A 71,434-nucleotide genomic window follows, 5' to 3' on the forward strand; every position below is an offset into this window, starting at 1 on the left:
AAGCCTGGCAAAACTCAGAAGAAGAAAGTCCCGCACTCACCAAACCTCGCAGCCACGAATTCAGCGCAGTCGTTCCGCTGCAGGCAACCAGTCATCACACAGGGCTCGTTGCACTGCTCCCGGATGGTCGTTGTGCTGCTCAGCATACAGTTGAACGCATATCTTCGCTGCTGGCCTCCGTTGTCGGGATCTCACCGCTGGCAACCAGTTGTTGCATCTGGGTTGCAAGCCCCAAAGGTAGCGTTGGCCTGGCGGCCTGGGGCAAAGCTGGAAACATCCGAAGGTGCCGGCAAAGGATGAGTCGACTGGCAACAGAACAACTAGTTTATTCTGGCATCGCAAAAGAGCAGCCGGTCAGGGCGACCACGTTACTCGAAGGAAGGAATCGAAGGCTCTCCTTGGCGTCCGGGGCAGCTCTCTTTATATACCCTCGGAGTCGAGGGCAAGAGGGAACGGCTTGGGAAGAGTCATCCGATACGGCGACGCTTGAACATGTTCAGGCGTGACGGGCGCGTCCGCCAGGCCGGCGCCGGTCAGACCTCCTCGCCTCCCAGTTGAGGAGCTCCTCTCCCCGGCTGCCGCGCTTTGACAAGCGTGGGCAAAACAAGCACACACACACACGCACGCACGACGACACGTGGCACTGAAACATGCCTGGACGCGCTTGGCGGGAGGCGTTGCGGCAGCGATGAACGAAGCCGCGGCGTCCGTTGCATCCGCGCCGGCTATACCGCGCGTCGTAGGTAGGCGAGACGTAACAGTTATAAGAAGAATCTGCTCATGTGAACCACAAACCACGGGATGCACTTGCAATTACACCTTTCCTGGAATAACACATGGAAAGGGTAGATGTCATGTCAGTGCTCTTTTAAGTTATCGGGCCATTTTGTTCACAACTGCAAGTCATTAAGATGTGCTACAATTCCCACCACACTCTCGATACCTTCTAGAGCACTGCATGGTGACTGCACTGTTAACTTGATTGCCAGCCTGAACAGTGCAAAATCAATTCATATAAGGTTTTCAACAGTGCATATAATGGCTTCAAAAGTAGGGAATTTTGTGCTCTCATTGAACTTGGAAGCTTTAATAGTCTCCTGCAGGTGGCCCCTTCTGTGCCAGTGAAAATCCAGGAACACAAGTGACACGGTTACCACACAGCATTGCTTAATGAATACATACTGAAGGCTAACACATGGGCTTTTTGTTGCACCTTCTTGCAACCAGGTTAACAAGTTCGCACGAGACAGAGTTGCATTGCATAATGACAAGAAAGGTCCAAGTTTGGCAAGTGTCCAAGCGACGCTGCCATTTAATGCCCTTCATAAATATTGTCCAAGGCATGTAATAACAAGAAACACGACAGTCTTCTGACAAAAAAAGCGCAATGAAAATTGCAGACATTGTGCCATGCTGGTCCTCAATTGCAAGGGGCTCCGGTGAAATAAAGTCGGGATACAAACAATACGAGGTGTGCAGAAACCTGTGCTTGTGATAAAAGTGATGCATGTGTAACCCTGCTGACTATAGAGCTGCAAAAACATGCTGATGCTCACTACTGATTTGAGCACACAACATGCTCTGAAGGGCACTGCCACACGAACTGTTTTCTGTAGAGGAGATCATTGATTTGATTTGGCGTCCTACAAAGAGGACAGTGACCATCTTGCAAGTTAAGTCACCAGTGTTATTGCCGCGTGTCATTAATAACAGCATCTCCCAAGCTATTTCGGACAAGCTCAGGAGATGAATCTGTAACTCTTTCCAAGCGTCTCGTGTAACAAGGTGTACAGAGGAAGCGATTTTGAAGCAGTTGACTCAAATTTCACTGATGTTCTTCCAAAGTACAGTCATAAGCTATACGACAGAGAACAGGGGAGAGCGTACTGCTCGATATGGGCGGAGCAGTTGCAGAGTTGTCAGCAATGATTGCAGCAGTGGACAACAAGTGTCCATCTGTTCTTTCAACAAACTATTCTGCCCTTACCAAGCAGCCAGCCTTCATCTCACTGTCATAAAGCTCACGACTATGAGATTGGCAAGCCTTCTGGTTAGTGTCATCCACGTTTGGTCACACGACTCAAATCTAAGCTGCAATGGCAACATGTGTAGTCAGTTAAACTGTGCTTCCAGCGCCGTTATCTGCGGCAGATCGGTTCACTTCACAGATTCTCAGGCCACAGCTCTCAAGACGGCCTTCAAAAGTAGAGGTTTCCCCTGTCGATCTTGGCGTCTCGGACGCGTCTCAACAACTCATTCCGGCAAGTGTCCAGCGGTTGCTTAAGCGCCTGCAGACAGTTCAACTTCAGTGCCGGCTCCAGTGCCCTCACAACCGACGAATCCACCTCCGGCGAGTCGTAGTACAGCACGAACAGGGTGCCCGGCATCGCGCCGATCTCGCATTCGGTCAGCATGGCTGCGCACATGCCGGACACCGTGTTGGGCGTCTCCAGGTCCGGTACCGCGTCTTCCGTGCCGTTCTTGGCCGAGCCGCAGGTCCGAAGCTGCCTGAGGAGCGGGAACTCGGGCCTGCCTTTCGACTTATACTCGCTCGCCGGGAGCGCGGCGAACGACACTGACGTGATGCGCGGCGACTTTGACAGCTCGACAAAGTGTCTTGCGATGGGCGCGCAGTTCTCGAGCGGGATTTCCTTTTCGCACACACAGTAGAGCACGCCGCCGCCGTGGCCCGAGAAGTGTAGCAGCTTGCCAAGCACGTCGGCTCGCCGTCTGTAGTCCAAACCCCATGCGCTCGACGGGTCCGTAGCGTCCCGCTCGGCCGTGTTCAATCGGATCGTGCCCAGCACTTGGTGAGAGTCCGGCACCAGGTAGCACTGGACAAAAATGCTGGGCGCTACTCCGGTCGCCACGCAGACGAGGTCGTACGCCGGCAGCGACGGGACGTCCTGGTACCTCTGGTCTAGGTCGAAGAAGACGCTGGTGGACTCGGCATTCTCGTCCTCGTTGTCATCCACGGCCCGCGAATGAATCGGCAGAACCTCGCCGAAAAACGTCGCCATTTTAACTACTCGGCGGTTCTTTATGGCGATGTCGCCGGCGTTGCGGCTGTTGCGAAATGCAGCGTGACAGAGCGCGGAGCGGAAAAAAAAAAATCAGCGTTTGCTTTCAAATAATACATTATTTACGAAACTGTACGCAGTACATAGCTTACAGCCTAGGTTCAGAACACGCCGTTTAATAAATGAAAAAGAACTCGATGAGGCAAACTGTGGGCGCCAATTAATCTTGTCACTACACTGTGGGAACAATCCAGCAACAGTCGAGCGAAACGTTTGTGCTTTGCCTTTCTGCTGATCGCTATGTTTCAAATAAACCTTTAAAGCTTTCGAATCAGAAATGACAAAAAACCACGAAAGACGTTACAAAAGACGTTTCCAAAGCCAGTTCAGTTTTCACGGGCGCCGTCGTAATAGCGAAACTGTGCGGGCAATCAAGAGCCGAGGGAGCGATGAAACTGGGTATTTCGTCTTCGTCTTAGGTTGACGAAGAAGGCTACGAATTTCCTGCTGTCGCTGCAACAAGAACGAGAGCTCCAGGCAGTGTGAAAATGTCCGGCGACGAAGATGACTATATGTCGGCGAACTTCCTCGCCGAAAGGTTTCTCTAGCTTTTGTAGTCAGTTTACACTTGCGTCACATCTAATGTGGACTTGCTTTCGTACTGGCACGTCAGGGAAAAGCGGTCTAGAGGACATGAAAGTTAAGGACGCATAGTTACGACCTCTCTCTACGAATTCGACTCGGGCTGCTGTACTAAATCGCTTAAAATCACTTCACGTCGTGTAGATTGCATGCACCCATTCATTTTAATCAACGCTGCCTATTGGAATCTCGTACGAATCTCAAGGGGTAGTTTGCTGTGTCCGTTATCCGATCTAACTATCATATTCGTATGATTTAATAAACAAACTTCAGAACCAGTAAAAAAAAAAATATTTTAGCCGTGCCAACTCCAGAAACGCCGTCGGGGTGCTTGCTGTCAAACGTGGGCTGTATCCAGGCTACGGCGGCCGCATAAGTTTCGAAAAAACGCCCGGCCGTGTGCTGTCCAGTGTCAGTATTCGATAAATAACCCCTTGGAAGGGATAAAGGAAGGAGTGAAAGAAGAAAGGAAAGAGGTGCCATAGTGGAGGGCTCCGGAAGCATTTCGACCACCTGGGGATCTTTAACGTGCACTGACATCGCACAGCACACGGGCGCCTTAGCGTTTTGCCTTTATAAAAACGCAGCCGCCGCTTTATTTTTTTATGGAGGAAAAACGCCTGGCGGTCGAAATTAATCGAGCACTCCACTGCGGCGTCTGTCGTAACCTACGCGCAGCATCTGGACATTAAATCTAATATACAATACCTTTTTATGAACAAGAGCATTAAGCGGAATTTACATCACAGTTTCACTTTCCCTTTCATTTTCAAGTGAGGACTTGCGGCCTGGGTTGGTCCACAGCCGCACCACCAAGCGGCGCTTTGAGGCTGAAAAGAAGCACCATGAAGCGAACAAAATGAGTCGCACTAAGTCGACAAAGCAGCTCATGGAAGACACACGTACCGAAGCCCTCAGCAAACCGCTGGGCGAGGATAACAAAGGATTCAACCTCCTCAAGATGATGGGGTTCAAGCCTGGGATGACGCTTGGCAGGGCCGAAAGTGCAGGTTGGATGCCTCATACTACAACTGTCTTTCTGAATTCTACGTGGTTACCTAGAGTCACTCACTGCTTTGTTCTCCACGAAAGCAGTAAATCGCCTTGTTTTTCACTCTTGAAACGATCACAGTTATATGTGTTAATACGGTGAACTCTCATTAATTTGAGCTTGTTTTATATGAGCTTCTGGTTTATGTGAACTGACTATTTGGTTTATTCAACATCAAATATATTATAAAAATTGCTTTTAAATCAAACTGTGCATAATTCGAACAAATTTTCAGTTCCGTTCGAGTTCCAGTTGAAAAGTATCAGCTGTATAGCTCATTATAGGGTACATTAAAAAAGGCAGACCCTCATTATTAATTTGTCACATCGTTTTGCAGTGAAAACGGTTCTTTACTCATTGAACATGCTCAAATTATCTTCCATTCCAACTAGCAAAACTGTTACTGACATCACAAGTGAGAATGGATTTGCTTGCCACAGTGGCCACATTGTACTTGCCGTAATGTCAAGTGCTCTAGAGACCACATGAAAAAAAAAAGTTTGTTTGTTGCTCGATTTTACCGGCCATGGTGTTTCAGTGGCTTTGGTTTTCAGCTGATAATCCCACGGTCACGGGATCACATCCTGACCGTGACTTCCATATTTCGGAGCAGGCAAAGTACAAAAACGCCCACATACTAGCAATGTCTGCACAAAGTAAAAAATCCCCGGTGGTCAAATTAAACCGAAGCCTCCACTATGCCGTTCCATGTGTCGCTTCGAGACACTAAACTCCATCATTTACAATTTGTTGTTCGATATCGAGCCATTCATATTCTTTAAACGCTTGTCATGCTTTATTGTGAGAGTACTTGTCAGAGAATTGAGCCACTGATTTCAAGATCGGCCATGTCTTGGGAGCAATGGTGGTTTTCTGTGAGGTGGGCAAGTTGTGTGAAGAGTGTATGGAACTCGGTTATAATGCTACTATGCGCGAAGACGTCATGAGTGAAATTTCTCTCCCTGCAGGGAGCTCTCTCAAGGAGCCCATCCCCATTGTTGTCCGAAAAAATCGTGGTGGGCTGGGCCAGGAGGCCGAGGCAAGGGAGAGAATCGAGGCCAGGCTAAAGACGACTTCCGAGGCGGAGTGCAACCGGATGGCCGAGAAGTTTAGGAACGACAAGCGCAGCAAGGCACTGTCACGACAGGCTGAGGCAGACCTGCGGAAGAGCCAACGGGCATGCTACAACCTCGACATAGTGAAGGTAGTGCTGGTTATTTAACCCCTTTCGTCACGATGACTCCAAATGTGTATGTAGCTGGTTTGGTTTCGGGTTTGCTAACTGTTTCGATCACAAAACAAAATGGCTAAGGGGCAGGACGGTGGCCTCGGCCCGCTTGCCAGCGTTTCGACAAGTGGATTTGGTAAAGACAGGTGCTCTTGTTGAAACATTGGCTTGCGAACTGAGGCTCCACCCAATTTATATTTTTTTTGCTGCAAGAACCTTGTCCTTCCGCATTCTGTCTACCATATCTGTTTGGATGGCTTGTGCTACAGATAGCTGCACTTTATATTTGGAACCCATTGCGACAAGCCATGCAGATCCACTTGAAGCCAGGTGTTCAGAATGAGCGCAGAAAATTGGTTTCAGGGTGGATGCCTCTGCATCTTATTGTGGTTCCAGTAAGGCAGCAGTGAATGTTTTTGAGCTTTCGATTTTCCACAATATTTATATTTGAAACGTGCACACTGGGAACATGCAACCCCCCTGATCTTGAATGTTAGTGGTTATGAATGGGTTGCAATTAATGGGGAGTGGGGGAAAGGGGGAGAGGAGGGGCATAAAGCCAGTCACTCTCTTAGGGAGAAATTTTATGTCAGAAAACTATGCTAAACCCCATTTTTCGGCACAAGAAGTTCAAGAAATACATGGTTTAAATGGGACTGCAGCCCCCCTCCCTTCGACCACCTCCTCTAAGAGTGACCCTCAAGTCGACCCTGAGTGATGCTAGGGCCTATTAATGCTGTGAAATATCACTTGATCAAGTGTTGACATGCTGAACGCTTAAATTTGTTTAGGAACTTTTTGAGGTTATTTTCATTATCTATTTGTCCTTTGCTGTGGCTATTTTTACGCCTAATGCAATGCAGAGGTCCTCAATCTTATTGGCCTCAGGGAATCCCAAAAGCTCTCAAGAAGTGCTAAAGAACAGACTTGTCTTGGCTTTCGCCCCTTCCTACTTCACATGCCTGCAAAACAAGAAGAAAAAGCATTCATACACATGGTCTCTGAAAATAGAAGAGAAGGAGCCAAATTCAATCAATAATGACTAGTGGCATAGTGAAACATTCAGCTATGAGGAATTAGTAAAACCTCGTTGATACTTTCCCGGTCCATACGCTCAAAATCACAGCCGTTAAAATTGCCCCATTCAGTTACACGATTCTTCTCCTGGCTAACATGTTCCCGGATAACACGGTTTACCGGCTACTACGTTAAAATTTCTTATAGTTTCTGCTCATGCAATACATTTAGCGACCAACTGCTCGTGTGCGAGTACATACTTGGGCTGACCGGGGGGGACGCGACATGAAGAGCTGAAATGCAGCGGCTGTCACCCGCCGGTGTGGCTTCTCTTCAGTGCTGGGGTGCGAAGAGGAGAAGCTTAAATAAATTAAAAAAAGTGCACTAACGGAGTGGGCCTTTACTGCGGGGACGCAGCGTGAAGAAGAGAAACGCAGTGGCTTCGCAATGCCTAACGAGAAGGGGGCGAAGCGCCTAGGAAATAAAACGGTGCACCTTAAATACGAGCTGGCAAGGTCTGGGAAACGTAGCCTCAAAATATGAGAACACTGCGACAGTCAGCCGCGGCGGCGGCTTCATCGCAGTGCATAGGTGTGAGGGGTGAAGCATCCGAAAACGACAATGAACCAATCTTGGCTACTTTCACCATTGCCGTCCACAGACTGGCCGAGTTTCGAAGGTCTGCGCTCAACTCTTTTCTTACCGCGCGTATTCAAATTGTTCACTTTGAACGATGGCGTGAAATAGCTCATTCTGCAAGATTTGGGCCGCTTCTGGACAAGTAACGGTTGTCAGTATATTCTAAACGAACTGTACTTCAGATTCAGTTTTTTCATCAGTGAAATGAGGGAGTAATTTTAATCTTCTCATGAAACCGCGGAGCGGTCACAACGAGCATGGCATCTAAGGTGGCATTTTTGACTCGCACCGACCCTGCTCAGCAACGACGCGATTCTGCAGCCTCAACACTTAACTTTGTAGAAGCAAGCAACAGCTTTGTTTGAAAAGGTGATGTCCATTTGTCTAATTTTATTTCAGACTGAGATTACTGCTCTGCCCAGCCTAGGCTATTGACAGGTGCTTGTCTGTAACCTTCGTTTTTGCCATTGCCGAGGAGATTCGCTGCTTTCTGAGCTTCTCTGAAGGTACCGGGCATGTTCTGAACAACTCTGTGCCACCAGCAGTGTAATGGATCAAGTTTTCTCCAAGACTGCCTGTGGTCGACCTTGGCACTGCGCTGCTGAGTAGCCCAAAGTGTTTTGCATGAGCAATTCATTTTTTTTTAATGATTGGAAAGTTTAGCATGCAGAGTTGTGTAACTTTGTGTACTCGATGCTCATATAGTTAACGTGCAGTCCTTTTAAAAAAAAAAAGTGAAATCAATTTTTTTTTTTGCACTCCGGTGGTGTAACATGGACCTCTTGAAAGCCTAAGCAAGTCCTTAGGAGTCTTTTAGTTGAATCAAAGAAAGGCCTGTAGGATTACAAACAAGACTTGCCTATTTCTGTGCATGCTGGAAGCTTTGTGCAGTGCACCCATGTTTGAATAGCCCAAGTTCATCCCCGGATGGTCTTTGCAAGTTCATTGAACTAACTTTATGGCTTACGTGGATCTTGCAGCAAGCGTACTGAGCATGTTTGTTTTTTATTCTTTGCTGCAGGACATTTCAGAGCCTGAGCAGCCATGGTTCTGGCCACCTGCTAAAGCCAAAGTGGATGTGGACGGCGAGGTGCGGAACGTGGTCTGCCTGGATGAAGACGTTGCAGATGGTGGCGTTGTTTCGTCGGACGATGCACTGATGATGAGGCATACAAATTTGGACGAGAGCGAGGAGGATGAAGAAGAGGAGGAAGAGGATGTGGATGTGAGTATCCTTGTAGCCATCTGCTGGAATTGCTGCGTTATAGCAAACGAGCACTTTCAAAGGCTATCGAGTCAAGAGCCTTCAAGATTCTCAATCATTGCTGCTTTTTCAATCTACATTGGAGCCTTTCATAGTGACTGGTTTAATCCTGATGTGAAACTTCAAGAGAAGTTTTAGGATCGGTAAAGGTTTTAGGGAACTCTGCCACTACTCTGAAAGTGCTAGTAATTGAACCTGCTGTTTGAGAAGGTGTGTAAAAAGGAAATTTTAATAGCATTTCTTTTTGTTAGAATTTCTTTTTGTTAGATAGAATGGTGTGCGTGCCATTGCCCATCATGAACCGTTATGGAGATCGAGTCCACCAATACTCAATACATTATACGAGACAACTTCCTCACTGTGTAATAATGGTTTTGAAACCATAAACTTTAGTGACATCTTTGGCTGTGTGAGTCAACATGCGCAGAAATAGTGTGGTGGCATGCAAAATAAGTTGTCACGACTAGTAAGAGATGTCCAAATCATATTTTTGTGGCAGTATACATTGTGCATGCATCCTCCACACACAGTTTATGCGCAGTGGGGCACACTCTAGACATACGTTGTGAGTAGCTGTGTGAAATCTCCATTGCAGTGCCTGTGTCCATCAAGTACGCACAGTCAACAACACAAATCCATTACTGCTCACTTTGTGGCATTATATTGGGCACTTGTTTTTAGAGATTTTAAATCGAAACTGTTCAGTGGAAAAGCTTGAAGTTAAAAAGTGTCTATCATGTCCGGGTACTTGGTATTGCGTTTCATCGTTAGCAGTGACATTTCTGCCGGTTTAAGAAGAAAGTGAAAGCTTAAATTCTGCTGTCGGAGCCTCTCTTTAATGATTTGAGGCAATAAGCTATAATTATTGTGCACTGGCTAGCTGGAACTAAGAAGTAAAAATTGAAGTGAGTTGTTCTGGCTTGGTCAACTGTTTCTACGGGCTTTTTCCTCTGTATACTCGGGGATTATAATAGGCATCGTGCAGCTGGACTTGTAGCGCCCCCTGTTGGTGCATTCTAATTTTAGTGGCATGTGGAGGGCACACAGTTGCTGGCCAGACATCATCTTTTTACTTTGCAACTGTTATATTCTTGTGCGAAATGAGGAAGACAGTGATTATGGATCATGCAACGTGTGTGTAAATGTGAGCATAAAATCTGTTCAGACATAACATGTTGAGCTGCCTTGATTTTCTTGCCGGCGCATCAACTGTATTGCCATCAGACTAAACTGTGTAACTCTACAAAGTAGAGGTCATTCTCAAAGCATCTTTTGAGCATTTCTGCAATGTAGAACCATTATCAGATGCATGCTTTTAGAAAAGCTTCAAGTACCTAGCATGCTTTCTGTTCCTTTTCTGGCTATCAAACGAGGGATGCCTTGGCTTGCAGTAAACATCGGCTGTTGAAAAGAGAGACTGAAGATACACAAGCTGAATGTTTCTTTTTTCAAGCATGCCTTCCCCATCTGTCAGGTCCTCGGGGAAGCTCACCTTTCTGCAACTTCACAAAATGCCGCTTGCATCAGTTAGGGACCCGCCGTGGTGGCTCAGTGGTTAGGGCGCTCGACTACTGATCCGGAGTTCCCGGGTTCGAACCCGACCGCGGCGGCTGCGTTTTTATGGAGGAAAAACGCTAAGGCGCCCGTGTGCTGTGCGATGTCAGTGCACGTTAAAGATCCCCAGGTGGTCGAAATTATTCCGGAGCCCTCCACTACGGCACCTCTTCCTTCCTTTCTGCTTTCACTCCCTCCTTTATCCCTTCCCCTACGGCGCGGTTCAGGTGTCCAAGGATATATGAGACAGATACTGCGCCATTTCCTTTCCCCCAAAACCAATTATTATTATTATTATCAGTTAGGGAGCCGCATGTTCACATCGCGATGGGCTAGAGGTAGAGCGTCAACCTTGCGTGGAAGAGGACCGGGGTTCGAGTCCCGGTGCCGCGCAATTCTCCACCGGGTTTGGAGAAAAAAAAAAAAAACTCCGCGTGTCGATTGAATTGCACAACCAGGCCTGGGGTGCGGCCTGATCTCGGTGACCAGAACAGGATTTGGCCACCCTGGTGTAGTACTTGGCCACAACCTTCTATGAAGAAACAAATTAAACCTCGGCCCTCAGTCCCCAGCGGCTGCGAAGCAACTGACCACGGCGGTGGTCAGACCTGTGACGTCGCGGAGGGTGCTAAGAATCTATGGCTCCGGACAGGCCGCCATTGGAATCTGAACCTGGCAACGCCTAATGCTAGAACCTTATCTAGTGAGGCTAGCCTAGCAGCGCTGTTCGAGGAACTAGCGGGAATTAAATGGGATGTCATAGGGCTTAGTGAAGTTAGGAGGGCAGGTGAGGCTGTAGGTGTGGGATTCATCATTAATCAGGATATAGCTGGCAACATAGAGGAGTTTCTATAGTATTAACGAGAGGGTGGCAGCTATCGTAATCAGGCTCAATAGGAGGTACAGGCTGAAGGTGGTGAAGGACAACACACCTACATCTAGTCATGATGAACAGACTGTCGAAAGCTTCTATGAAGACGTGGAATCGGCAATGAACAAAGTAAAAATACAGTACACTGTACTGATGGGCGACTTCAATGAGAAGGTGGGCAAGAAGCAGGCTGGTGACCAGGCGGTAGGTGACTATGGGATAGGTTCTAGGAATAGCAGGGGAGAGTTAGTAGAATTCGCAGATAGAAATAATTTATGGATCATGAATACCTTTTTCTGCAAGCGAGAGAATAGGAAGTGGATCTGGAAGAGCCCCAATGGTGAGACTAAAAATGAAATTGACTTCATACTATGCACTCAGCCTGGCATCGTTCAGGATGTGGACGTCCTCGAAAAGGTGCGCTGTAGCGACCACAGAATGGTAAGGTCTCGGATTAGCTTAGACTTGAGAAGGGAACGGAAAAAGCTAGTGAAGACAAAGTCCATTAACGAGTTAGCGATAAGAGGGAAAATAGAGCAATTCAGGATATCGCTGCAGAACAGATATTCAGCCTTAACTGAGGAAGACGATCTTAATGTCCATACAATGAACGATAATCTGGCAGCTATCATTACGGAGTGTGCAGTAGAAGTAGGTGGCAGGACGGCTCGACAGGATGCCGGCAAGCTATCTCAGAAGACGAAAGATCTGATTAAGAAACGTCAAAGCATGAGGGCGTCTAACCCTGCAGACAAAATAAAACGAGCAGAGCTATTGAAGTTAATAAATAAGCGCAAGGTAGCCAACATAAGGAAGTTTAATATGAAAAGAATCGAGCATGCTCTAAAGAACGCAGGTAGCCTAAAAGCGGTGAAGAACAAGCTAGGCATAAGTATAAACCACATGTATGCGTTAAAGGACAAGGAGGGCAATGTCATTAGCAATATGGAGAAGATAGTTAAAGTAGCTGAAGAGTTCTACACAAATCTATGCAGTAGCCAATGCAATCAGAAACGTCAATGATGGAGACAGTAGCGCACAGTGAAGCGTCATCCCGCCACTAACGAAAGAGGAAATAAAGAAAGCCTTAGGAGCAATGCAAAGGGGAAAAGCAGCTGGTGAGGATCAGGTAACAGCAGATCTGTTGAAGGACGGAGGGGAGATTGTGCTAGAAAAACTAGCCACCCTATATACACGATGCCTTATGACCTCGAACGTACAAGACGCTTGGAAGAACGCAAACATTGCCTTAATTCATAAGAAAGAAAATGCCAAGAACTTGAAAAATTACAGATCGATCAGCTTACTGCCAGTTGCCTACAAGGTATTTACTAAGGTAATCGCTAAAAGGGTCAGAGAAACCTTAGACTTTAATCAACCAAATGATCAGGCAGGCTTTCGTAAAGGATATCCCACAATGTATCAAAGGATATTCTACAATGTATCATACTCACACTATCAATCAGAAGATAGAGAAATGCGCAGAATATAACCAACACCTATATATAGCCTTCATTGATTACGAGAAAGCATTAGACTCAGTGGAAACGTCAGCTATCATACAGGCATTGCAGAATCAGGGTGTAGAAGAGCCTTATGTGAAAACACTGGAAGATATCTATAGCAACTGCACAGCTACCATAGTCCTCCATAAAGTCAGCAATAAAATTCCAATAAGGAAGGGCGTCAGGCAAGGAGATACGATCTCGCCAATACTATTCACCGCCTGTTTACAGGAGGTATTCTGGGGCCTGAATTGGGAACGGTTCGGGATAAGAGTTAATGGAGAATACCTAAATAATCTGTGGTTCGCTGATGACATTGCCTTGCTGACTCATTCACGAAATGAATTGCAAAGCATGATCGATGATTTAGACAGGCAGAGCAAGAAGGTGGGTCTAAAAATGAACATGCAGAAAACGAAAGTAATGTTCAACAGCCTAGTAAGGGAACAGCAGTTCACAAGTAGAAGCGAGGTGCTGGAAGTGGTAAAAGAATCTACTTAGGGCAGGTAGTGACAGCTGATCCAGATCATGAGAGGAAAATAGCTAGAAGGATAAGAATGGGGAAGGTTCTTTATATGGCAGGTATATGGCAGGTTCTTTCAGATCATGAATAGCAGTTTACCAATATCCCTCAAGAGAAAAGTGTACAACAGCTGTACCTTGCCGATACTCACCTACGGGGCAGGAACGTAGAGGCTAACAAAAAGGGTTCAGCTTAAGTTAAGGACAACGCAGCGAGCCATGGAAAGAAAAATGACAGGTGTAACGTTAAGAGATCGGAAGCGGGCAGAGTGGGTGAGGGAACAAACACGGGTTAATGACATCCTAGTGGAAATCAAGAGGAAGAAATGGGCTTGGGCGAGGCATGTGATGCGAAGGCAGGACAACCGCTGGTCCTTAAGGGCAACGGAGTGGATTCCAAGAGAAGGCAAGTGTAGCAGGGGGCGGCAGAAGGTTAGGCGGGCAGATGAGATTAGGAAGTTTGCAGGCATAGGGTGGGCGCAGCCGGCAAAGGACGGGGTTAATTGGAGAGACATGGGAGAGGCCTCTGCCCTGCAGTGGGTGTAGTCAGGCTGATGATGATGATGATAATGTTCGCCTCGCATGGGGCAGCAGGAACCAGAATTGAGTGATGAGCAGATTTTACATGGAGATGTAGCAAGATTTGTTGTGATGACCAGCTTATCATGGTGGACCTGCATCGCTGGAGCCTTTTTTTTTTTTTAAGCAGTATTTATTGCCTCAGGACATAAAGGCGATATGTAATGATGGTTGAAAGAAAAGGATGGTTAAATGAATGAAAAGGCTGGCCTATCTAATGAGGTTGAGGAGTGAGTGATGATGTGGTCCCTGCGTCCAAGTGGTATGCTATGCAGGATTGCTTGGTGTGAGACCATCTTCCGCCAGGTGCCGGATCCTCATTGGCTTCAGCGCCGAACAAACCCACAGCAGGTGGTAGATATCAGCCTCAGTATTGTGGGATTTGTAGACTTGACAGCTGGGGTGGGGATACAAGTCACGAGCCTTTTAGGATGGCTTTTAGCAGGCTATGAAAAGGAATATGCAAATGGTGATGTTAGGAGAGAAAGCGAGCAGGATGGGTCAGGGAACGCAGGCGAGTAGATGATATCCTAGTCGAAATGAAGAAGAAATAAGCGTGGATAGGGCATGTAATGTGAAAACAATATAACTGATGGTCCCTTAGCATCACAGAGTGGATTCCAATAGAAAAGTAACTTAGGAGAGAGGGGTGGTGCAAAAAGTCAGTATAGGAACTCTGCTGGGATAGGGTGGCCATAGCTGGCACGGGACAAGCCTGATCGGAGATCAGTGGGGATCAGTGCCTTCATTCTGTAGTAGTTCTAACTGGGACTGATGATGATCTATGAAGATTCGTCTGTGCATTGTCTTGCTGCATTTTAAATGAATATGCACAGTGATAAGTGCGCTGGGCTACTGAGCCGTAGGGCCTGGGTTCAGTCCCAGCTGCGTTTCGATGGATGCCCATGTGTTGATGCCAGCATGTTGACAGAAGAATGCCATTTTCAAAATTATGCGAGTGGAACCCTATTGCAAGTCTGTTGAGACATGGCATGTGTTTTCAGAGGGCTACGTGTGTACCATGGCTGTGTACCAAAGTGCCCCCAAGAAATATTTCCACTTTCCTGTTGGCACCAAATGTATGGTGCATAAAGGCAGATTTGCATCACCTAAGATTTTAGAGGAAATGCATTTTCCTGTCCAGAAATGTTGATGTGGTAATATCTAAGCTAGCACTTGATACCAAGACAGTAGAACCCCTCTATAGTAAAGCAGCTCGAACGAACAAAGATCTTGAATATATCAGGCTATATCAGTTGTTTGTGATAGCATGGCTCTGACTATGCTGTCTGGCTGCTTACTAAGAACAAAGTGTTGGCTGATAAAAGAAACACTCAAAAATACTTTACATCCTGCTGTTATTATCCCTTTATGCGATAATTATTTATTTTCAGTTATCTCATGTCATCATGTTTTCAAATTCGTTTACATCTAGTGGAAGTACCGCATTTACACGAATACAACGTAGCTACATGTGAATACCAAAGCCTTCCAAGATCACGGCGTTGTCTTCCGTGGTCTCAGCGTCATTCAAAGGGGCTGTGAAGGGGGCTGTAATAAAGTTGCGGCATGCCTGGGATATTGAAGCATGCCGCTCCACGAATAGTGTCGAGCAAGGATTTTTTAAATGCGCTTTGTAGAAGCTTAGTTATCTGTAGTTGAAGTTTGAATTTCAGCGTCTTCGCGCCTTTCCCTCTCCTCTCGTCACTTTTTGCACGCTGGAAGGTAGGCGCTAATTCGCCGACCCACCTCTGAGAGCGGAGCTTCCTGACCCGCCGGAACTAAGCGGCTTATTGGCCGCGGCCACGGTAGCTGCCTGACGTCTGAAAGAATCTAACCAATGGCCACCTCTCACAATATCTACGCAGATGCAGGGGACGGAGGAGGGTGCGAGCATGAAAATGTCGCCGGGAAGGGCTCGCCAACTTTGACGCGTGATTGTGGGTCGTATGCTGCGCGTAGAAGAGTATTATTTGGCTCTGGTTTTCATGGCAACACAGTGCAGTGATTAAGTGAGTTAATGTGCTCTCCTCGGAAGGCGTTTCAGAGCCCCTTGAAGAGGCAGTAGTTAAGAAACTCACGTGACTAGAGTCAAGCGGGGCAAAGCCGCCTACGCAGTGCCACCATGCCTCCACTTCTTGCCGCTGCTTCCCTGTGCTTCGCGCTGCCGTGCTACAACTGCAGACCCTTTTCTACTCCTCACTGCACTTTTACTGGCTTTCCTTTCTTAGCGACCTGCGCCGCCTCCTTCTTACGTTCATAGCCAGCTTTTACCGTGTGCGCCGCGCGCTTTGCCTCACGGCCTCAAGGTTATCAAAAAGTTGGCTTCCTCTCGGCATTCTTGAGCGTGGTGGTGAAGCCACTTCAAAGAGCGTCGTTTTATCGTATTCGGTATCTATTTGCCTCGCGATCCAAGACTTCGAGCGAGTCGCGGTGTCATCATTCCACGACAAGTGCATCGCCACTGCCAGATGCTCTTTACAATAGCCGTTTTTTCGAACAATGTCCTCACTATACTCGAAAAAAAAAAATGTACAGTTGTCTATGGAAGGTGAAATGGGACCGCAGCCTCACTTTACTATATATACTATAACCGAGTTTACTATAGCGGGGTCAAACTGTATTCGGCTTTTGCAGTGAATACTAATGTATGGGTGTAACAAGCGAGAGACTTGCAGGTGTCCACCCATGACAGCGATGGCCGGCCGAATGTGTGCCAAATTGGTCACAGTCTCAGATGTGTGAAGATTTACGTAACAAGTATCTTCCACAGTAACTGCATGCAGCACTGAAAAGTCACATACAGCGAGCTGTGGTGCCCTAACCTGATGAATTTTGCCGTGTCACCATTTTTCATGTGGAGTGCGCGTTAATTGTCTCCGGGACACTCTTGCTTGCCAAGAATGCGAAGCACTTTGATCAAGAAGTAGAGCTTCACAACGTTTGAAGGCTAAGTCACTGCTCCCAAGTTGCAGTCATCGTAAATACGGGTCACAGAAACATTTGCTAAGTCATGTTTGTCCTATTGGTGGCTCCTCACAAGAATCACACAGTGCTTGTAACAGAGTCAGGCACTTGTGGAGCACATTGCGTTTCCTGAAGGCACGTAAAATGACGTAGTAGTATGCTGCCTGTTCTGGTGAAACTGTTGGAGCTGAATTGCAGTGGGCATTGCTTGCCACTACCGGCTGCCACAACACCACAACTATAATGGGATTACTGGCCACATGCACATTTTAAGTCTTTAGTTAAGTCCGTATGGAATGTACACATTACAGTGATGGATGGTTAATCCTGCCCGTGTTGGCTGCGTTTTGATCAAGACGAAACACAAAGGCACCCTTGTGTTATGTTGGCACACATTAAGAACCCCAGGTGGTCTAAATCAATCCGGAGACCACCACTGTGGCATCTCTCACAGCCCGTGTGCACTTTGGGACATTGAACCTCGCAGTGTAAAACTAATAAGCATTGATGGATGGATGATTATTTGTCATAACAACACTGCGGGCTGTGGCAAATGATGTAATGAAGAGCGCCATATTAGGTTGGGCCGTGGAGCACGAGTTCAGCTTGAACCTTTGCACAGAGGTTTCATGTGTCATGTTTGTACAATGAATGATGGGCTCCTTGTTCACTAAGGTGGCCAAGATCCATCGTCCTGACAGAAGGACGACGAAATCTTGGCCACCTCAGTGAACAAGGAACCCGTATGGGTTCCGAAACGTCAATCATAACCTCGACATGGTCAGTGACCTTCAACTTCATCAACACTATGCCTGACCAGACAAACTTGTGTCGAACCCTGGGCTATACTAGTGAATGCATGTTGTTTAATATTTGTAGAAAGTTTAGGAATAGGTGCTCTTTAAAACTGTTGAAAATTGCAAGGCACAGACAACAGTGGTCCCTAAAGCTGGATAATAAACTACTGAAGCAGGTTATATCTGCATGGAAGTGGCTTGCCGGCTGCTTTATGGGTGATTTTTTTTTTTCACCGACTTGTTTTCTTTCTTCCCTCTTTCTAGCCATTTGAGAGGCTAAAAATCCTGACCCAGTATCTTCGCCAGCATCACCACTACTGCATATGGTGTGCAATACGCTTTGACGGTAGGTGCTTCACTACCTCTTCTTTGGATCAGTGGCAGTGGTAGTAATGAGGGATGTTCCCGGCTAAAGTCATCTAGGGACAGCCAAGACTGCTTATTAGGTTGTGTCGGCAACTACTTTTGCTTTAGTGAGCCCATACACAAAGCTGTGCTCACATCAGCTGTGATTCTCCATGCTTGACTAGGTTCTGATACAAGAAGCTTCTATCGTACAGTAATTTTAAACTGTAGCTGTAATCGGATGCAACTTCACAACGAAGCAGCGTATGCCCCTCAGAGGAGGCCCACCAACCAGTGGTGTCAACCTATTGCGATACTCAACAGCCTTCTATCTGTCAGCGTGTACCTGCTAGCGGCTATGGCACTTGCAAGGCATTTAGTTGATGCCAATGGTTGGAGGGCCTCCTCTTAGAGGCACACGCTGCTTCATTCTGGACTTGTGTCCAACTATATTTAGGCCATTAGGCCAAGTTGTTAGCAAGCTAGAGTAGTTTGGAAGCTAACGGTAGATGATTAAAACTTGTAGTAGTAGCCTTTATTTCGCAGTTGTTTTTGTGTTGTTCTGCGGAGATAAGCAACATGGAGGGAGTTTCCGTTAGGATATGCCAATTTGTGATGAATTCCTTCCTCTCACAGGTGATGAAGATATGGCAACAAATTGCCCCGGACCAGCAAGAGAAGACCACGACGATGAATAGGCATGTGAGAGAGACATGGGAAGCCATCATACACTGTATATAGCATTAAAAAAAAGGAAACAGCACTATTGCTCAGTGATTGACATGCTTTGGAATGATTTCGCTGAGGAGTATGTAAACAAATATACGAGTGACACAAAAAACTGAAACAGAGAACACAACACTTTTACTAGTTTAGTACAAATTTACAGGCCGCACCATAGTCGGCTCCACTACACACGTACAAGGGCGTGCTATGCTTCCTCCAGTTTATTTTCTTCAATGTCGGGCTTCTGGTCTGTGCCTTGCATTACCGCGCCTGCTTGAATTTGCTTTTTCAGCTTCCGGAACTCAAAGTTCGTTGCCGAGTACTGGTATCGACAGTAAAACCTGCGTAGACAGCAAAGTTTGGCCTACTGTCAGAACTAATTTCCACGCATTACTGTACAAGCCATCTTATTTTCTACTTGAGCGTTTCCATCAGAACAGAAACAAAAAAAAAATATTTTGTCCTGTACCTCATAGCAAGTGCATTAAGAGAGCAGTGCTTCTTGGTTGCATAACTAATAACAATAGTGCGTTATGCCACACTCCTATCTGTACCCATCTCGTTGTCTTTACTAACTTTTTTTTACTGCGGAAGCAATACCAGTGTCGCAATGCAGAAATGCTGGTGTTTGTCTGTAGCCTTGGTAAGTGAATCCTCCACCCACCAGCTACCTCCCCACCCTACACCTCTAGCTAGAGGGCTATCCACCTACCCATCACCATCCTCGAACTACTTCCCCACCTCCAACCTCCAGAAAAAATCCGTCGTGGGTGTGAAGCCTCGGCTTAAAGTAAAAGCATCAGAGTAATCATTAAGGGTAAACCGAACTGCTTTCACATTATTGTAACATCAGATTTCTGGTTTTCCTGTAATTTTTTGCTAAATCAAACTGCTACTTTATTACTAACCTTACTACTCCTCTGGAGTGACATGTTTCTGTATCTCCGTTTCAGTTTGTCATCACAATCCAAACCGCTCCTATCATTCTTCCGCTGCAACTTGTCATCTTTGCAGTCAATAAATCCGACTGCTCTGTCAGCCTTCCCGTATGACTTATTGATATACTTAACTTCATCTCTGCAGTCACTAAAACCAAGTGCTTTATACTTCCAGTCTGATACCAGCAAATATCAGCAAGGATTCTGCTCCATCTTGTGCATCGAGTGCGTCTACCTCTTATGCCGCAAAATTTTAAAACAGCTGCACAGGCAGAGCCCAGAGACATTGCAGAGTATCATGCTTTAGCAAACAGCAATTACAAATGCTTTCTCATTGTTTCACTTTTTCTTTGCTTGTGCAGTGCTGTCAGAAAAGGACCCACACAATTTTCATCTTGCGCTTTGCTTATGAGATGGTCTGTACATTGCTGTGTCTGTGAGTGTTTACTCACACTGGACGTCGCTGCATGCCGTTCTATATTCATGTTAATTGCTCCAGCAGATACTGCTTTTCTTAAAAGGCAGCTGCATCACTTTTTGAGAACTCCGCACAATTCAAGGATTCAAATCTACATAGGCTGCAGGTAAAGCATGCCAAGTGTTTTTGCACTGGCATTTAAAATAGTGATGTCACCGACGATTAAATTTTTGGCTTCTCCTCACAGCACTAAAGGAGTGCAGAGAAGCTTGGTGTGAAGTCGTGGAAGGTAAGATTTCAAATTTCCGCTGCCGCCAACACATCCTGCCGTGTCTGATTGGTTGCTACCAAACAACGCTTGGAGGCCTTTGCCCCTGGTGGCGTTTGTCTTTTTCTTGAATGCAAGCGTTTATGCGTTGGAAATGTACTGGTAGCTTCCATGACTTCATGATGCACCCCCCCCTACTTGCAGCTGTGCACTGTGGAAAAGCCTCATGGCCGTCTCGATTTCAATCTGCGATTATGTCACCATTTCAAATGCTAGCCTGAAAGGACTTCGCATGCTTTACCTGCAGGTTTCATACATTCAACCCCTTTAAGCTTGTTGATTTCTAGAACCTATGCAGTTGCCCTTAAAGGGGTGCAAACATCCAAGTTTGGTTGTGTGTTCTTTTTGTAGTGATGAAAAAGACATTAGGAAACATGAGCTCCCACACTGAAAAGGAAGCAGACTTGTCAAGCTGTACTGAAGTGGAATTTATCCATCTCTTTTTTTCTTTTTCCTTCAGAGGTTAACTGAAGTTTGATTTCAAGTTTCCTGTGCCTAATAAATAATTTGTAACTAAATTTCTTCTCATTTTGTTTTTGTTCAGGCTCTAACAGCTGAACGGTGGCTGTGATGTCAAAATGAACTTCAGGTCACATGAGGCACAAAAAGACTGCTCTATTATAGCTACTTGTTCAATCGTTCTCATTCCAGCTCCTGGGCCAAGCTGGCGTAAGCAATGAATTAAAGTAACGAAGCAGCTGTACCATCTCAACATCTTTATACCTCGTGTGACCTGAAGTCCAAGTTGATGTTGTAGCCACTGTTCTGCTGCTAAAACCAAAACAAACGTCATGTGAGAAGAAATTCAGTTATAAATTATTTACAGGGCACAGGTCCAATCCACTTGGTTATCAATGCATACGAATGTCTTGCATGCCATTCCAGCAAAGAAAATGTAACCAAAAATGTCGTGTCTGTGCTTTTTTTTAACACACTTGTCTACCCGTGCCAAGAGCCGGTTAAAGGCTGATGCGAAGTAACGGCGCTTGACCTAGCATGCTTACCAGTAGCACCATGTGATGCCTAAGAATGAGACCATGCCCATGTCTGCAGCTCGCCGAGGCCTACCTGGGAGAAATAAGGACAGAAAAATGTGCAGACTCCAGAACAGTGCCTCTCGTGGAGTCCCTACAACTCCTGCACATTGTAGCACTACGCAAGGGGCCGCATTTGCATAATTGGACTTGCACAAACAATCTCTGCAACAGCTTGAATCTAAAGCATTGATTACACAGTACTACAGGTAATTACTAAATGATATGAAGTAGTTGGGAGTGTTTCAGCAAAGCAACTAATATTGGTCTAATTTATTTGCTTCTTACTAGACGATCTAGTAGAAGTAAATGGTTTTTAGATTAGCAGGCTGTTTAGTAGATACTATTATCGTGCAGTCAGATCTGAATGCAAAGCAGAGAAGAAATCTTAGACTTGGGAAAATGAGTGTAACACTGCAATGCAGACATCAAGGAGCCAGATGTCGTAATAGTATCATTACTAGTTACTGACTTTTACCAACTGCTACCAATGTGGTGTGCCACGTTAAGGAAGTGTGTTATGCTTCCGAGTGTGCCTTGCCTGTTAGGCACATGTGGGATTCTTGACTCATAAACATATACTCCCTCTTTTCTACATTCGAATTTCTGAGTTTTGAGCGGCCAAAGTTTCTTCATAACTCCTTAAGGGCTCAACTGCAAGGCTATCTCGTTTACGACACTGCTGTTAATACTGTCACGTTGAAGTAAATCAGTGCAAAAAAAACAGGTAAAAGCAGATTTCATAGGCTTGTGCTACATGTTTAATAAATTTAATAATGAAATGTTTGTCAAGTCCACCATTCTTGCACTGTTTTCACAACACAGCAGTTAAACGAATTGTACTAGCCAGTTAACCAGTTCAACACTAACTTACCATCATAACAGATTAAATGGACAGACACAGCTTGCTGAATTCAGCGGCATTTCAACTTGGAATTCTACATATTTTGCAGTGCAATAAATGCAACTTCATTTTCTTTAAAACAATTCTGACAGTGGATCAGACCTGCCAAGCTGTGCATTCCTCTCGTTGAGATGCCTGTTCATTATTCCATACAATTTGTGTGTTGCATAAAATTTGCGTCTTTTATATTATATTGTGTTATTTTGTTGTACAGCAACATATTTGCATTGTTCAGAGGTCTCGCTTGTACTGCCTTGCAAGGGTTGCCTAGGCCTCGTCAAGCTGTTTGATTTCAGCTTTAGCCCAGGTAACCCACCAGAATGTCTGGTAAATAAAGTTTAATGTCAATATACTGTGAATTACTGATAGTAATCCTAACTTTACTGCTGTGTATCTACTGCACTGAGGCGCTTACACCATGGCTGGACCCAACAGCCACATCAGTGGTCAGAACCAGTACAATTATGTTCATCCATCTCGGGTGAAGAAATGAACATAAAATGTGCATTCCTTGAACACAGCAGATATATCCTTTCAATTTTGAATAAACTTAACTAAAGTGTTTTGTTTTCAGTGCTTCATTTTTTTCTTTGCAGAGACAACTTCAAAGTAGAAACGTAGTCGACTCGCTTTATTTTCTGTATATTCCTTAGAACCAAGGGGAAACAAAAAAACACAGGTTCTAACTTACTTGTCAACATAAACGTTCCCAGTCCGACGCCAATGCCGCCAAGTATACCAGCCATAAACACCTGTCTGAAGCACGGGATTTCGTCTATGTAGCGGCCCATCAGCTTGATCTGAATATAATCAAAGAAAGGAACACATATCACGGTTTGTCAGCCCTCTGTCGATCATGCGATGCTTTCACTGACATGATTAGTACGTCCTAGTGGTATGTGTTCGTTTGTCTGGCTATCAGCACCATGACTGCTCACATCTCCACAATCTAAACTATCTCCTTTATCTACACAGTAACGCTTACCCGTTTGCGAGACGTATCATCTCTCTCGTCCATATTATCAGCCGTTAGCGTGCCCGTATCTCCCTCAGTGCCGCTGCTAAGAGAGTTCAAAAGAGATGCAACCAAAGATCGCGCCCATGGACTGTAAGTTACAATATATGTTAATGGATACACGCCGTCGGCGAACGACCGAAGGGACCACCGGGGTCAGCCAGCAGTCTACGACCAGTCGACTTCGGCTTGGCGGGGCTTGACTCTTGTGTAGTTTGTCTGCAGGCAGAGAAAATGGTGAACGGCGTTATGCCGTACTTAGCAGCTACACAAGTATGCTAGCTACCTGAACATTTTACTTCCTTAGAAAACTTATCAATTTAAATCACTTAACCGTGGTGTAGAGAACATTGTGTTGAAAGTCGACCGATTGGTTTCGTTTCCAATTTTCAATCGGTCAAGTAAAGGGCGCTAAATTCAAATTCTCTCTATTCTTTCCAAACGGCATTCCGAAGTGAAAAAAGGCGGGCGTGTCCTTTCGACTTGCCTATGGCGGCAATCACAGCCAATTTTTAAAAGTATCCGACGTTGTCGAAGACAGAGCAGAAAAGACTGCAATCAAACTTACTGGTGTCTATCAAGGCGCTTGGTCTATCGGGATTCGGGAGGCTTACTGACCAGCTCCCGTGGATAATTTCTTTCCTCAGATGTTTTAAATAATCTGAAAAGATTTAAAAATTAATGGTACAATCCACAAGAGCAGAATTGAAGCAGCGCCGGCATTGTTGGTGGTTGCCACTAAGAAGGCGTAAGAAAGGAATTAGAAAGGGCCCGTAGTACGCTCCTGGGTTCTTCGATAGGCTTGGTTGTCTTCTAACAGTTACCCACTTCTGCTTGTGGCTGTTGGATGGTGCCTACATTTGCAGTTTGTAACATACATCTGCAGCAAGCTTTGATTGCATGGCTACTTGTAGCCCTTTCTAACACAGGGTTCTTTAATTTTTAATCAAATTCTAATCAAAACTTTTCAGATATCTCCTGCAGTGGAAGCCAATAATGGTAGTATGAGGAATTTAACGCCTCAAATCTACACTATGAGAGACGCTGTAATGGGGAAGGGTCAGCTGAGGATGAATTTCCACTACTTGGGGCTCTTAGACTTGCACTGCCGTCGCATACGCGCGCACATTTCTGCAGTTCGCCTTCTTCGAAATTCAGCGACTGCGGTTGGTATTTGGTGCCGCATTTCGGACCCAGCAGCAGTCCCTCTCATTCACTCCACCTTCGCGGCAAATATACATACGTCACTGAGACAAGACTGACGTAATAATATAAAAAAATAACTGTCCTTGGGTGCACTAAGGGACGGCCAGTAATAACATCACCTGAAATTAAATCTCTTGAAACGAAGCAGTGTGTTTTGAAACCCGATTCGTATTTACCAAAGTACCCTGTGCCCCGCCGCGGTGGCTGAGTGGTTAGGGCGCTCGACTACTGATCCGGAGTTCCCGGGTTCGAACCCGACCGCGGCGGCTGCGTTTTTATGGAGGCAAAACGCTAAAGCGCCCGTGTGCTGTGCGATGTCAATGCACGTTAAAAGTCCCCAGGTGGTCGAACTTATTCCGGAGCCCTCCACTACGGCACCTCTTCTTCCTTTCTTCTTTCACTCCCTCCTTTATCCCTTCCCTTACGGCGCGGTTCAGGTGTCCAACGATATATGAGCCAGATACTGCGCCATTTCCTTTTCCCCCAAAACCAATTATTATTAGTAATATTATTATTATTATGATTATTATTATTATTATTATTATTATTATTATTATTATTATTATTATTATTATTATTATTATTATTATTATTATTAAAGTACCCTGTACATATTCTGTACTTCCTGAGATAAAATATAATATCAAGAGTTATCAGTGTACTCTAGCAATCAACAGCTCGGCAGATGAAATAATTAAAAGCCATGAAATAATTTAGAGCATGAAATACTATAAATTAAATCGTTCAAACGTCGCTTCTGATTAAACGATACGATAGACAGACTTTACACGCTGGAAGTACCACACAGCATAAAAATAATGTATTCAACAAAATGACCCTGACAATGCAAGAAAGCAACCCGCAGTGTTCATGCGTGATACAAACACTGCGCTGCCGTCAAAAGCTTGCGGGGTACTGAGAATGGCGCCTGGAATTCTGTACTCTTTAGGAGAAGTTTGTTTTTAAGCTTAAGGAGATGAGTGCACTGAACTATAAATTACAATATAGGACACTTCAGTGCCCTATGCTCTGTAAGCCCAAGAATTGCAACACAGAGAATAATATTACGCGGGAACAAAAAAAAAAACAACATATAGAGAGAATGCAGAGAATGAGTCGACGTTAACATGAACATGTATACAGTTACATGAAAATGAAGCTAGAACTTGATGTGTTCACATCACGAACGGGAAGTGCTTAGACAAGGCAGGTGGGCTGAAAAACAGGCCTAAATTGGCCGTTTGATACAGACGTGTAAAAAGGCGACGAGGACAAAAAGGGAATTTCTTGAGGACAATGAAACAACGGGACAGGTTGCGAAACTATGATGACAGGTTCACGCTCAGACCACGCACAAACACAATTTCTTGACACTACATACCACGTGCGAAATATGCACGGACTAACTCACAGGTTAGACAGGGTTATGAATATTTTAAATATCCATAACCCTGGACAAAGCACACAGACACTGCCAATACCAGTACCAATTCAGGCATAATAATAATAATTGGTTTTTTGGGGAAAGGAAATGGCACAGTATCTGTCTCATATATCGTTGGACACCTGAACCGCGCCGTAAGGGAAGGAATAAAGGAGGGAGTGAAAGAAGAAAGGAAGAAAGAGGTGCCGTAGTGGACTCCGGAATAATTTCGACCACCTGGGGATCTTTAACGTGCACTGACATCGCACTGCACACGGGCGCCTTTTTCATCTCTATGGCCGCCCATGTCAGGTTCGAGTATGGGTACACCAGCCCAGTATAATATTGGTTTTGGGGAAAGGAAGAGGCCGCAGTAACTCTCTCACTTCTCGCGTTTTTCACATGTGTTCGACGCAATGTGACTTTAGGGGGTTCAAATTAATCCGGATACCTCCAATACGGGTCTGAGATCCCCTGGTCGTCGAAATTATTCCGGAGCCCCCTACCACGACACCACTTCCTTTCTTCTATTAGTCCCTCCTTCATCCCTTCCCTTACGGCGCGGTTCAGGTGTCCGCCGAGATGTTAGACAGATACTGCGCCATTTCCTTTCCCCAAAAAAGAATTTTCATTTTTCTCATTTTTCCTCCACAACGGCAACTCTTTCTTCTCTCACTCTCGCCCTTATCTCTTCCTTTGTCGCGCAGTTCAGTTGTCCATCAAGATGTGGCACAGATCCTGCGCCATTTCCTTTCCTCAATAATTTTTTTTTCAGTTGCCATATGCAACCAGCTGGAGTAAAATTGTTTTTTTTTGTGGAAAGGAAATGGCGAAGTAATTGTCTCACATCTCAGTGGACACCCGAACCACGCCTTAAAGGAAGGGAGGAAGGCGGGAGTGAAAGAAGAGAGAAAGAGGTGCCGTAGTGGAGGGCTCTGGAATAATTTACAGCTCTTGGGGATCTTTAACGTGCACCGACATCGCTCAGCACACGGGCGCCTTTCACGTTTCGATGGAGGCGAAACGCTGGAGGTCAACACAAAATTAAGCAAAACACTGACCCTGGAACGAAGACACTGTGTTTCCTTTCGCATTGGAGCCGACTGTATACCTGCCCGCAAAATGACCGAGAAGGGAATTCCCGGCGAGCGACGTTGCGATTAGACACACAACAATGAGACCTCATATCCCGTCGAGTCATCAAGAGATCGGGGTCGTCACGTGACCTCGCGTACCGAGGGGTTCGCAAATGCACGCCCAGATAAAGGGCAGTCTTGCCCCTCCACCATCCAAAAGAAAACAAGAGCACATACGGGAGTAGAATCGTGCGCAGACACAATGCACGGTTTCTGGGCATAGTGCTTTATCGTCCCAAGCCTCGTGTAGCCTGGGTTGAGTTTGTCTTTTGTGTGTGTGTGTGTGCTTAGTCGTGTACGTGCGCACTTTCGTGCGAGTGTTTGCATGCCTGCGTGCGGAGGCGATGATACCATTACAACCACGCCGACGCCAAACGCGCCGAATCGAATACAACGCCTGCACTCGAACTGCACTCGAGCGTGCGTGAACTGTCTGCGCGACGATTGAGAAGGAAATACAGAACAGAAAGGAAGGAAGAATGAAGGAAAGAAATAAAAATCTTCGAAGTACAGAAGATACCCACGGGTGAGCGCTGTCTTCTCCACGCCCCCTCCCCCTCCCCCCTGCTTTTGTGAGGATACCGTTTTTTTTTTGCCGCTTTTGTTCCCTAGTCCCGATCGTGAGTTAACTTGGCGCGCCCTTGCGAGGGCAGATGGTCACGCGACTACCAAGATATTTTTTTTTTCTGATGCGTAATGCCGTCTGCGTATCCAATTTTGTTGTGACTGCAGAGCTCTTGCGCCATCACCAGAGTTTTGCGTCGCGACGGCAAATACGAATCGGTCAGTTTTTACTGCGTCTTGCTAGAGATGGCGGTTACGAATGGATGGATGTTGGGGGACATCTCCTTTGAAGCGGGGTGGTAGCAGGTGCTCCGCCATGCTTGGTATTTTTTGGGTTGTGCGCCCCTGTCGAACTGCGCACTATGGCGTGAAGTGTTTGAACGTTCATTAAAAATATAATTGCTTAATAACGTAATAATGTGGAAAGCTGGGTGAGTTGGTGCATAAGGTCAGACATAAGCCAGCCATCTTCCGATGTCTTTCTTGCTCCCGTGGTTCCATCTTTTCTAATGCGGAATTATGTAAAATACTTAATAAGAATTGTTACATGCCGCAAAAATACGTACTTTTGGCGGCCAGTTCTGACGAGCCGCCGTATGTTTTAAGTGAGAGATAATATGCTATGTGCTAGCTGACAAAGGACACCGTTTCTCTGCGATCAAGAAAAGTAAGATGTCATGGCGCCAAATGTAATCAGATTTCCGTAGGAAATGTGGCAAAAAAACTGCCCCGCGGTTTCTACTAACTGCCTCTCATCAAGGAACGTGGACTAAAAAAGTCGACAAAGATGGTACAATTGACCTCGATGACTTGATAGAAAACGTGGCTTAATGGTATCACAGCTCTTTCTGTGCGTGATGCCAGGAGGATTAGTGCCGTCCTCGCTTCATTCACTTACAAATATTTCTATAGACAATCTATAGACTCTCCATAGACTTCGTTCTATAAAGCCTGTACACTTTCTGTTGACAAATCTTAAAGACTAGTCTACAGGCAGTACAAATCCTTTGTACAGTGTGTAGACAATCTATAGATATGTGGTAATGTACTTTTAGTTGGGTTTTTCTATAGACAGTTTATAGACTGTGAATAAACAAAAGAAAATACCTATACGAAGGCAATAGAGTCTATAAGAAGTCTATAGACTATCTTTATTAGGGTTACCCACTCATTCGCTTTCTCTCTTCTATAGGTCTATAACCTATAGCATAATTAGGCGCCTTTATAAAAAAAACGAAAACTTATCTTTGAGGAAAGCAAAAGGACAAGAAGTTAAACTTCCTGAAATAAATGCCATTGAATGGTACTGTTCAATCTAGTACTACCTCTCGTATCTTTACTAGGACCACCTCTCTATGCAATTAATGGTTGGATATGTCACAAAAAGCAACTTCAGATCTAAATCAAATTAAATTTTATTTCGCAACAAATTAGTTACGAGGAGGGCAAGTAAAAGCTATCTGAAACAGCTTGAGGAGCCCTGACCCCCTAACACACGGAGTAGCATAGAAGCGTGCGGCTAAGGAAGTACAGTACACTTGGACAAAACACATACATGAGTTAAGCAAAATCAATCACTCGGACAGGAGAGTACCAGGCAAAGAAAGGGAAAAATTAATGTGGATTAGCTCAGCTAATACACGGTATACAAAGCGAAAGATGTCGGCGTTCACTGTGTTCATTGGCGTTGGTGTTGACAATGTTCTAGACGGCGATGGCTTTGAGCAAAGGAAGGGCGCATAACTGGCTCCCTGGATATGTGGACGCCTCATTCGTGCTTTGATACAAGTGGCGGTGGTGAGAGAGAGATGTAGCCTGAATGCATTAGCGCTGACAGCGTTGTGGCTGACATGCGGCACTGCAGCAATAGCTAGACCGCAGCGTTCATTTGGTGATCCATCTCTGGCGATCAACCATTAACTGCATGCCACCTCCCAGGGTGGCAGGGAGGGCGCGCTGCCTATCCAGTGTGCGGAACGCAATCAAAGCAGGCTTTTGCAGTTGGACACCAACGCCACGTACATGAAAGCGAGATTGAGGTCTCCACTTACCCACGGAGCCGCGGTTGTGCGTCTTTCCTTTCGTGAAAATGAACGGCCTTTGGAAAGTTGTCAACGTCAATGAACTCTATGAACGCCGTCAGCTCACCTGTTTTGTTTAGCTTTTGAGGAAGAGAAATGGCACAGTAACCGTCTCACTTATCTCGGTGGACACCCGAACCGTGCCGTAAAGGAAGAGATAAAGGAGGGAGGGAAAGAAGAAAGAGAAATCTGCAAATTGAAAGTTGTATTTTGAGGAAAGGCGCGGCGCTGCGCAGCGGGGGAACACCTGTGGCTCGGTGCTACTAGTGGCGCATGCGAAGTAGTGACTACGGAGCGAGAGAGAGGGAGAGAGAAATATTCGCGGCAAGACGCATGTTGTGACGTCATGTGCCTCCTCGGAGCACCGCCACGGTGAAATCGCAAGTTCGCGGCCAGTAAAGCTTTCGCTTTAATAAGTCACTGTATGGCATCATTATACAAACATTTCACGCAGTTCTCTTGCTGATAGGCCAGCTATGTCAATGTTAGTTTCTTTTAATACCCGATTTAGAAGTGTGGGCAGTAGACATTTCAGCATTTGATGTCCATAATTGGTTCTGCATTTGACGACATACCACACTTGGGGATGGCGAACAGTTTATACAGGAAAGTTTCCCGCTAGCCGTGATAAGCTTGTTATGACATCATTATTTTTTTAGTAAACAGAGTTTATACATACGACATAGCTTGTAGTCATACATTGATGAAAACTGAATTAAGTGGTGCTTATTGAATAAACGTGCAGTGTGAGAGCGATATGGAAGTTTACAGGCTAGGCGTAAACTCTTTTTTGTAGGACAGAAAGTTTACTTACATTTCCAGCTGTTGTTGACCGCACAGGAAACGCGTAACTTAATAAAGAAGAAATAAATAAACAAATATATATATATATATATATATATATATATATATATATATATATATATATATATATATATATATATATATATATATATATATATATATATATATATATATATATATATATATATATATATATATATATATATATATATATATATATATATATATATATATAACGTTAACAGACGTTAACAGAACATTATATATATATATATATATATATATATATATATATATATATATATATATATATATATATATATATATATAATGTTAACAGACGTAGGGAAGAAGTAGCATATTCTTAAGTCATAATTTCTGAAAATGTTTGATTGAATCCTTTGCCTTCTAGAAAAGTTGAGAGAATAGCTGGATAAGTAGTGTGAGAACATGAAATTTGATAAAAAATTTTGAAAATTGCATAGCTTTCTAAATTTTTCATGTTTCATTTGTAAGAAAAATAAAACCGATTCATTTTAAATTTATTGGGTACAAAAGCTTGATGCCTTTTATTCGCATTAAAAAAAAATCAGTCATGCGTAAAACATGTAATTTTTTACAAATGTTTTCGTTAGAGTAGCTTTTCTTTCTGTTTCTAAACATTAAGATGGCTGCGAGGCGCGAATTTTTTTTTTTGCCAAAAACATGCTGGTATAGTGTTTGAAATTGTAACACATTAAGCCTTCACTTGTTTTGAAGGCGATCAAAGATGGTGCTGTTCGAAGTCTGCATCAGTTGGTGTGGAATGACCTCTTTACAACGAGAGTGAACTGACAGATGGATAGATATCAGCACCCTCTCCAAAACGAAACGGCGGCGGATAACACCAGTCTAGTCTTTGCGTTCAACTACCATAGTTCAAGGCTCGAAGCACAGGTATTGGAAGACTTGCAGTGAAGCACCCTGTGCAGGGGACGTGACAGTCACTTAAGCCGCTGCAAAATGAACCCATTATCCGGAACCGGAGCAGCAGTATGTTAACTGTCATAGTCGGTATAAATGTTTATATCATAAACATCTGTCCACAGGGCTTGGTGTCCGCAGTTTCGAAGCTTGGTAAACGTTGGTCTGGAGGGCATTGCATTCACAGTTTCGAAGTTTGATAAACGTTGGTCCGGGGAGTCTTGTGTCTGCAGTTTCGAAGCTTCGTAAACGTTTTTTCTGGTCGCTTAGTTCGCGCTTTCGTTTTGAGATGAATAATGTACAGCTAGATCTAGCTTCACAGCCTTGCGTCCGCAGTCCGGAGTTTCGAAGTTTTGTAAAATCTGGTTCGGAGGGCCCGGTGTCAGCAGTTTCGAAGGTAGGTAAGCGTTGGTGCGGCGTATTTCGTTTCAAAAATCACATCCTAGCACGGGCGTAAACCCAAGAATGGCGTTCTTTCGGATCAAGAGCGCCTTTCACGCGGACATAGCGAAAGCATCTCAAGGCATCGCACGGACCGTGTGTCATTTTCCTCCGGGGTCGTATATAAAATCCACGTCTCCTGGCGTCGCTCGCGGCTTCCTCGAAGCGGCTGGGACGACCCGTCTTTAGCCGCCACCGCTGGAGGGCCGCTCTCGAATTCCTGAAGCCTCGTCCGTGCACCAGGAACGGTGTACGCTCCAAGATCATTATTTTGCTTTTTTTTCTTGGCTTCCCGATACCCCGTAGTGTACGCGCACTTCTCAGTGCGCACCTGAGTGCGCACATGCAAAACGATGGCGCGCTCGAACGTGTATGCTGCACTTGGGCTGTACTGGCCGGGAAGACAAGTGCGCCCTGCGCGCTCCCGATGACACCGCGATAAGGTTCGCGTGGGCAACCCACCCGAAGGGCTTTCAAAAGGGGTGCGGGCAACCCACGTCCGCGATCGACCTCACCGGCACGTATATGCGGCAGCCAGCGGTCGTCAGCGTGAAGGGGCGATGGGGAGCGGAATTCGAGATGCTGTTGCACACGTACAATGGGGGGGGGGGGGGGGGGTTTGTCCTAAAGTCTAGATGGTCACAAGGGTGGTCGAGGTTGTGGCTCCTCTAGAAAGCAACGTGTTTGTTGGCTTGAAATTTGGCAGATTTTTCATTTGTGGCAGTCCGAATTTCCTTTCGTTCGTTCTTACCGGAGGAAATGGCGAGCAAAAGGTCCAGATGACGGAAGTAGGTTTGACAGGTAAGGCAGAGTTGTTTTTCAGTTAAGCAATAGGATGTCCAGCAAGGCAACGGCGAACATTGGGCACAGGATATAGCGAACGAGCCGCCTCTCGAGTGGAAATTGAGCAAAGGCCTCTCGTAGTGGCTATCCAATTTTGGAGCGTCACATAATTTTACTAGTATATGCTTCATATATTCTATATAAGACGAAAAAATGGGCATGGGCAGGGCATCTAATGCGGAGGCAAGGTATAACAGATGACCGCCTAAGGGTAACGGAATGGATTTCGAGCGAAAGCAAGCGCAGCAGGGTTTGGCATAGGGTGAAATGGGCGGATGAGGGCTTGGAAGTTTGCGGGAGTAAGGTGCCCGCAGCTGGCACGGACAGGGTTAGTTGGAGGCATCTGAGTGAAGCCTTTGTCCTGTACAGGACGTAGTTAGGCCATGGTGATGGTGATGCTCCGTACTGGCAATAACGTAATGTTAAATGTGATCTGTGGTCAGTTTACTAGAGCTCGTTCATAAGTTTGTTCGAATCCATTCTTTTTGCGCCGAGTAATTCCTGAGTCGTTACCCGCTTCAGCAAGTTCCGCTCCATGGCTTTACGTACCCCTGCATCACTGGTGGCTTCAGCTCGTTCACCTTCCAAATTCGCCACCCAGTGTCTGCACCTCTGGGCGCATGCATATGTTCATCTCAATCATTATCTTCCTTGCCTACTTCGCGCAGCACGTGAGTTAACAGTGGTTTGTAAAGTTTCGACAGTCAAATCGCATAATTTTGTTCGGTTCACATGGTTCGCCGCCTTCAGTGGCGGCCATCGGATTACCTGTGGCTTCGCTCCATTCGTCTCACAACCTTATCCCCTGTAGACTCCTGTTTCTTGTTCTCGGATTATCAGCTGCTTGAACTAGTTAACCCTCCAACATTAAGTGTAATTAAGTTTGCTTTGTTCACGCTGTATAATGGTCGACGTTCACCATAACTTGTGTTCCTCAATGCAGCCTCAGAAATTCAGAATTTTCATCTCTGACTCCTAATGCTACTAATTCTGTCGCCCCAGCATTTCATGAGGGGGTGAACAGTAACGGCGACGTATTCCTCTCACAAGGTCAGAGTATTCTGCTGGCTTCAAAAAGTTTGCGATTGGGTAGACCCGCTCCTTTTCCTAGTACCGATCATCTTGGTTTCTCCCGAAGTACACCGTGAGAAATGTTCTCGTCTTATGAAGTGTTACACCAATGTTTTATCCACCATCTTTAACATGGTACAGCCGAGCAGAACTGACTCTCTCCAACTCTCTCTCTCTCTCTCAGTGAGCACAAGAACTAGGATCCAATAGTGAAAGCCACACTTCTTCATCGCATCTACTTCAACTGGACTCCTGGCGTCACAAATTGTGTCGGGTGAAAGCCGTGCGCACACAGGATCCATTCTCAACGCCTTCGCCAGAGGGAAGCTGTACACGTAGTCCGTGAGGCAGCAAGGCACCCCCGCCGTGCTTTACAGCGGGTGCGAGTATTCGGGCGCACGCACCCTGCAAAGGCCTCGTCGACAAACATGACACGATTCCTATCGACAGAGGAGAAGAAGGCTCATCCATAGACCCCCTCTTCTCTTCCTATCTTCCTCCTTCGATAGCCGTATATCCTTTCAGCCTTTGCTGCTTGTTATTTAATTCGCGACGCGTTTGAGGTCAACCACCACTGAACCGCGGAAAGATGAAACGAACGAAGCAAAAAACAAACGTGGAGGGGGTTCCTTAAAAGCGAGGCTGTCCTCGCCTATTCTGTTTCTTGAGTTCTGATTTTATTTTCGCATTTTTTTTCGAGTTTCTCGACGTCTTCTTCGTCGTCGCCTCCGTTGCCAGGTCGTACATGCTCGGGCGCCAGTGGAGTCTCGTGGTTTTCCGTGTGGCACCCGTCCCCAAAATACCCGCGCTGCGCGGGGCGAACGTGTGTGATCGCGAGAGCCTGCGCGGGTGGAAGCGGGTGCGGGGCGTTCTGCCATGCGTGTCCTGGGGTGGGAGTCGTTGGTAGCCGATGACTGTAGTGGCAGGTCTCCTCCATCTCTCATGTGGGTTGAATTTACACGCACGACGAGCTCCGAGTGAGTGAATTCGAACAGCACGAATGTAGCGAACGAGTTTAGAAATTGCGTAGTCCAACATTCTTGGACAAAAATTTCGAATATTGGAAAATTTTAAGGTATTGTCACGTAGGGGTGACGGCAGTCGAAGCAGCACTGGGATCGGTACCCAGCACCTCCACCAGATGTCACGTAGTGGTGACGGCAGTCGAAGCAGCGATGAAAACGGACAAAAGGTCTTCTAAAATAAAACTGTTTATTGGGCTGACTTGCAGCCAAAATGGACTGAATCACTCGGCGGCAGCTAAGCGACAAGCGTGCTCAGCTGTCGTCGAACAGAATGCCGGCCGCTGTCGGTCGTGCTCAATTTAAAGCTGATAACGAACTTTCGAGATAAAGCATACAAAGTTAGTAGAACTTTCCGGAACAACGTAGAATCAGCTCTGCCTGGCTGCGATCAATCGAGATAAATCTAGTCGCGTCTTGCGGCGCAAACAAAGCGATAAAGTTGTGTGGCGGCAGATTTGAAGAATGAACAAACACTGCAAATGTTCGCGGCAGTATACAGCTATGGAAATATTGACCCTAATGGTCCCTTATTCCGATGTGTAACAAAACATTTCTTTAAATTCTTTCCATCGCTCGCATGAAGCACTTAAGGCTGCCCTAGATAATCATTGGGGAGCGCTTTTGACGATCGCAAAAACATTAATAGCAAAAAAAAAAAAATTCAAGCCTGTTGACGGGATATGTGAGGATATATTGTTGGTTATAGTGAAATCTTATAATATATGAAAAAAATTCCGTTCCTTAACTGTTTCCCCTATTGTCGAGAATTACTGGTTATGAGCCGTTGCTCGTCACATTCTGAAATTGCTGTTGGACTTCCCGCCACTTCGTGAAGGCGTGGTTTTACCCCGTTGAAAAAAAGAAAACGCTAAAATAAGTTACGGAACGACCATCCAAGATGGCTTCGCGCGAACCACAAAAAATAAACTGCTTGTCGACGACGCTGCTATAGAGCAACGTAAGCTCACCTTTGCAGGTAATCTTCATTGCCGCCTCTCAGACTGATGGAAGAGAGCTTGCGGAAGCCCTGGCCTGTCGCCGAAACTTCAAAGAAGGATTGACAATAACGGAGGCCACCGCATTTGGTTCATCAGATGCCAGCCACTTGTGAAAGATTTAAAAAAAGTCTGTAAATCAGTCACAGCCCACGCAACGTCCCTATACTGTTTTTTGATTCATTAACCTTTAACTACGGTAGATAACTGAGATAAGAAGCCCACGGTATCGTTTCTTCGTTTAGTAACTCTAAATGGCATCATTCGCACTGCATCTCACCTTGTTTAAATCAGTAGAATTTCAATGACAGTTCCAGAGAGGGACAGCAGAAGGTTTTCCTTTACAATACTAGGTAAAACGCGTAAAAACCACAGATAAACATGACAAATATTTGGAACTTCGGTTAGCCTTTCACAGTGCGAGACACGTATTAGAGCCTAAAGCGCGTCTTCCCAAAAATGTAAATTCCTCCTTGCCTTCCACCCCACCCGTTTTTCTTGAAAAATTGGTGTAATCTGAAATAGCCCTGATTAAGTTAGTAGAGCCAATGTCGTGGCTACAGCCGTGTTACCAAGTGTATTATAGTTTAGCGAAAAGGGAAGTAATAAATAACCACTTCTTCGAAGCTAAATGAACATATAGATGAACGTACACGTAAAGAGAAGTAGTGTTTAATATGCCTCACTACACGTAAAAATTACGTCCAGGGAAAGCACTACTATCCACCTACCAACACCACGAAATTGCAGCCTAATTTGGTCAATTTTAAAAATTTGGTGAGGCTGCTACAACGAAAGCGACATAATAGCGCGAATTTCGCAAGTATCGCAAGAAACAGCTCCATATCTTATTACACGTGTCGCAGTTTCGCTTATCAACCAGTCTGGAACTAAGCTTTCTATTTGCGCGGAAGTAGTCCTAAAATAAACAGGCAAAAAAAGACAGCAGACGCAGCAGAACCATACAACAGCGAATATCGAGCCGCGCGCTGTACCATGGCATCACCGGGAGACAACGTATTTCTTCGAAGCTGTGTCCTTGGCTACGGGGGACAGAGAAATTGGAGGATGCACTTAATCTCCGCCTTAAATGTAGGACGCGATAGGGTAATGGGTTAACTGCCACATATGCAGAATATCATTCTCTACTTTACAAGCAATTTCGGATAACGAGGGTGACATGATCGAGTAGCTAAACTGGCACTAACCGTGCGATGGCCGAGGTTTTCACGGGACAGTAACGTGCGGGACAACCGACATCAGTTGATCAGAAGTTCCAACGCAGTGTAGGCGAAAGAAGAGCACGATAAACAAAACAATGCAGCAAGTCTACCGATCAGATGGACGAGACAGAAATTACATGGAGTGAATGAACACATGAGGCGGGCATTTAGAAGGGTTCGGCAGCGGCTCAGTTTCGTCTTGATATTGCTGTTGTTAATGGAAGCTTATTTTTTCTGTCTCAGTTTATTTTCTTCTCTTTGGAACAGCTCACAGTATTGCAATGGCGCTCCCATCAGAGAAGAAAGTTTTTTAGCGTCACCCATGCCCAATCAACCGGCGCGTCGGGTAAGAAGTCCTGGTAAAATGGAGTCGGCACAAAGTGGCAGTCTACGGACCCAGTTCTTCGCCCAAACCCATCTTTCGCGGCAGTTCAGTACATTCCCAGGGTTGACCAGTGCCATAGTCATCACTGGCTGCGGTTTGTCTTAACCATCGGTCTCGTCCTCAGTAGCAATGATGATCAAAGTTGCGCGCTGTTCTTGATTGGACAACGTGTATATATACAGCTTTTACAGGTTAAGACGACAGCTTGTGACGAGTTCCCTGTCCGGAGTGCCTTCGTAACGCCTGCCAGCAAAAAACGAACGGCCGGAAAACACCTTCCGCAAGTGCCAGACGCAGACGCACTCCTGGCGCTCCCGACCTCTCGGACCAGTCTACAAAGACCATTACCAGAAACAAAAGCTGCGGAGAAGAACACAATGCAGAATAGGGGAGAGACTGACGGAGACAGGAGATCTAAAACAAGAAACGGCAAACTTATACAAAGAAAAAACGCGAGCGGAGGAACGCAAGAGTACGAAGGGAACGTTAAGGGGGCGAGCGCCACCTAAGAGCCAAGCCGCCGCCGACGCCTCCTCCGTGGCGAGGGCCAAGGTCGGTCGATCATCGGTCTGACCCAGAAAAGACGTCGCCGCTTCGTCTGCACCGCTGCTGGGCTTCTATGAGCGTCCGCAGCTGGCGGAGGGGGGAAGATGGCGGCGGGCGCCCAGTTCCTTGCTGCAGCCACAGCCGCAGGCGTTGTGCGATCCAGGAGCCTGCAGATGCGTGCGGTGTGAGAAGGGGAGGGGAGACTGAGCGGCGAGCCGACCTCAGCAAGGACGCATCTCTTCCCCGCCCAGGCCCGGAGGAGAGACCACGCGGAATCGACGCCGCAACGACGGCCTTTTGGGACGAGTGCACGCTCTCGTATAGTAATGAGAGGAAGTTGAGGGTAAATGCTGCTTGTGCTGCAGCCGCCGCCTCGATGCGTATAAGCCCGATCGGGCATCGCCGCTCGCGTTTCTTGGTCGTCGTCATACCCGCGGAGGATGTTCTGCATGCGGGGCATGCGTCTGCGTGGAGAGCATGCATTGGTTGTCCTCCCTCCGGGCGCGGGTGCTGGACGCGGCAAGATCCGGCTGGAGGTCCGGAAGTGAAGTTCCTTCTGCTCCACATCCTCCACCATCTCGGATGTTGAGAGGGAGGAGGGATACTTTGGTGCGTGATGTGACGTCATGACTGTAAGGGCACCGAGGAGTGGGGTTGCTCCTGGGCGCTGGAAGCGGCGGGTCAATGAGAGATAAAGGGGACGATAGTTGCAAAGACGTCTTTGCTTGCTTGCACGTCAGATGTGTGGTAATGTGCAGGTTGGCGGAACACTTAAGCACCATCTAGAGCAGCGGTTTTCAAGCCTTTGAGTTTTGTTTATGTGAAGAGTCGTGAAGAAATTTGTGAAAGGCACGACCGCTAGTTCTTCGGCTGTTTTGAGGGCCGTCGCCCGATCTTGTAAGTTTAAGGTATGTGGCATGCCAGTAGGATGTCTTGACACTGGTCAGTTAGCGCTAGGCGTTGATGGGGACGTAAATGGTGGTTATAAATTCACCAGAACAACATTATTTTCGCAAGCGACAAACCCAGCTTTAATTTTATGATACCAGAATGTAATAAATCTACGGAGGGCACTTAATACTACTTTCACTGCTTTCGCCGTAAAATAAACAGGACATTCGACGCCAGTATAGCGTATACGTAGATACTGGGCAGTCGATGACTGCCACCTCGCATACTGACCCTCCAGCCGAGTAGCATGGGATCTTCGGCCTTTCTTACAGCTCCTTGATCCTAACGTACCATAAGAGTGAACGAAGCAACGAAGAGCACCTTTTGCAGAAATTTTCTGTGACGTTTTTCGCAATTACAGAATCGTGCAGGGATGGCCAATATGTCCCAGCTCTGATTCTCATCTACCACGAACGGAGCGCTTGTGAGCGACAGCATTCCTCAGGAAAGGGAATGCTGAAATTATGCAAACTTTCTGCAGCCACTTCTTCACTTTGAAAGTTGGCAAAAGTTCAGCTGAACAAACGAGCAAAATGCGCGACTTTCTTCCCTTTGTCAGCAGAGTGGTGCAGAAAGACTACCTTGGCTTTCTTGTACTATCAAGAAGCAAAAACTTACGCATAACAACGGGCCAGGAGGTGCTTTTAACATTCCATGAATTAACAATTGACACTAGCGAAAATCTGGAAGAGCTTCTGCGAGGGATACACATGCAGCATGTGTTTCTCGCTTCCTTGCTAACGATACGGTACCTAGACTTCAGCTGGCTTGGCTATTCAAATTGATTTCAATGCACTGTACTGACCTTCATGTACTGTTGAAACTATTTTACACGCCTTACAGCATGCTCAGTTGCCATGCTTGGTGCTAAGTACACGCGCCCAGAACAAGTGCTTCTTTGTTCGTTTACAACCAATGGTGCAGGGGCTACATTATCGCCAGACTGGCTAATAAGTGAGAACCATTCCTTACGAACACGCTCGCTGCATTTCAGCTAACGTTCATGATACGTTCGGGAATGTCTGCAGGGTTAAGCACAGAACGTGGTCAGAGCATGGGCTCGATGAATTCAAAGCATCTGCTCAGATAACTGCGGCTCTACCATTACTTGGCACACAAAACCGATCGATTGCTTTATCGCTATAGTGCCGCGTATATTTGTAGTGTTTGTTCTGTCTTCAAAGCGGCCGGCACGCCACTTGATCGCTTTTTTTGCGATGCAAGACGCGACCAGATTTATATAGATTGAGCGCATCCAGGCGGAGCCGATTCTACGTAGTTACAGAATGTGCTAGTAACTTTGCACGCTTTATCTCGAAAGTTCGCTATAAGCTTTAAATTGAGCACGGTCGACAGCGGCGGGCATTCTGTTCGACGACCGCCGAGCACGCTTGTTGCTACGCCGCCGCAGACTGATTCAGTCCATTGTGGGCGCAAGTCGGTCCAATAAAGACTCTTGTTTAGAAGCCGTTTTAGCTGTCATCCTGCTCTCCGTACTGCAGTCACTACTACAGTCACCACTACGTGACAATATATAAGGCCCACAGGTCTCAGGGACCGTTTATAAAATTTGTTGCCATTGACGCGCATGTGGTGTTCTGCAATTGTTTCTTAGCCTTCACAAGTTCCTTTCTTTTTTCAATACAGAGTAAGCGCAAGTTTCTAATACGGGGACATCATTGTCATCATCAGCAACAACAACGCCATCATCTGCCTACGTCGACAGCGGGACAAGCCATTTTCTTCCCGCAAACATCCTAATCCTAATCCTATCCACCCACCTGATTCTCTGCCGCCCCCTGCTGCACTCGACTTCTCACAGAATCTTCTCCGTTACCCTGAGAGGCCATCTGTTATCACCTCTTCGCATTACATGTCCGGTTCATGTCAATTTCTTCTTGATCTAAGCTCGAATGCCATATTTATTTTTTTATTCAGATATCTACAGCGCCCTGAAACAGGCATGATTGTAGGGGGGAAAACATAGAAAAATGGTACAGGTAGCACAATTCAGCAACAAAAAATGTAACACTATGTTCAAAAGATAACGCAAGATACACAACGTATTCAAACAAGAAAAAAAATGTTCAGAACAACGTATGTACAAGAACTGGATACAAAAACTACGCTTGTGTATGCAAAGCACACGAAGAAAATTTTACACATTAAGTAAACAAAAATTCGGCAAGAGCACCGTCAAAGCTATAGGACGACGCTGACACAATATGCTCTGGCAAACAATTCCAGTCATGAACTGTTTTTGGGAAAAACGTATATTTGAATATGTTGATTCGACACTTGTATTCGCGAACATTTAATGAGTTATCTATTCTGGCGGATCTGTGGGTAGGATCAAGCATCGATGTTTCTTTCCTTATACCCGCTGAACCTGAATAAATTCTGTGGAATAGCTTTAGGCTTATGTATTTCCTTCTTTCTTGCGGAAGGCGCCAGCCCAGATTGATTATTATGTCAGATGAGGTTTGGGTTAAATTATAATTTGAGACCAATATCGCTGCACGCTTTTGTATGCGCTCTAAATCGGCAATGCATATTTTTCTGGCGGGATCCCACGCGGAGCATCCGTATTCCAATATTTTGCGCAAGTTTAAAAAGTGAAATGTTTCTTTTAGTTTAGCACGGGTTTGCTTGAAATTCGCTTTTAAGAAGTTGAGGACACGGCCAGCCTTAGCTGCAATGTAGTCTAAATGCTCATTCAAGGAGAACTCACTCCAGGAGAAGTCATTCCATGAGAAGCCATTCCATAAGTCAAACTGATAAAATCAGTTTTGTTCCCTGGCCCGCTCTGCTCTCTTCCTGTCTCTTAACGTTGTACCTAGCATTTCCTTTCAGTAATTCGCTGCTCTGTCCTCTATGCAAGTTCAAGCCTTTTTGTTAGCCTCCACATTTGTGCCCCATAGGTGAGTACCGGTAGGACGCAAGTGTTGTATACTTTACTCTTGAGGGATAGCAGTAAGTTGCTATTCGTGACCTGAGAGTGCCTGCCAAATGCACTCTACCCCATTCTTATTCTCCTGGTTATTTCACTCTCGGTGTCATTACCTGCGGCTATTACTTGCCTTAACTAGATATACTCTCTTACCAATTTCAATGCTTCTTTGCCTATCGTATACTGCAGTTCGCTACAAATGCAGTTGAACGTTACCTTAGTTTTTCAGCTTTCATTTTCCTTTCCATAGGTCCTCGAATATGCACTGCAGTTCGTCCCCTTATCTGGAACGCAATTCCATCAGAAAATCGGAGATTACTGTCAGTAAATTGAAAATTACTAAGGTATTCACCATTAACTTTAATCCTCAACCTTTCTTAATCTAGTTCTCTCAATACTTCTTGTGAGCACGCTGTGAATAAGAGTGGAGAGATCGTGCCTCTCTGCCTGACACCTTTCCTATGATTTGATCCCTTTCCTTGTGGATGACCGCTATAGATATTTTACATTACCTTCATTTATGCCTCTTTTACACCCTGGTGATGCAATGCGACGGATAGGCAGATACAAAGGTACAGAGCTGGATTTCTTATTCCTCCGTAAGCCTAACTGTAGTGCACGAGCGATAAATCTGGTACACCTCCCTGTTCTAACTCGCTGTTCGCTAGACGTCTATAGATATTCTCGTAAAAGTGCGCATGTGTTCCTCACATTTGGGACACACGTAGGCGCATACAGGCGGATTTATTCCTGCCTCGTAAGATTCATGGCTGCTAACCGGTCACGTCTAGTTGACCTACCTCGTATTCCTTCTTGTTCTTACTTGCTTTTCAATAGACATTCATCGATGTCCTACAGCGAGCAAGCATGCGTTCCTCACGCCGGATTTCTTGTTCGGATGAGTGGCGGTGCGGGACCTCCTGGGTTCGCTCAGCGTGAAAGCGCGGCTTCTTTTCTACTGTCACGTTTGCTCTCGTGGCTCCTTGCGGCGCAAGAGCGGCAGATCCGGGGCCTCCCACCACCACCACAAGCGACGGAAGAAGGAGTGCCCCCCCCCCCCCCCCCCCCTCTCTCTCTCCAGATTCACGGACGGGAAACACGTCCGCCATTGCAACCGCTGCTGTAACAGCACTTGCCGCGAGTCTGGGTCAGCCGCGCCATTTCCGAGGAAGGAAGGAAGGAAGAAGAAAGAGCAGAAAAGAAGAGAAAAGAGAAAAGGTAATGAGCGGACCAAGGTCGCATCTCCTGGAGACCGTTCTTTTTTTTTCTTTATGGCAGCGCCACCCTGGTGTGTGTGTGTGTGTGTGTGTGTGTGTGTGTGTGTGTGTGTGTGTGTGTGTGTGTGTGTGTGTGTGTGTGTGTGTGTGTGTGTGTGTGTGTGTGTGTGTGTGTGTGTGTGTGTGTGTGTGTGTGTGTGTGTGTGTGTGTGTGTGTGTGTGTGTGTGTGTGTGTGTGTGTGTGTGTGTGTGTGTGTGTGTGTGTGTGTGTGTGTGTGTGTGTGTGTGTGTGTGTGTGTGTGTGTGTGTGTGTGTGTGTGTGTGTGTGTGTGTGTGTGTGTGCTGGTCGTGAGGATTAATGCAACTCTTTTTTTCTGACGATGCCTTCATGGTGGATGGTGTAGAAGGCGGCCATCAAGAGAGTTTGCGCATCCTTTTAGAGGACCTCCCGGTAAGGTCCATGCCGGATGCGTTTCCGCCATGTCATGTGCGAGAGGTAATTTTCGTTAAATTACCCTCTTGTGGGTTTTATAGCACGTCTCACACGCCGCTGCAGGGCTACAGTTTTGGCTTACTATACAATTAGGAACTGCAAGTGTTAATGCGGAGTGGGTGCTTCTGAAATAAAGAAACTAAGAAGTGAAGGAAAATTTTCTTCTTTTCCTTGTTCATCTCTTTCTTTACTTTTTCACTCTTTATTTCCGGGCATAAAGAGAAGCAGAAGATAAATACTCGCTATTAAAGGCTCTCGCCACAAGTGGAATCAATAACACAAGTACAAATGTTTGCACAACAAATATCCCTGCTTTCAATCATATCGAATAGGCTTGTATTTAAGCTTACATACAAAATAACATACAAATAGTGTATATGCAGCTAGACAGACGCATTTTGAAACGAGATACTGGATTGGGAAGGATTTCTGCCGTTTCATGGCATAGTGTTGAGCAACAAAGGAAATACAACGGCTTCAAATAGCACGTATTAATACATGGTGGGGAGCAGTTTTACCCTAGTCACTAATGCCCACTGTCGTTGGCAGGTGTCGGAGCATGTCAACGAGTTGAACGATACAATGAGAACTGGCTTTCGTGTAGCTGGCCCGAAGATGATACAGACATCGCTGTCCTGCTCACACGCATCAAGACGAGGAAAAGGCGTGTATTTTTTTTCTCGCTGTTTTGTTAGCCATCTTTCACGAAGCGAACAAGCTCTGCCTTCGATGCTGTCACGTCTTTCGCGCTCACGTTTTTCGCGCACAGTGCTGAGGACGCAGAAGCCGTTTCTCTTCCACCGCGCAACATTCTCACGGTTCACCGGTGCGAAGCGTCGGTTTTGGCATCGCCCTGTAAGGGCATCAGCACGTGGTCTCTCCGCGCTCTCCTTCTATGCTCGTCACTGCGCCACGTCGTCAGCCGTTTTTGAAGACGCTTGCAAGGATCCCATAGGAGGCGGAGTAGAGATAACCTTAATCTGGGCCGGCGAGATGAGAAACATTAAGGCCGAGGCGTCATTGTTAACGAATATGCGAGGGGAGGTGGCGGCTGCGGTCGCGTCGTCCTCGACGTTGAAGGCGAACGCGTTGAGCCAACCAGAGCAGCTCAGGTTCACTTTGGCGACCCAGAGAAACGGGTGCCTTTCTCGAAGCACAAAGCGTCGGGCGTGTTACCAAGACCCCGCTTCGTACGCACACAACAAACAGACAAAGCTGCGCTAGTGTATCCCTAAAAGCGTGCAGTGGGATGAAGGATGCAGAGCCTGACTGCACGGAGATGACATGTACAAGAGGCCGCAAGATACAAGCACTGAGGCCGTACATGTACACAGCACTCCGTCGAGGTGTGTAATAAATCTTCCCTACCTGCCTCTGTCCTCTAAACACAACTGTCCGGCAGACATGTCTGTGTCTACTGGACAGGAGCGAACGGGGACATCCACTATTACGTCTTCAGATTTATCCAGGAGTGAAGCAGAGCTCTTTGATCATCATAAATATCGTTACCATCAGTATCAGCCAGGCTATAATTGCAGTGCTGCAAAATACTCTGTCATTGGTCTTCGATCACTTTTGTCCTTCACCAGCCGTGTCCACTCTAATCAAGCATGACCATAGCAGCCGTGGAACTCCATATCCACAGTGTCCATATTCGAAAAAAATGTGGCGGCCTTTAATTGATTCAGAATTGGGAAGGCTAGTCGATTGTCACGCCATCTGCAACATTCGAATGTGATGACAGAGGAGTTCAAGACATTAAAAAATAAAAGCCTTTCGACGCGGATCATACGCATCGCCTCCGTTTTCTTTACCCTGGTTGTGGGAGAAAGCCCGGGCTTTATTCGCGGTTTCGTAACTGGAGGTACTGAAGGGCTATGGGAAAGAAGCAGGTGCGTATATTTGTGATACGTGTCGTCTGGTCTACGAACCATCTTAATATAGAGGTGATATATGCGCCGCCATTTCATTCTGTGAGGGCGGAAGTTCCTTGTTACGGCACCGTGCGAAGCATTGCATTGAAGTCAGCCCGAGCTGCAGCGAATGTCTGCACCTTACCGCCTTGGTCATATCTTCAGGGAATAAATAAAAGTAACCTAAAGCAGTAGTCACAAGAATGTCTTCAAAAGTGACATGGCCTCAATGTCTTCCGGTTGATCGAACTGATCGACCGAAAATTGAATGCTTCGCATACTCTACACAGAAAAAAGTAATAAAGGGAGTAAACTGTCCTGTAGTGCACACGAGGACAGCTTATTGTCTTTTTTCCTCCCATATGTATATTCTTAAAAAAATCCGGGGCAAGAATTCGAAGGACATCAAAGAACAAGAATCTCAATATCTATGCAAAATTGTTGTGCATACGGAGACGTAGATGCCCAAGGCATGGCTGGCGACTCGTGTAATTTTTTTTTGCCAAATATTGGAAAGTACCTCGTGCGAAGTATGAGTCGGGTGCAAGGCTGCGCCCCCTCCACTGTCTTTTTCGGCGCACTACAACGACCGGCTTGGGTACCCTTCGTAGTCTCCGCAGCGTTGCACGGTTTTCTTGTATGACAGTTTGTCGACGACGCCCTGCCTGGAGAGTCGAGCTCACGTCTGTGAGCCCGTGTCGCTTTGCCGGGCTCAGTGTGTCGTCCATCATAAAAACTAAGAAAACAAAGAAAGCGGAGACGTGTATACTCTATACGCTCTCTGTTTAGGTGGCGCCGTCCGCGCTGGCTCGGAATATAAACTCGTGACCAGTATTCGCGAGGTGTGCGCGTCGCAGTTGGAAAGCGAGCGGGCGTTGTTCTTTTGTGCCTGGAATTCTTTTTTTTTTTTGTTCCTGGGCGTACCGAAGAAGGCGACGAGAGACTGAGAGCTTTGTTGGGTTGTCGGGGTTGTGTCTTATTTTCACTTTTTGGTTGTTTTATTTTCGCTTGAGGAGAGAAAGAAGCTCGAGAATCCAGCCTAATTTTCTTAGCTTGCGGCGAAACGCAACAGATTTGAAGAAGAGAGTAACTTTACAAACTTTACGCATTCCGCGGTTTTTAGCGAGCAGTGCACAAGTTACAATTTGACACACAGACAGGACTTTCATTGCGAGCAATTTTGTTTACTTTCTTTAAAACAGGATCAGGCTAAAATAATGATAAAATGGAGTATTGCTAAGTATTAAAAGCATGAAACGGCTTGAGACAATTTGCACAATGGTAACGGCAAGTGAATGAGCCAGTGAACGAGAGGGGGAGTCGGTGAGTGGGTGAAACACTTTAAACATGAAGCATCTCCACTCCGTGATGTCTTCATGAGGCACTGCTAGGGACCCTTAAGGCAAGATGACCACAGGGATGTCACTGGAAGTTAGCATGAAACCTGACCTCGTATATAGAAGCTTTTGCCGCAGCACTGTAACTGAGGCATAATTATTTCATTCATTCATTCATTCATTCATTCATTCATTCATTCATTCATTCATTCTTTATTCCAGTTTTTCGCGCAATACAAAAAACTGGGTACGGAAAAAAGCAGTGTTCCACCACTGATTGACAAGCCTCACCGCCCCTGAATGTTGGCAGCAGCACATAATGCACGAAAAAATACATAGACATTGACTGACGTATTCAGGAGTAGAAAATTCAAACAACACTTGGTACAAAATAACTCGGCATGACAGCAACATTAAGACGAACGCGTCATATATTGATAATACCAGTTGCTACTATAGAAATAAAAAAAATTTCGAGAGTACATCCTCATACTATCACAAACAGCCTTTCTAGCATGGCGCTTCTCAGCAAAAACAATGTTTTTGTTAACAGTGCAGTTAGATAAACAGGTTGTGAAGGAATAGAAGACAGCGACATGGTACTAAGCTCATTAGACAAATCGTGAATGTGTATTAAGACAAAAACAAATAGGAACTATATGAGCTGTCGAATTCACCGGTCAATAGCTTTGAGGCCAATGTGGCTCAACGCACCCAGTTGAGAGGGTGACCCAGACCGGGGTCGTGCAATGAAATTTTCTTCCTCTCTTTCTACAATGCGCGTGATAAGAAAAAAAGCTGAATTCTAGCCTTAGCGCTATGCTCCAGGTTATCACTGGGGTTATCACTAGGTTATCACTCCAGACTATCTCTCGGAATGATTAATGCGAAACTGTTCTGACTGGACTTGCGCGCTCTTAGTAACACTCGAAAGTTAGCTTTCGGATAGCGCCACTCTGTCCATGCGCCATTAATTTTTGTCTGACCATCTTGAAGGAGGCTGGCGTTCCTAAAGAAATTGAGCACATCTTTGACGTATCTTCCAGGCAACGACTTCTTCGCAACTTGCGCCCGACACTGCAATCCTCGTGAGCGCGTTGGCGTCAACATTTTCAGTATTCTTTACGCACCGGTGATTACACGCTAGCAATAACTGTTTCCATACTTACCTCGTGCTTGTTGTGTAAGGCCTGCTTTTCGTTGGCTACGAATGAACAGAAGTGTTCAACCATATGGCAGAATACTTAAGGTGGCATCGGAGCTGGACGTCTTAGTACCGCAGAACGGCTGTGTTGCTTCTCCAAATATTTAACTTCCTGTGACGTCCCAAATCCGTGGGAAAACATGCACATGAATGTGGTGAACAAGGCTTTACTTGCTCATTCTTTTGTGACTGGATCATGAAATATGGAATTTATGCATAACGCATGCACAGTGCTTCAAGTATTTTAATTTCAATTAATTTATTTACTCACAGGGCCGATTGGGGGTACAGAGAGAAATGGGTGAAGTGCACAAAGTATATATACATGTGTATCGGGCAGATTAATGAAGGTTATCAGATGCAGCAGTTTTGACGGCGTAAGATGCTGTGATGGACTCTAAAGAGGCGAGAAGGTTAGTTGTGCAGAGTGGCCAGCCGTCTTTGAAGCGGTGGTCTGTGCGGGATAGCAGGCAAGCAGGGGTTGTTTTAGGCTTTAATTGGTGACGCAAATTTTGTGAAAAATGCATAAACGAGAAATACGACGTCGTAAGGAAAGCGCAGGAAGATGTACAGTTTTCTTCGTAAGTGCTACAATGCCTAAATGAGGATAACGGGAAAGATTTATTCTAACAGAGGAATTATGGACCAATTCACGGGTTTTGATGCGATAAGTGATTTGATGTGAGGATCTCAAGCAGAAGAGGTGTGCTCTAGTTTCAGGCATACAAGAGATGTATACAGAACAACTGTTAAAAGCTCAGGAGCAATGAAAAAGTTCCGAAGAAGGAAGCCAAGCATGTGGTGAGCATTATTATTAATATGTTTAAAGTGTGTTTTTCTTGATAGATTGGCAGTAATGTATGCGCCAAGAAACTTGTATTCAGAGGCGGAAGACAGAACATGTTTGGCTCTAAGGAATCGATGAACAATGCAACAGGCATGGTTCGCAGCAGTGCATGCGGAGATAATGCGGAGCTTGTTTGTATAACTGCAGAGGAACAACCGAAAGGCAGCTTAAGCTCGGGTGAGAAATTGAAATTAATCCGGAATGGTTTATGGCGGTGTGCCTGAGATGATAGGCATATCTTCGGCGCACGAAATTCCACCAGTTTGCCAAAATTTCGCTTCGAGCTACGGTAGTATTCGATTTCGAATTAGGAAGTTTCATCATCCATTGAACAGAAAGTTGTAGCATAGCGTTGTATACAACTACCGTATACTACTACCGCCGACCACCAAAACCGAATGCGCTGATGACCTCTCGGGCCATTTGCGCATGCGCTCTTGAAGGCCGGCGGTAGCTGCCGTTACCGCTGCCATTGACAGAAGTTTGATAAGAGTTCTCCTCCCATGCAATTAGTAGAACGTTGACCTTACCGTTACAGCGCTGGGAGCTGTCCGCACATGCATTGGGTACCAGCCAACGCCTGTCAGTAACGGTAACAATGTTCGGTAACGCTAACCTAAATCATTCTTATAGAAACCGTTAGGCGACGGGTTAACGCTGGAATTGAGAACGAATTTTTGGAGGGCTGTTATTAAATATCCAATTCGAGAAATACGAAAGAGGCGGTCCCAAAGTACAACAGAATTTTTGTCATCCTGTCGTTACGACCGCCTTTTCTGCACTATTGCGAAGTTGTCTGTTGCTGCGACAGAACTGGCTCTGTCGTCACGACAGGGGACTGCTGAAAACTGCAGAAAATCCTGTTGTTACTACAAGAGTTTTTGTTGTCTGCATCCAAAACACTCCAGGAAAATCTGTCGGGAGAACAGAAGATGTTCTGTTGTGTTTTTCGATACAGATTCCTATCGAAAACACTTCTGAATGGAAATCAGTGAAGTTCGGCAGCGCTGTGTCTTTGAAGTAAAAGGAGCAGTGAAACACATAATCTTTGATTAAAATAACCAGACAGAGGGGTTTGTTTCTTAGCCATGTAGGGGATCACTTATGGCAGCCCTTAAGCTCGGATTCTGTGTAAGTAAGGAGAACTACTGTCCTCACCTTTCGATACATTTTGGTCTTTGGGGTTGCCATTAAGGGCTCCACTGTGTGGCTGAGGAGAAAAACACCGTTGCTAATTTACCTTTAGAACAGACGTCACTCTCATCATTCATCCACGATTTATGGTGGAGAAGAAGCTTCTTTGTTCACTTGTTAATTGTTCTGGCCAGCAGATGGAGGCAGTCACAAAGCCTGTGGAGTCCTGGTTGGCGGTTGCAGCGCTACCTCAAAGAAACTACCGAACCAGCGGCAACGACAGAGACGAATTTGCATATTCGTACACGTGCCCCAGATTTTCCGAGTGCCTCGTTTGCGGGGTTTCCCGGAACGGCTTCTGAATCTTGAACCTCACTTACGGGAGACGGCAATAAGATAAGAGTGTAAAGCCCTCCAAACACGCCATTGCACTCATGTTACCGAGGTAGCCTTAGTGGTCACTGAACTCTACCATCGTTAAAGCTCCAAAGAGTCTGTTTTCGTCTGCGTGTAAACGAACTGCCTCCCTCGCTCGCTACAAGTTTGTGCCGCAGTCTAACGGTCATTGATGTTGTCTTTGAAAGCACAGGTGGTACTGGAAGATTGTTACGCCGTTTCTCTGGCATCTCTTGTATATAAGCTGTGCAAACCATGTCCTCTTTCGTGCATTATACCTCTGACCCTACGCTGCCCACAAAGTAGTTTTACAGTACGATAAGCGCGCTCGTCCCAGCGTGCCTAATTCCCACGAGATTACGCCGCCAGGCCACTGAAAAACAAGCGTCCTCTTGTCTTCATTCCAGAACTGCCATCGGCCAAACCGGAGGACCGTGTCTAATCCGTGTACCTTCACCTCTTGCAATGCCGCCGAGAAACCACCGTGCTGCTTGCCGGAGGCTCTCTCATGACTAATTGTAGTAAACATTTTCACACGCTCGGCTCTCACACACAAACGCACGCACGTTTCTATTGGCACCGAAAGCATCAGCGCGTGCTGTTTCGCGGGCCGCTTAGGAAGAAAAGAAGCGTCTGCCTGTGCGCCCGCCCTTGGCTTTGGCATCCGCCTGAGCGACCGCCACGGGAAAGAAGGCGGGCGAGCTTTTCGGCGTGACCTGACTTGTAGGTTTCCGGGTCTGGCGCGGCCCGTTGAGAGGAAGGGAAGAAGCGTCTGCCTGCCTCTCGCCCGCCAACCTTTACCCACTCCCCAGCGGATAATGTCGAGACTATATACGCGCCAAGTTCGAGGACGGCCCGGGAGCAGCGTGAGAAGGACAAGGCTCGCGAGGAGGACGTGGAAAGAGAGAGAGAGAGGGAGGCTGCGCTGCCTTGCCTCTCGCCCTATAAAAGCATTCGGACCAGTGGCGCTGGCCTGCACTACTGCCGCCCACAGCACGGCTTGAAGATCAACCAGCAGCGACCATCAGAAACAGGAGCAGTCCATCGAGTCGTCGTTGGGACCTCCAGGGTCGATCGCCCACCGAGCACTGCCGACCAGCTCGTCCCGGCGCCCGCTCGCGCGCGAGGACATTCGGACGTTCCCCTTAACCCGTCTTGAAGACTGCGAGACACGCAAAACACACCGAGGTGAGTGAACTTGAGCCTGAAGAGGGGGGATATTGCCGAAGACCGCAGCGGTCGACAGTGCATCCCTAAGCCTGCGGCGCTGGAGGCCGATAACTGCTCTTAGGGGTCCTGGTTGCAAGATAAACTCTTGGTCGTTCCGGAACGGTGCCGCTGTGGCCACGTACTGAAGTATCCAGTTTACTGCTAAAGACGACTACGTACCTGGATGAGTAGGTGGTGGCTGCAAGTTTGACTGGAGGATTTCCAGGCTACGATATGGGTTGACCTCACTAGGAATGCTAGTGACGATGGTTGCGATGCAAAGAGTAGATCTAGTTCCACTGAAAGTTCTAGGAGAGGTGGCAATGGCTTCTGTGTCAGGATGCAGATGAGCCTCTCCTTTTGAAGAAATGAGGATGTGCAAGGCATCAAGGCCATGTGTACGACATCAAACTAGCCGCTTGGGTTAAATGTTCACAACTATTTATATCATGTCACATAGGTACGGTTGGTTTTTGGATGAACACTAGAAAAATCATTGTTCATATAATAGATGGCTTTGGTGACTTGCATTCACCTCAGTGAAATACTTTTGTTCAAGATTTAGTAGGCATGAAAAAGAAGAGAGAAAGAATTCTGTGCAGGTTCATGTCTCGCACAATTCAGAAAGCGCTCAGTACGTTCTATAAACCACGAGAACATCGATTACATGCTGATTTATGGCCTAAACCAATGATTGGTTTGGGAGAGTATCAAGCATAGACGTTTGTTTTTGGTTCACTGCCAACATTACACTCAGATGTTGGAGCGAGAGGATGTGCAAGAAATAGAGAAAAAGTAGCGGCATGCAAAAAGGGAAGAGAAAGGGTTGGCTGAAAGTCGTTACTACAAAATCGACTACACAACGCACTACACTACTACACAACAACACTGAACCGAAACTATAAAGCGTTGTCAAACAGACAACCGAATTGACAAGCTCGCTGCTTGCACCAGTATTTAGCAGTACAAGATTTGCCTTGAGCGTCCGATTTTCCCGCATCGATGTGATAATCACACAGCGGAATAGGGTGACCATCCGCTGACTTTGGGGGCATGACCTCTAAACAACTACCTCACGATTGTGCACGACGGATTTTGTATGCCGTTTGTTATTGACCTTTATAACATGACAGGATCAATGTGCCTAATTGTTGGTGTGCGGCAAAGCTTAACGTTAGAACATATTCGATACCCATTGTATACAGCCGTACTTGCAAAGTCATGCACACCAACTAGTGTGATGTCAAGCACGGATACAGCGAGATATCCTCAAATACGATGTCGGGCCAAACTGTGGTGAGATAATAAGGCAAATAGTTTGGTTCTTAAACAGTTACTAAGGCTTGAAGCAAAGCATTTTAATTTGCATAAAATTTAGAGTTTAGTAGTTTAGAGGGCGGCAGGAAGTTAGGTGGGCGGATGAGATAAAGACACTTAGTGGACGTAGTCAGGCTGATGATGATGATGATGAGCAGTGTGAAGAATTCTTACAAGTTACGTCAAGGCTACTTTAGCTGAACGGTGCATGTTGGTTTCAGAAAAACAACAGTGAGAAGAAAGGAATATCTAATATAAAAAATAGATCTAACTTCTGACATCATGAATAGACAAAATATCATCAGTCCCCTGGCCAGCAATGTTTCGGCAGAAGACATTTAGGGTGGAGAGGAAGCAATGGATGCTATAGGAGCGACAGTATGTAGTTTATCTGCTCGGAAATTTAAGATCAGCTCTAAATAGAAGCGTTACCTTAAAGAACTTGGCGGATACAGGTGGGAAAGATTGTTCCGGGCGGAAGTAATAAATATGAGTTCGGCACCATAAAAGTACACAATGAGAACTTTCAACAGGTTCGTTTTACTGTGGTGCAACAACTTCTATGAAGTAGAACTAATTTATACCCCTTCATGTGAGCTTATTAATGGTTCCACAAAGAAAACATCACGGTATCTAAATGCTTAACACATAGAATACTCTTCCGCATTATAGCTTGTCTTTTTTGAACTACTGGAGCGTTTAAAAGTAACTCTCGGCAGTGCTAATAAGCATTACGTATCTGCCTGCTAAGCTTCACAAAAAAACTGCACTGAAGTTTTCGATCGACTACTTGTCGTTGCGGACACCTTTCTCGCTTTTTCAGATTCATCCAACGCTGACTACCAACTCTGAAACGTCCTTGTGTGAAACGCGTTGATATTCCGAACAGAAGCTTGTCAAGCTAAAACAGGAAACGGAAGAGTCACTAACCTAATCGGAATTGTCATAGTTGAATGAAAAGCGTTATGTCTTTTTCGCATGGATCTTCTGGAAGAAAGACTGTCATGCTAACGTTACGAAAACAAGCTTGCTGCAAACTTTAAACAGAGCCTATGAGATCTTAGCGCTTGTCACAAAACAGCGACAAGCTGTTTTCCGCGCTTTTTTAAACATTTATTTCAAGTATAAATAATGCCCGATCCCTAAAGAAAGGCCTGGTGAGAGTGCGGTATCTATAATTCGCTAGTGAAAAAAACTCCTCAGAGATGCACATTTCAGCCAAAGTCGAAAATGGGCTTTTAACAGCGCTAAAAACATCGCATGAAGGAAATTAACTTGTCTTAAGTAGGCCTGAAAAAGTTTTCTAGGAACTTTTGTGAACACTTTCTTCGTGAATGCAGAATTGCAAATAAGAAATATTTTTGCTCAATAAAAATTCTATCATACTGAGGAAGCTTCGCTTTAGAGCACTTGAGAAGGAAATCACTTAGTGCCTAACGGCCTCATGGGCTTTTGACAGATAAAGTTATGCTCTTTACATTTTCATTTAGAAGGCAAAAATTCAGATATTTGGCCTTTCCTTGCTAATATGGTAAAAAATTCGGCGACGATAAAATGCTCGGTGGAAGTGCACTAAATTTTGCGCTTTATGGTAAACTGTCAAGATACCTGCAACAGTTCAATTGTAACATGGGAGAAAAACCTACGCTCTTATGATGAAAAAGAAGACAATTGTCATGTTTAAATTCAGGGCAGCCTAACTTACAGAAGTGAAAAAATCAAATCCAGGGGAACTAGTACCATTTGAAGCCGGGCATTGTATTTCTAAGAATGGCGAAGACGGTCAAACTTATATCAGACTTACAATGCGCAATGTTATTAGAACACATGTTTCAATTCTTTTTGAAAAGTGTACTTAAGAAACGTAAAATTCGCAAACAACTTTCAAGACGTTAAAATCGCCTAACGTGATGCCTAACCTGCATTTCCGGTATTTTAAAGCATGCAGTGACATGGGAGAAATATAAATACGTGAGGGTTTTGTAGTATGTAAAGCAGAATGAGCTTTGCGAGGAACTGTAGAAAACAAACAAAGTTATTCAGAAGAGAGTTTTGTGCTACAGGGATGGAAGTGATGTGATTGGGTCTCAGTTTAAAGTTATTATTTGGGGATATGCAATCACGAAAAAGCTGAAGTGCCTATATGGAATATTGACATCAACGCACATGTAAAAGTATTCACTTGGCTGAGCGCTCAAATGTTCCAGGTGCTTAGATTGTCGGAAGAACCTTAAAACATGTACCGCAGTTCAAATAAAGGTGAATGTTATTCAGCTAGATAGCTAGAAAGTCAGCTTCATTCTAAAGCCCTTTGAACAGAGAAGCGAAAATGAATCCGCAAAGAAAGTGTTTTGAGATAGTTCTCTGAAAAGGAGACAGTGTACATAAGTTTGTCAATAAACACGTAGCAAAGCATTGAAGTGTCACTAAAAAAATCGAATAATATATCTCTCCTCTCTGCTCCAGACAGCCATCAAGCCACACTACTAATTGTGAACACTTGACGAAGTCTCATGGCTATATTATTTTGTGATTCTGCAGAATTTGAAAAAGTAGTTTTCTTACTGCTTTGACTGAACAAGCACTTCTGTATATTTTTGTTATTAGCGGCTCTAAAGTAAAAGCGCAAATAAGATAAAAAGCTTTGAAGGAGCATCTATTGAGCGAAAGCCAGGTAGCCGTTGGGCGATAAGCATTGAAAAATAGTCATTAATCAAGGAAAGAAGATTATTAAAAGAGTTAAGAGCTAGCAAAGAAAGGTTCAAAGTATCTGTTGAACAGAAAGGAGCACATTATTCACATGATGAAAAGCAGCCAAACGAAGACTATGCCTGGGTATTCCAGCTTAGGATCATTTATTATTGTGAATTTCTTTTTTACACAGCCTGCACTTGTTTGCATATTCTCATTTATCACACGCTGCTGGGCAGAGCATAGCTTACAAGACTTGAGGCACCCGGAAAACTACTCCTTATCGATCGGGAAGGTCTTCCCTCATCCTGAAAACAAACAGAATTAGAGAAATGTGACCTTTGCCTTGATCGAACAAGCCGCTGCTCGATATCGGTCCCTTCCTGTTCGAACCAGATTGAACAGGAACCGGCAATGACCGGTACGGACCAACCTTACAAACATGCGTTGTACTCTGTGATAAACTTTCGTCCATAGCAGTACGCTGAATATTTTATATATCTAGAGATCTGAAGGTTAGATTGCACATAGTGCGATACGCTTGGAAAATTGGTAATGGGCGTTGCCGAAATTGTAGAACTGGTACGAACACGTGGAGAACAAACCCCTCGTCCCTTTTCTGGGTTTTCGTTTGGCGTGTTTAAGACCAGATATCTCGCAGGGCGCTTACACTCGTAGACACAATGAACGTGACCACCCGTGCATGTATGCTGCGAACTGGCACCAGAGATGCAAAAACGAATGGTTCAAAAGCAAAAAAGTCCGACATCTTCGGCCAAGTTCGTCGAAATAGCCCGCGACGCGGCAGTTTCGAGGAGGGAAACGTTGGGTTCTTTGGAGATACCTTCTTCTTCTTTTTCTTCCGTTTGTTTTGTTCGCTACTTTGTGCTCTTTTAGCGGAAGGCGACGTTAAGGCGTCGCGAAGGACAAGAAAGAGATAGAAAGAAGAGAATAAAACCGAGAAAGAAACGCACCGAGACAGCCGCGGAGGGAACGATCAAAGCAAACACAAAACCGGGTCATCGCTCGGCGACCCCGATACTGAAGACGCGGACTGGGCTGACCTTGACCGCCGTCGCAGCCATCTCGAATCCTCCTCACCCGCCGTACTACCTTTACCTTCTTTCCTACCTTTATCTCTACTTGGTTGCCCGGCGTCTTCTTTGCCTTCTTTTTCTGGAGCCCCTCTCTTGCGTGTCGAGCGCAGGCCTTCACCGCCATCCGTAGTCTCTCTCCTCTCTATTCCTACCTCTCCTCCTTCTTTCAGCGTTGCCGACGTAACGGTTCTTCCCTCCAGGAGCAGACCGCTCCTCCTCATCCTCGCAAAGATCGGTTTGGTGGAAAGAGCAGCGCCGGGAGCATGCCATGGGAAGTCGGATGACTTTGCCTGGTTTCTGGTTTTTCATTATTCCCACATCGGCCGCCTCTTCCTGTCTTGTCCCCGGGCTTCTCTTAAGAAGCCGCATCGGCAGTACTAGTAGTAGTGGCAGCAACAGCAGAAGGTGCCCTCGCCAGGGCAGGAACTACGGGACAAAAAAGTCTCCGGTCTTGTTCGAAGACCGGTCTGGACTTGCCGAGTAGAGAGAAGCTCGGCCGTCGGGCCAGATCTGCACGAAGTTCTCCCGTCCCGTTACGGAATGCAGGTCACCCTAGGTGAGAGGGCTTGCCACCGCAGAAGAAGACTCGCACGGAATGGAGGGGAGAGAGAGAGAGTGGCTGCATGGCGAGAGGAGGAGGGCCGGACCAGCTGGCTTACTCGCCAGGACAGGAACGGGAGGCGGTCTTCGTAGACGGTGGCGAACGTTGCCTCTTGTTTTTGTTCCATTCCCGCGGGTAACAATAACGCAAGCGGTTAAAGCATGACCTCTCGTTCCGGGCGGCTGTCGGAGAGCGCGCCGGTACTGCGGAATGCGTGCCTTCGAGCAATGTCTCCCTGAGGGGCCTGCTGCGTTTCTTCGTTGGAATTCCCAGCCGGTTGCTTATTGTCACTACGTATCTTCCCAGCATCGCAAAAAGAAAAACAAAAGGCAGAGTTTTTAAAGGACGGATGACGTGTTTCTGGACTAAGGCAGGACATTTGGGCATGAATATTCAACTTGAAACAAGTAGCGGAAAAACACAGGACAGTAAGGAGGAGGCTTTTTCCTACAGTCCTGAATGTTTGCGCTTGCTGTTTCATGGTTCGGGAGGGCGCATGAAGTCGGCTTTCATCCCAGAAAGCAAGCAACAAGCTTTTACCTCCTATGATGTCACAGCTCAGGTGTAGTTGCAAGGCTTGCAAGGGCGGTGCCTACTAGCTAGGGAAATATGCACCTCGGCGCTTCTTGAGGCCTCCAGTTTAGTACTTTGTTGTGATGGCCGCGGTGTACTGTAGTTTTGTAATCTTTGGCACTTTGACGTTTATAGCTTTGTCGTCCCGAAAGCAGTGCTCACTCAGTCCAATACGGTTTGACGGGTGTCGCTCTGCCAGCAATCTAAGATGATTCGTTAATGAGCTAGAGTTCATTGAAAAACGATTTTGCAATCAGTCGCACGTAAGTTTCAGTGATTCGGTGAGGCGTTAGCAGCACTCGCGTCCTGGATATGTATCAACGGTACCTTCCCATACAAAAATGTCCTATGGCCGGCTATAGGATTTTGGCCCAAATAGCTATAAACCTTTCCTATTTCTGTCTATAGCTGTCTATACGGGCTGATATAATTTTCTATAGAGAGCTTAAGACAATTGTATGGTTCCAAAAATATCGATATAGTGGCATAGATTTTTCAATAGCTGGCAATAAGCACCTCTGTGGGTGCTTATAGACGTTCATAAAAGGCCATAGACGGACATCGATTTTTCCACAGACGCCCATAGGACGTTTTTGTATGAGTTAGAGCAATGCCGAGATTCTCGCGTCAATGTTCAAACCCCCTTGACTGGCGGCCACAGCGGCTGAGGTCATTATGCCCTCCGCTCAGGTTGATGCTTCTATCTTAAAAATGGTTTTTGATTTGAGATCGAAGTTTCCGGGACTGTTTTTGGGGTGATCTGACAGCAAACAATCTCTTGAAGGACGTGTTAAAGCTGCAACTGCAGTAATAGAAGTCGAGTGGTACTGCTTTATTACGATAGGAGGAAAGTAACTGCAATTTATCATTTCTTGAAGAAAAAGTTTAATTAAAGTAGAAGAAATAGGTGGAAAAGACTTAGAGTGCCTTTCCAAATAAACTGATGAAGTTCAAAAACGTTAGTGGCAGTCGATCTGCGCGTTAGTGGTGCAGGACCATTAAGGGCTCAACTAATTCGTCTCTCGGTTTACTGTAATGCTTTGGAGTGTCGTAGGGTGTAAGAATAAAGGTGACTGGAATTAAAACACTTCCTCCGGGGGCAGTATGCGAGGTCCGGGTATGAATAGGTAGAATTAACCAGAACCGCACAGAAAAATTGCCACAGTATACAAGAATACAAAAAAGTCACTAACTGTAGTTATTTAATGAAATGTTCACTCATGACTGCAGTGAAGAGCGTAGTATGTTCAAAGCAGGTAAAGCAAGGTATGTAAGATAGACCGTGTCAAAGCTTGTATTGCAAAATGCATTGGGAACAGCAGTTTAAACTTGAAACAAGGAAAAGAAACTATATAGCGGCTCTAATTGCAAGCTGACGTGTGTAATGACACCTTTAGAAAGCGGTTCTTGATCAAGGTATTGAAGAAAAGGTAAAGATGAAAAGGCACTATTCATGTCAGATTTTTGAATGTCTGAAATATCTGAAAAAGTAAGATTAAATAGGTTGTTGACACGCTCATCGCTACACAGATATCATTGCTTGCCTAATCGATAATGTTTACAGCAGTTTTTAACGCCGATTGATGCGTAGGTTCTTCTTAATATCCTCCAAAACTTCAAAATGTGTGCGGCCGTTAATGTTCAGAATTACACCAGAGGAATCTGCAATGTTCGTGTAAGCATATTTATTTATGAAAAGCAAAGTAAAGAGCTTAGTCAAACTGAATTGAAAACCTATTGGAATCGTCCACCGTGGAGTGGCGAGTTTTAGGGAACAGGCTAACTCTTCGCATCAACGTATATCCTGATTGCGTCTTAGATTGCTTGTGCTGAGACCAGGTAATGTATCTGTGCCTCAAATTCCCAAGCTTAATTAACATCTAAGTGTCGCTACAGTAGAGCAATTGCTGGCAGAAAAATCGCAAGGACAATCCCACCAGTAGCTTACAACATCAACTCTACTAAACTCAGAGGTCTGCGCATGCGCCATATAATCAGCTGCAAAGTCGTTGTCTTTGTGGAACTATGAAAGCGGAACAGTGGCTTGATGGCACGCATCGCAAAATCTTGTTTATTACTGAGTTATATTGACGCGAGTAGGCTTCACACACTATGACTACAGGAACTAGAAATTCATAATGGGCATAGTCTACATCCTTAACTCGACACCTTGTTTCTATTTGCTACTTCCGATTCGCTTTTTAGAGAACACGCACCGCTAAAACTCCCTATTTTTTTACCCCAGAAAATAGCGACAAGATGCCCCGCACCAAAACTATGCATACACCTGCCTGCGCGTCCTATCTGGGCACTTACCTCGTGACCCTTTTCTATCTTCCTTCCCTATGAATTTTGTTTTTCTTTCACGAGCATGAAAGATCGCGCGTGCATCTTTCACGCTCGCATTACTCCGGAGTTAAGCACTGATTCGTGACGGATGTCGCGGCTGGAAGAACAGTCCCAAAGGTCAGCTACGCGGATACGCTCCGTTGGGACCAGTTCTGGGGACAGAGATAAACAAAAAGAAATATAAAGAGAGGAATGAAAATGTAACGCGGCCTCCAGAGGTGCCGGATTTCGAGCAGGAGTTCGCATAATGATCTTTACTTCGAGCCCACCCGGATTTCCTGCTTCTCGGGAGCGGTGCTGACGGCAGGCTTCAAGAAATATGTCAACGTGTCGCTCGGCAAGTCCGGGACGCGTGGCGGTATTTGGGTCGAGCACTTCCTAAGTGCTTCACGCGAGGAGATGTTCCCTCCCCCCCCTTGCCCATTTTCCTGTTTTTCTTTATCGTCGAATCCGTAAACCTCGCGTCCTCTCGAATTCCGCTGAATGTAATAGGAAAAAAAAAAAGAGCAACACCTGGTACTTACCTGGGTCTAGGTTGCAACTGCGATGCTGATGTTCGCTGTTGATGCGTTCATAGCGGGCTGCTGGAGTTCAACCTGATTCCTTTATCTGCTGAAGCATTCATTCGTCGATAGCGATTAACAGCGGACAGCTATAGCAGCCATGAGCTAGAACATTCGTGAGTTTCTAGTAATACATCGCTGAAGACTTCAACTGCGCGACGATATGATATTAGTAGGGCTGGGTGAAACAGCAGTGGGCTCCGAAATGTGAGCATTTGTACTTTGTGACAGATTTATCTCCGCAAATATTAATGGTACACCGTGAACATCTCTAACAAATTATTTTTCTGAGTAAAAATTTATTTTCTGCCTCCTTTCGTCGATGCTTATGTTTCTCTGGCAGCAAGAAATGTTTCTGTCGCCGAGAAAATTGGATTTAAATAGCTTACTGGCCAACCAGTTCAAATTCATGGTAATTACCGACAAGGATGGGTTTCCAGAGTTTTCAGAGATCCTGGACAAAAAATCGGTGCCCACGCACGCACTTCACTTTCGCAATTTGCCGAATGTGGCGCCACCTCTATTTCGTTTTCCGTTCTTTCCTAGCTTACAAAAGCTTTGATTTCGGTGAGTTTGGCCTGTGTAATGAGAACGCAGTACCCTATAGACACAGGGCAACTTACTTCTATTGGTCTTCAAACAGCAGGTTGTAGAACTCTAAATCAGGGTTTTAGGTAATAAAACATCTACTCGGAATTTTCTTGGTTGATAAAAAAAGAATGGTCTCATGCAGCGGTGCAGTATTTGTGACTTCTGTCGGTAGGCATTGTGGACGCGATACAGTTTATAACAAATGTGAGAAACCAGACAATGTCTCTAAAGCAAGCCTCTATGGCAACGAGTCTCTAATGTCTCTAAGGAAACGCGTAATACTTTCGGTGACACCAAGAACTAGGAAAGGAACTCTTTACGTGCAAAACAACGAACTAACAATGCACCACGCGTCTTCGTATTTCACCGCCATCACAATGTGGTACTCACGGCAGAGCTGTGACTCCGTTACCATAGACTCAGCGGCCTGACTCCAGCTATCTTTCCCAATTATGATATTATCATCTGCCAAATGACTGAAAAAGTTCACCCGAAAAACTTCGGCAACAAATAAGACGACACAAACGACAACGACAGTCCGTCGCCACGTGTCGCGAACCTCTCTTTACAGAGAATAACACGCAACACATACGGGTCGGCTACAGATCTCGGAGGCAGCACTTTGTTCGAGTGAATTGTCTAGGCGTCGTCACAGCGATGATGATCGCGTGCATCGTCGCGTTCCGCCCAGCGAACTAAGCCGGAGGCGGCGCAGAAAGATCACCAAAAGCTCCGCGGCTCTTGTGTTAGAACGCGACGCATCTGGGCTATACGGGAGAGAGCTCAGATGAATGGGTCCGCAGCCTGCGGTGACGCGGGCACTCTGCCGGCGAGGCACAGGCGCACGTTGTGGTCCACGTCGCACGCTTGAGAAACGCCGTGTTCGAGCTGAAAGAGATCTCTGGCCCGTGGAGAAGTAGGTCACTGGCGGAATGCGGTGTCCGGGTCCCACGGACAGTCGTTTAAGACGACGCGGTGACGGTTGCCTAGCGTCGAAAGGTAGAAGGAACCGCGGGCTATATGACACCACGTTCAGGCACTAGGAAAGGTTTTAAGGGCGCTATGTATACAGAAGTAAAAGAAGACCATAAGCTGTAAAACCCAAATACAGGCATTTTTGTTGTCCTAAACGCACAGGTGCAGGGAAAAAACACTTAGTTCTTTCAGCCAGATTGCTTCATGAACGTATCAGCTTTTCTACTTGAATACTGTAATCACTTCATTTATTTTAAAGAACCGTGGTTCGTTTTAAAGAGATGGCTGCATAAAGAACTTTGCTGTAAACGGATCGTAATATATAATAAAAAATATATCAGACGGTTCAGCATGGCTAAGCGCTAAATATCACGCGCTAGCACTTGTTACGGTGGGTGCTTCAGCGCCTTGCGTGCTTAAGTAATTTGACCTAAAGGCCTTCAACATCAGGCCTTTCGCCTAAAGACTTTTCGCCTAAAGACCTTTCTCCGGAAGGCATTTACGATGAAGGCCTGCACCCTAAAGACATTTACCTGACGGCCTTCACCCTAAAGGCGTTTACCATAAGGACTTGCCTCCAAAGACCTTTGGATAAGACCTCATACATTTCATCAAGGCTAGATCATAGCAACAAAGTCGGAATTCCGCTATGCAAAACCAATGCCATGTTTCAGTCACTCCTCCCGCGTACAGCTGTTGAGTGGAATCACCTTTCCACATCAACTGCTACCATTGCTGACAACCAACACTTCAAGACCGCAATAGAGAACATAGTACAAGTAGGAGCGTGTTTCTTTTTTTGTGCTACCAATTTTTAACTGTATTGCTGCACTATATGCACTGTATTATATTCTATTAACCAGCACCTCAAGAACCCACTAGATAATATTGTATCACTAGGAGCCATCATTTCTGTATTACCAATTTCTTTGCTGCTCTGTACGTTGTTGTTTTTTGTTATGTAACCACTCCCCTCTATGATGTCTCTGAGACCTGAGGGTACACGAAATAAATAAATAAAAAGGCTTAAAGGCCTTCACCCAGGAAGAGCCCTGCCTGTCTGGCAGGTCTGCTTATTTGGCAGGTCTACACACCTGGCAGGTTGCCCACAACCCGGTGGGTAGGTGGGCCACCTACCGCAAAGCAGGCTTCAGGGACGCATGCATGCCCGAAACAAGAAAATGTGCTACCGCACTAAAAATTGTGTTTACCGATTGCGAACATTATGTGCTACCCATGAGGCCCTTGACCCCAAAGGACATGGGTGCTGCTCACCGGACGCTCTTGCCGAACATGCTGTGCAGACTTTTGGATATGGTGCCATATATTAATTTTGGGACTTCATTTGGAACAGGCAGAGAAATGATGGAGGTTTTCATTCACCCGCTAATGGAGCATACCCTAACATCGACCGTTTTTCGGCCTTCCTTCTTGTCTTCCCCAGATGACGTCCTCTTCTAGCAGACGCCTCGTGGTGGTGGCCGGAGTGACGCTGTGGTTAGCCTGCATTGCGGTGAACGCACTGCCCAACGAGACGGGCTCCAAGCCGGGAGTCACGGCCAGCGAGTCCGTGGCGGCACCGGTGATCGGCGGCATTCCGCCCGCGTCTCGGAGGGCGCCCCGGCTGGACGAGCGCAAGTTCAAGTACGACGCGGACCCCAAGAAGGAGCTCACGCAGTTCATGAACACCAAGAACCTGGTCAAGACGCTCGTCAAGCTCGTCTTCGGCAGCGACGAAGAGAGCGCAGCCACGTCCAGGCAAGTGGGCTGGTTTTGTGGGCGCGTTTACCAGAAGGTCCACGGCAAGGAACCTTGCCCTGCGTAAGAGAAGCATTTACAGCATGCACTCCTGCGTTTGCTGAAGTGTCTGCTTCGAATGGAAAGTGCCAGCCATTCACCAATTGGAGAATGAAAGCAGAAATATCCAAGACTCAAGCAGGGAAATTAGTTTATAGTAACACTTTAAAACGAAACTTTAGAAAGACGAAACAATGCAAACGAGAAAAACCGGAGTACTGCCAGCATGAGCACGCAAGAGAGTGTTCGTGACGGCGGCTAAAGGTCCTTCAGACCTTGCGCTTTCAAGCACTAAGTACTGCAGCAGCAGTAGAAGGAAGAAAGATACACTAAGGGCGGTCACGCTATTTTGCGTGATGTACCGTCTTTACCAAAAGTAACCGGGCTGCCGCGGCCACGAAAAAAGTGGGGTGGTGATAATGCGCTGGCGCTGCGGTCGCCATTTCTCGTCGGCTTCGAGAAAAACCTGTATAACATGAACATTCACCGTCGCTATCCTCCTCCATCGACATCCTCCTTTGGCCCTATCCTCCTTCATTGCTATCCTCCTCTGGATAACAATGTCTCCTGAATACATGAGAAGCGGTAAGGCCAGCCTAGATACATTTGACAAAGACATTCCTTGAGTGGAAGTGCCCTGAAGGGCCAGAGATGCCGGCGCTGTGCAGAGTGCTCTTTTTGAACAGTTCCCATAGCTTGTCAATCTGTAAACTGAGGCGTGTTTTTTTCTTGTGTGAGCGTCTTCTGGCATATATATATATGAATATTTTGTCAGGCATGAGGAATAGTGCTGCACGAAAAGCAGTTTGTCACAGGAGCTAATTGAGACGCTAAGTGTTTTTTAGAGTTATTCTTCGGTGCTTCTGCTTCTCCGGCTGGTTGTCTGCACGTGTATTTGCTTTCCGCCATGCCCTTTTTCGCGCTTTCTTTCTTTGCGATTGGACTTCACGATGCATTTCTTTCTAGAGAAATAATAACATCTTTCCTGCCCGTTGCGATGTTTAGGCAGCATGTGACTATATATCAATGCCACAGATGTCTGGGTATATAGAATATACATTCGAGCTCTCGTGGAACTCTAACCCCATTGCACAGTGGCCGGAATCTTGGAATATTTTAGGTCATGTGTAAGACGAAACTCTGAAGAGGGGTTTCAGTGTTTTGAAGCAGGTTTTCACGACCGCTTTTTTTTTCTCGACCACTTTGAATCTTGCAGGCAGATCTTGAACCTGCTGGTCACGGTACTGGACATGCTCAAGACGACGTTCGGCAACCGCGCGCGCTCTTCAACGGCGCGGGGCTTCCGCGGCGCCCTGGACGACGCGGCCCTGGCCGGAACCGCCATGCTCAAGGGATTCGTCAAGTCGGTCATGACCAAGGACGACAACTGCATGCAGCGATATCTGTGCGAGGCCAGCCGAGATGCCGTGAAAGAAGCACATGAGGTCGGGTACCTCGTTGCACAGTTTGGAGGGTGAGTGCCTAAACTCATGTAATTAGCCTTTTTCATGTGAAAATCGTGAGTGACCATCGAGCTATTCTCGTTGAACTTGCAAAGTTTGCATTTGTCAAAAACCGCTACTGCTAAACAAAGTTGACAATGCGCAACGCTGTCATTAATGAACAATGTTTTGATGCCCGCAAGCGGTTTCTCGTCAACCCGGAATAGACTTGTTAAGCTCAGGGGGGAACGCCTGAAGACCACCGGGATATTTGATGCGGCACTGTTATTAGGACTGTGAAGTTGCGAAACCTATTACCCGCTCCATCAACGGAGCATAGAACATGAAGCAAGTTAGATGAACGCAGGACATCAGCTGGTTTGCCTTCAGCGAAAGCTCAAACGCCCCACCTGGGCCCTAGTTGGCCATACATGTGCAAATCATTCTGAATAGCCATCCTGGATTGGTAGGACGGTGCAGAACGAACGACTGCCTTGAATATTACATCCAGTTCTACTTGCGTGTAGCGTTGAAGTGACTGAGGTTTTTTTGCCTGGAAACTTGTATGGGCTGTTGCTGCAATGCTCGCGAGTCGGCGTTTTCAAGCACGTGCTGTAAGCGACGTAATTTTAGGCGTTGAACGCAGGCTGGGCGCAGCTATTCTGGCTCGAGACATCGCAGTGCGCGAATCTCTTCATGCGGCGGTAGAGCGGCGACTCTCTTGTAGAGAATGTACATGAACGCCTTATTCCCTTGCCGCCTCCATCGCAAAAGCCAAATAAAACAGGTACTATGCAGCACGTGCGTAAATTTGCATAGCAAGTTTATGCACACACCTGATTCAGTGTAATCAGTACGATGTAGCCACTTTGCACGATTAAAGGCGGAACGCATGAGCATGTAGTTAGGGACAGGGAGCACGGTGGTGACACGGTGACAAGTCAGCACTCTCAGTGACATGCACATTACCTCAGACCGCCAGCATGCTGCACCGTGATCCGGGTAGTGGAAGTTCTCAAAGCTTCTGGACTAGCACGAGCACGTTTGCACTGCTTCCATGAGATATATACATCTTCGGCAAAGGGCAGTGATGTGGAAACTCTTGAACCGCACATCCGGGGCTCAGGAGGGCTGTGAACATATGAGAGGAAGCAGAGATCACCAGTTTCATCCTAATCTCTAGCCGTGGGAACAGAGCAGCGATGAAAACTACTCTGCACATAACTAGTGAAGGGTTACCGGTGTGCCAAACGAGCTAAACAATGTTTGCCATTAAAAGTCCAAAAAGCACACGTCTCTGCAGTAAATGACAGTTCTGAACCCTGTGGAGCGTCTTACGTGTTTCTGAAACGTGTGGTCACAGGTATTCGGTACAAGTGAGACAAGCAGCACAAGCAGCGAGGGCCGCTAAGCGCGCTGCCCGGCCCTAAAAAGAAAAGCGGTTGAATGCAGCGGCACGTAAAGCCTCGAAAGCGGCGAGGGAAGCCGAGAGCAAGCTAATGAAGGCGGCTGATAGCGGAGCGTTCTTAACAGGCAAAAGCAGCCTAGCCATGAGCGCTGCCTAATACCCCTGTCAAACGGGCACTTTCGATCCTCATTGAGCTCGATCTGCATCGAGATTCTCGAGCACGCTCGAAACATCCGGTGCTACACGGGCATTTTCAATGCTCATAGAGAAGTTTCCTTCATGTGTGTTAGGTGGCGCCAAATGTTCCGCCGACAGCCATAACATGGCGATGTCCGGCAACACTGTGCAGTGGGGGGCAGCGGCAGCCAAATCCGTAGCCAAATCGGTACATTGCGTATCTGCGCCAGGTTTTTGTGGCGCACCTCTGCTGCTGTGGGATGCAACCCGAGGGCCCGCAACGCCTCCGCGATTTCTGCATAGACTGCGGCGTTTCTCTTCTGGCGCCGCAAATTATTTAGGCGGTCCTGCCAGCAGTCGATGAGAGCGGCTGTCTCGCGCTCGCTCCACAGTTTCCGCACCGACGAGCAGGAGGACGCCATCTTTGTTTACACTGGCGGCGAAGCTTGGAGCGTGGTGTAGAGATTATTTTCAAATGTTTGCATTAGGCAGGCATAGAATCGGCATCGAGTCAAGCAGGATCGAGCTCGATTGCGCTTGAAAGTGGCCGTGTGACAACCGTCGATCTGCATTGAGTTCGATGAGTATTGACTCAATGAGGATCGAAAGTGCCCGTGTGACAGGGGTATAACTCGAAAAACAGAAGCCCGAGGGCGGGGTCACGGTCCACAGCAAATGGCCTTGCCAATACCCGTGCGCGGCTTCCAACATCGATGAGACACCCTAGAATGCGCACTAATTTACACCAACATGTTTTAAGCCTACATCTAATCTGAACGATGAGATGGACCACGACATTCTACCCTCGGACTATGCAGTTCGCAATTTTCTTCCGGTAGTCTGTTATTGTCGGAAGTATGTTCGGCATACGAGGGTACAGTTCGGTCTCTCCGTTGTAGACCTGTCTATGAGCGGAGGCGAGGTGGCCGCAGCTGGCACAGGATTGTGTTAATTGGAGAGTTATTTGAAATGTGTCTAATGCAGAGTCCTAATTAGGCTGATGATGACGAAAATGATGGTCAGCGTAGTCGATACTTTCAATCAATTTTTGTGGCTTTCTTGATTGACTGTGTGTGACACGCCCTTCCTAATCCTTTGCTCTCCTCGTTTCCTGCTCAGGTACGCCGCCAGTTACGCCCTGCAGGCCCAAAAGGCGTCGCCCATGCAACGCACGTACAACGCGACCCGGAGCGGTCGCAGCGGCGAGGACTGCTTCAACCTCTACAGCGCGTGCAACGAGACCGACTGAGCGCCGACCACCGCACCGTTCACCGGCCGGTACCGGTTGTTGTCATCGCCATCATCGTCCCCCTCTCCCACACCGTGTGTTGCTACTTGGACGGCCGGTCTTCTGGCTGCCCTCCCTCTCTCCACCACATTTATTTATAGCATTCGCGAAGCCCTCGAGCCGCTCCTCTCCCCGTGCCATGGCTTGGCACTGGAACATGGGGATGGCCGGGTGCACCCGTTGTCTTCTTCACCTGGTACTCAGCGCACAAGACCCACCACCCTCCGAGAAAGACCTCATCGAACTCATTAAAACAACATTAAAAACAAATAAGTGCGTGCATTTCTCTCGGTTACACCGTATTCAACAATCCCTTGAATAACTCGTGAGGCCAAGTTGGCAGGACTTGTGTACAGATAGCACACACTCGCCTGGCGCAAGGTAGTACCGGTATGAGTGTCCGGCGTCGAATATGCCCTGCATACCTGGCAGTATAAGGGTCTAGGCTGAGCAGCCTTGTTTGGACACGTATGGTGTTGTGTGTCCAAGTGAGTGCTTGGTGTGAGTGTTTGGTGCAGGTCATGAGCTGCATACTCTTAGGTTGTCCTGGAGAGCACTTTATCCTCATAAATGTTCGCCATTCACCCCTTAGTTCCTAACTAATAGTAGCGCCAGCTCGCTCTCCCTACACAACTTTGGACGCTCATTTGTCAAGTCAGTGGCGTACGGCGCCTACAGCATGCAAAGTAGACCATCAGAGGTTTTACTAGAAGCACCTCATGACCAGAGGTGCGCATCTGACCTCAAAAATCTGAACCTCACCTCAACCTAAAAAAGAATTTGTCGACCTCACTCAACCTCAACCTCATCAGTTGAGGTTGAGGTCTCCTTAGACACCCTCGCCTCACTTTTCCTGAGGCCACTGGTGGCCTCACTCAACATTACCTTAATCTCAAATTGTGAGGTTGAGGTCGGCTGCTCGACCTCAGAAAACTAATGAAAAACAAAACAAAACGGAATTAAGAACTTTTCCAGTTAAAAACAATTCTGAAAATACTGTGAGACAGGAAAGCCAAAATCATGATGGTATTATTTAATAAGGTGTCTGCAGACACTATTGATGTGCACGCAATAGGAGAAGCTTATAATCTGGGATGAACCCTCAGAGAGTATATGGCCCGTAGGCACCGGTGTCCCATACGCGGTTACCACCAGTACGTCGGTGAGTACTTTATGTGTGTCAATACTTGGCAACCTGCTTCGTATATACTTGTTCGTATTGGAAGCCTCTCGCTCATTTACGCACGAACCGGCAAATGGCAAACACAGCCCTTCTACACCATCTGCAAGAAATTGGGAGGAGGGGGAGGTATTCACGATACTCGTCGATGTACTTTCCAATGCGACGGTTATGCAGACGCATATCAGTATATTTCGATTTTCAAGCTCTATCTGGCAGAGCGAGAATGCTCTTTCCAGTCCTCTGTATGTTGCCTTCAAAAACACTTAAGTAGCTGCGACGACTGTAGTACACCAAGAGAGGCACGTTGTATTAGTGTCCGTGTAGAAACGAGCGGCTTCTTTTATTAATGCGAAAGCATTAGATGGCTTACTTTCCAGGTCATATCCGCAAAAAAGTGTCCGCAAGAAACGGCGCCATGCGACGTCACGAGTCGGCGAGTCACGCGACGAAGATGACGTCACATAATCAATCAATGCTAATTAATCTAATTGGGCAGTGCTAAGACTAATTTATAGTATTAGTATTAGTGATGGAATCATATGAATGTAACGTCATACCAGGTCACGTGACGGCGATGTAATGTGCTATCAAACCTAGTCACGTGACGGCGCTGTAATATTACATCACAACTACTCAGGTGACAACGATGTAATTTCTCGTCATACCAGGCCCCCTCCACCCCATTTCAAGATCCATATGGATCCCACGTTACTATACATGCGCGCGTGACGCACTGCAAAGAGTGCCCACAACCCGGCCCGCATTAAGAACATTCGGATTGTCCAGCAGGTAAACGCGCCAGTTCTCATGTATATCATACTGCAAATATCATCAAACAACACATGCCTTTGAATCTCGAGATGATGGCGATGATGATGATGCTAACAGTGCATCCTTATCAAACCGGGGAAGTCTGATATACCGCTACCAAATTAAAAGTTTCCAGAATATTGATTAAATATTGTACATTACCCAAAAACCGAAGACATTTATTGTTCGGAAAAAAGGAATACCTGCAGCTAAGAATTAAGGATGATGATGTTCCTGGGAGGTCAAGACCCTCCCCCGTTAGCGCCACTTCCCTCCAGGTGGCGATGGTAATGGTTTCAAAATCCTGGGAATTCTTCGATGACTTGGTGAAACCACGGCATTTTGAAAGAACGGGCTAGATTCCGTCTTCGAGCACTGTGCCAACTATTAAAATCACACGGGTCAAAACAACATGGGCAGCGTGAACCGCGCTTTCTCTCAGGATCACTACGGCTCTCCGCTCAAATTTCCCCGCAGCAAACTCTTTTTCCGAGCCCCCCCCCCCCCCCCCCCCCCCCCCCAACCAACCCCCCACCGCTCCTCCACCCCGGGGAAAAGAAAAACCGCCTAAGTACTCATACACCTCAACAGAATTCTGGGCACCATTTCGTCAACCACTCTGAGACAAGCTGCTTTAAAGCAATCACTTGTTTTCCTTCAAAACTGAACTAATAAATAGTACGCCAGCATCCTCGACGTTTTTTACCCACGAGCACCGCGCGAGCATTCAGCGAAGCCGTTTAACATGAACGATGGGTCTCTGCAAAATAGTTAAAGGAAAGATAACGTGTAGTGCCTGGCCGTCTGCAAGGCAGGCCGCCAACCTAATTGATCCCATAGGAGAAAAGAAA

The 71,434-nt window shown here is 46.2% G+C and overlaps 4 protein-coding genes across 4 annotated transcripts; 2 read left to right on the forward strand and 2 right to left on the reverse strand.

Moving 5' to 3' along the window:
• Positions 1-1,277: 1,277 nt before the first annotated feature.
• On the reverse strand, positions 1,278-3,068 carry LOC144104219 (proteasome assembly chaperone 1-like). The gene has a single exon (XM_077637097.1). The coding sequence runs from the start codon at positions 3,018-3,020 to the stop codon at positions 2,199-2,201; it is 822 nt and encodes a 273-aa protein (XP_077493223.1). The 5' UTR covers positions 3,021-3,068; the 3' UTR covers positions 1,278-2,198.
• Positions 3,069-3,429: 361 nt separating this feature from the next.
• LOC144104218 (G patch domain-containing protein 11) lies at positions 3,430-19,768 on the forward strand. The gene is made up of 6 exons (XM_077637096.1): positions 3,430-3,618; positions 4,437-4,672; positions 5,682-5,917; positions 8,619-8,822; positions 17,921-18,002; positions 18,638-19,768. The coding sequence occupies exons 1-6, from the start codon at positions 3,569-3,571 to the stop codon at positions 18,697-18,699; spliced, it is 870 nt and encodes a 289-aa protein (XP_077493222.1). The 5' UTR covers positions 3,430-3,568; the 3' UTR covers positions 18,700-19,768.
• Positions 18,844-23,550, reverse strand: l(3)87Df (cytochrome c oxidase assembly factor COX20 lethal (3) 87Df). Its single transcript, XM_077637098.1, has 4 exons — positions 23,335-23,550; positions 23,041-23,149; positions 21,416-21,479; positions 18,844-19,068 (listed from the first exon to the last, which is right to left on the reverse strand). The coding sequence occupies exons 1-4, from the start codon at positions 23,365-23,367 to the stop codon at positions 18,933-18,935; spliced, it is 342 nt and encodes a 113-aa protein (XP_077493224.1). The 5' UTR covers positions 23,368-23,550; the 3' UTR covers positions 18,844-18,932.
• A 28,010-nt stretch (positions 23,551-51,560) lies between these two features.
• LOC144104223 (uncharacterized) lies at positions 51,561-68,851 on the forward strand. The gene is made up of 4 exons (XM_077637101.1): positions 51,561-51,700; positions 63,923-64,240; positions 65,496-65,749; positions 68,422-68,851. Exons 2-4 carry the CDS (start codon positions 63,923-63,925, stop codon positions 68,549-68,551), a joined length of 702 nt encoding a protein of 233 aa, XP_077493227.1. The 5' UTR covers positions 51,561-51,700; the 3' UTR covers positions 68,552-68,851.
• The last annotated feature ends 2,583 nt before the right edge of the window (positions 68,852-71,434 follow it).

The sequence above is a fragment of the Amblyomma americanum genome, chromosome 9, assembly GCF_052857255.1.
Source record: "Amblyomma americanum isolate KBUSLIRL-KWMA chromosome 9, ASM5285725v1, whole genome shotgun sequence".
Taxonomy (NCBI): domain Eukaryota; kingdom Metazoa; phylum Arthropoda; class Arachnida; order Ixodida; family Ixodidae; genus Amblyomma; species Amblyomma americanum.

Coding starts and splice junctions, on each gene's coding strand:
- LOC144104219 (XM_077637097.1), bottom strand. CDS start 3,020: ATGGCGACGTTTTTCGGCGAGGTTCTGCCGATTCATTCGCGGGCCGTG.
- LOC144104218 (XM_077637096.1), top strand. CDS start 3,569: ATGTCCGGCGACGAAGATGACTATATGTCGGCGAACTTCCTCGCCGAA. Junction 8,823..17,920: donor AGGAGGAAGAGGATGTGGAT/GTGAGTATCCTT, acceptor CCCTCTTTCTAG/CCATTTGAGAGGCTAAAAAT. Junction 18,003..18,637: donor GTGTGCAATACGCTTTGACG/GTAGGTGCTTCA, acceptor TTCCTCTCACAG/GTGATGAAGATATGGCAACA.
- LOC144104223 (XM_077637101.1), top strand. CDS start 63,923: ATGACGTCCTCTTCTAGCAGACGCCTCGTGGTGGTGGCCGGAGTGACG. Junction 64,241..65,495: donor GCGCAGCCACGTCCAGGCAA/GTGGGCTGGTTT, acceptor TCTTGCAGGCAG/ATCTTGAACCTGCTGGTCAC. Junction 65,750..68,421: donor CTCGTTGCACAGTTTGGAGG/GTGAGTGCCTAA, acceptor TTTCCTGCTCAG/GTACGCCGCCAGTTACGCCC.